This window comes from Excalfactoria chinensis (assembly GCF_039878825.1).
Source record: "Excalfactoria chinensis isolate bCotChi1 chromosome Z unlocalized genomic scaffold, bCotChi1.hap2 SUPER_Z_unloc_4, whole genome shotgun sequence".
NCBI lineage: Eukaryota > Metazoa > Chordata > Aves > Galliformes > Phasianidae > Excalfactoria > Excalfactoria chinensis.
Genome location: NW_027315575.1, coordinates 74,062 through 146,150, shown reverse-complemented (window position 1 = coordinate 146,150; position 72,089 = coordinate 74,062).

The window sequence follows — 72,089 nt, the reverse complement described above, 5'->3', positions numbered from 1 at the left end:
ATAAGAGAGACAAAAGGAAGGTGAAGGAGACACGGTGAGGACACAGTGGGAATCTGTCTCCTTCATCAACTGGCTCCCCAAGGAGAAAGAACGCAATTATCAATAGTTCCTGAGAGATGGTTCCCAAAGTAGATGGCAATGCTGAATAAGATGTCAAAATAAAGAGGCATTCTTACAGCTGGTAAGGTGTTTCCTTTTTCCTCCTCCTGCATGACTGGCTGGACAGACACATGAGAAAGACCTTCTCCATTAGTAGCCACCGGCACATCAGGGATATTCAGAGATATATCCAGCTGTAAAAATTGGTTTGAAAGCATTTCAGTTCATCAGCCCTGGTAGAAAAATCTGACAAATACTTTATTTTTTTCCTAATAAACTACATGCTTAGCAGACATTGAACATCTCACGGAATCCCTCCACAAATCAAGTACTAAACAATACTGCAGGTTAAAGAAGGAAGCAACTGGAGGAAGAACTGGCAGTGCTGCCTGTAACCAACTAGAAGAATCAGAAAATCTACATTATCCAGCTGAGACCTTTTGAGCTGGTTATTTAACTCAAACAGATTTTGTTGATTTTATCATTTTTTCTGCTTTAAATTCTCTCACTGTCATTCAGAGCAAGAAACAGTATGATTAATTTATGGAAATAAGAAGGATTTCAACAGGAGAAAAGAGGAAGAGAACTACTAGTAGTAAACCAAAAGGAGAGCTGGAAGCAATGTCCACTCCAGTGTTTGTTCAGTTGAGATGATACTCAGTCTTGTTACATTCTTAGAGTTCTAATTCTAGTCTAAAACCACAATTAAACACTAGGCCTTTACTCCAGGCTTAACTATAAAAGCAGTTCATGGGAGAGGCCAAAAACAGCTTTTGGAAAATTAATTGCCAAAATGTAAGGACCACAGGCTTTGGATCTGCCCACAGCAGACAGAGCAGGATCTTCCTTGAAATACCTCCAGCCTGTGGAAGGGTTACATTGGAGCACAGGGAAGGAGTGGATTCCACTGCTGTGTCAAACCCTACAGCCTAAACTAAAGAGATATAGGGCTGTATCTTGTAACAGACACATGTTTAAACTTAACCCATTACTTAAGTTTTATGTTACAGGAAGTATATCACAAGAACAAAGGAGGACAAACCTGCAGAGAAACCATAAACTGTACTGGTAATCTCTCTCATTCCCTGACATTCAAATGTAGAACTGAAATGCTCCATTTGCTCCACCCTAAGCCTCAAAACATGCAGTAAGCACATCAGACTGTGCCTAAATCCAGTCCCAGATTAATTACCTGGTGAGCACCCTGCAGACCTACTGATAGTTCATAACACTGTTTGGATCCCAGGCTGATGTACATTCATCTGAAATCAAGTACATGTGTCAAGTAAACATCCTTGCTACTGTCAGCACTACTCTTAACAAACTAAACTTAACAAGTACTAGCAATTGCAATTGGAATAAAAGCTTCTGTTTGAAGAAACAAAACAAACATGGACACAGAACGCAGCTACATTATACCTCTTGCATCGTCTCCTCTATCTGAACAGGAATAGGTTTAGGAGATCTAAGACCTACTGGAACAAACACTGGTGCTTTGTTTACTTCCTCTTCAGCAAAACATTCATCTTCATCATCAGGCTCAAAGTCATCTGCTTCCTCCTCATCTCCTTGAGAAGCCCGGAGGGTCACCAGGCTGCTTGTTTTTGAACTTCTCTGCTCCTTCACCGGTTTCTTTCTGTGGGCAGTTTTCATGCTTTTGCCTCTAGCAACACTTGATTTCACTTCTTGTCTTCGATTCCCCTTCTCACAGTAACTGGCCTCGCATTCAGAAGCAGAAGATGGATCAGTTCGCAGCTCCAGTCCATGTTTTGGTAGTGCTGTCTGTTTTGATGACCTCCTAGGTTGTCTCCTAGAACACAAAGCAAGAGCACATAACATGAGTATACTAAAAATATCAATCAAGTCTAATACAATCCAAAACATTAAAAGAGACACCACAAGTAAAAACCAACTCAATGAACAGAAAAGAAGAAAAGGAGCACTGTGATCAAGACTACAATCCTGTTACTTCCTGCAACACGCTGGCAAAAATGCATTCAGGTATTACTCCATCCGGAAACCAAATCTTCACATGTGCACAAAAGTACTGATCTTAAGCATGGAGTAAGCAGTTTCAGAGAGCTGAGAAGCTGCAGTATGAAATCTGCAAGATATGGAATTATTAGAAACAATGAAATTAACTTTCATTTTGAGATAGGTGAAGCTTGCAAACTTTGTAAATCATGGGAACTTCTCTAGTTTCTCCTTTGCTAAAAGCACAGTACAGAACCCAAACTATGAGATTTTTGGTCATCTTACTAATGCCTAGAAACCAGAACTGTTAGATGATCATTAATGATCAGCTCCCCTTACTTAGAACACAATCCCTTTGAATTAGCTACCGCTTCCATCCCCAAAGAGATGGTCGCAATTGCTCTAAGCAAGAAAAATTATTCCAAATTTCACCCTTAGAAGAGCTTGCATTGTCAACTGATAGAGAGATGAAACCAAGTACAGAGGACACTTCCCGCACAGTTTGCTTGGATAACTCTCATAATCCCATTGTCCCCAGCATGGGTATTTTTAAAGCTCTCCTTTTAAAATCTGGAACTGTTACTCAGACCACAGTGGACTCCGGGGTAGGCTGGTGAGAGTGCTGGCTGTTCATTTTAGGAAGCTGCAAACAGAGTAAAGGGTGCAGGGATTTCTGCACGCCTCTGGTATGGTTCAGGTGGAAGTCATTAGTGCTACCATCCTGCATGCGCTCTCTTTCTCTCTCACACACACTTCAGAACTATGGCTAGTTATTAATGTCTAAGAACAGAAACAATCAGTTGAACATAAAAAACCATCATCAGCTGTTTTACCTTGTCTGATCATCCGATTTTTTTTGCTGAGGTGCAGAAAGCTGAGACTCTTCTTGTTCTACTTGACTCTTATTCTCTAATGATATCCCTGGAGACTGGAAACTACTATTCTGCCTGATTCTTTTACAGGACGGCTTCTCAGAGTCTGTAAAATCATGTTTCCTTGTAGACTCTGTGAAGGAAGCAGCTTCTTCTGTGTGACTGGAGTTTTGCTGGACAGAAGAGACAACTGCTATCACTGAACACGTTCAGCTGTAATCCGGTAGCACAGTTCATTTTGTTCCTCTTTTTTCATTCTTATTTCAGATCTTTAAAAAGTGTCATGAGATGGTATTAAATATGATGCCTGAGTTTCCCACTGATGCCAAATAACACACAGCTCCACGCAGCTCATCAAGAGTAACCCTTCAGCAAGTGGAAAGATAAACCATTTTCTGTTTTCTAACCTTGTTACTTACCTGTTCATTCTAGAGTAAAACTTGAGGGATGGATTTTTTTTTTCCTGCCCTGGGAGCCAGCTAAAAAGAACAAACTACCCCAGTTTACAGAACAGAGCTTAAATGTTACTCAAATACACAGAAAATCACAACAAGTGATATCGTACTTACCAAGGTTATATCATTGAATCATAGTACGACTTAGGTTGGAAAGGACCTTGAAGATCATCTAGTTACAACTGCCCTGCCATGGGCAAGGTTGCCAGCCACTACATCAGGCTGCCCAGGATCCTATGCAACCTGGACTTGAACGCCTACAGATACAGAGCATCCACAACTTGAATATACTGAAGTAACAGAAAGATTTTAGTCATCCATCACAAAAACAAGGGTCACCAGAAAAAAGCCCTTTAATTTACACGCCACAACTTTTGACAGAAAAGGAATCAATATCAGATAGCTCAGGAGTGTTGAGGGAATTGAAGAAGTCTGATATTTATTCACATGCATATCAACTTATAAACAGATCCACACTACTAGAAAAATTTGAGTTGTAGGTAGTACTGGATATTAGAAAATGGATAGCAAACATTAAATTCAATGGCAATGGTATTAGAATATGATAATCACTGAATCATAGAATGGCTTGGTTTGGAAGGGATCTGAAGGATCATCGTGGCTCAATCCTCCTGCCACAGGCAGAGTAATACAGATTTCTGCACAGAAACAGGAAATATTAAATATACAGTGTTGACTAAAGTTTTACAGTGTGTTTAGATTCATCATTTCCAATGGTGAAGCACAGAAAATGAAAGCATCACCTTAACTTGTCATATTTACCTACTGGATTTTTATGTCAGCTATGAGTTCTAGGAAGCTAAATCCAAGAACTGAGGTACAAAGAGGCTCAAAACACATGATCAGCACTTACCACCGATACACCTGTTTTTTCTAACAAATGCTCTTCTGTATTTCTAGGCTCAGCATCGTCTTCATCTCTCTGTTTCTGTCTTCTTCAAAATGACCCCTTTTTCTGTGAGCTCCTGTTAGGTTTGGCTTTGGGTTCCTGAGGGATACCCTTGCTTGCTGTGAAGGTTTTCTATCACACTGATTGCTCTCCAGAACTTCATTTTATATTGGTCCTAGAAAACAATATTTTTCAACTTTAACTTTCCATGCACCACAAAATACATTCCACAAGCTTGTCTTATCATAAAACATACGGTTAGAAATGAATTCAGTCGTTCTGTGTATTTATTTATTTACTTTAGCAAAACAGAGTTAAAAGAGTTAAAAAGCAAACAAAACAAAACAAAACAAAATTACACGATTTGCTTTCCTGCAATAATGGACCATTTAGCTTACTTTTGAAAAAACATTAAGACGTTAGGAAGAGATAAAAGTTTCAGCCACAATGGGCCCCCGGATTAATTAACCATAGGAACGCTATCTTCATTAATTCCAGTATTCAAGGTACTACTGCTTTTAAACAAGATAAAATTCTCATCTCTCCTTTAATCACATTCAGATGAGTGAACAGAAAGCTGAAGCTTTCAAACAAAGCAATAAGGAGGATCAAGGAAACTATGGGCTGCTGTGCCTCACCTTAATCCTGAGGAATGTGATGCAATGATAAATTCTGTAAACCACTTCCAGAACCAGGACAGACAAGAAGCTTAACCAACCTGATAAATCTTCTGCTATAAATAATTGATAATATAATAATTAATAACAAGATAATTAATAATTGGTAGGCAAAGGGAGAGAGAGTGGCAGAAATGATCTACTTTGACTCCAGCAAGGCTTCCAACACTATCGCCCCTAACTCCTTCATAAAGATGCTGCTAAGTTACAGGCTGTATGGGCAGACAATAAGGTGGACTGAAAACTGGCTGGACAGGTGGGCCCTGAAGGTAGTGATCAGTGTTACCAGTGTTACGAGGCTAGGAACTGAGCGCTACTGGCTTCGGGGTCAATACTGGGGTTTCAGTCCTCCTTACCATCTCACAAATGATCAAGACGATGCAGAAGAGCCGACCCTCAGCTATCAGACCGATATGCTCATGCTGCCATCCAGAGGGATCTGAACAGGATGCAGTACCCAGCTGTCCAGCCTTACAGCCTGCCTGGGCTGCACTGAGTGAACAGGTACTGTCTTAGGCTGCATATGTCGCTCTGAAAGTAGTGCTTCCTATTTACTTGCCAGGAAACCACAACTGCTACAAAGAGCACAATCACACTACTCAGTGGGGCAAATTCTAATCTGCAAATCACTGTTTTTCAGCACAGTCAACACCATCTGTCACACATTTTCAGCGGTGATGAAGAACCACCTGCATGCCACACTCATAACAAACTGCACAAACAGAGGTGCTGCTGTTACTGCTGCAGAAACACACCACCACTGCCCCACTGTGCTCACATCCACTGCGTGGCCTCCGTAAACTTTCAGTGTTAACGAATGTCAACGGCTGCAGTTTTTTTCCACATGAAGAAATTATCTTCCACTCTTTGTTGCCTCATCCACGCGTCCACGTCAGACACCATCCTGTCAGACTGTCCCACTGCTGCCATCTGTTGCACAGCAACAACATGGAATGGAGCAATGGTGGGAAGGTTCAACCTCTACTGCCACACCACTGACATGAGTCTGCAACAGCGTGGCCCAACGTAACAGGACAGGAAGAATTACTGTTGGAGCAGCCCTCATTCCATATAGAATACAGTTGGAGCCAACAACTCAAAAACCGAGTGCTGTAGACAAACAGTGTATTTAAAACAAATGAAAAATTAGGAGCCAAAAATAAACCAAAAGTAGTTCACCTTAGCTAAAATGTGTGCACCAAAAACAAGGGATGAAGCTGCCTATGGGCACTGAAAACAAAGAATCAGAGAAATACAAATACAAGGAATTTACACCTTCAAAAACTTATCTTTATGTACCGGAGGAAAACTTTTCATACATGATTTTGCTAAACTCTGACCTTACCTGCTTTGTTCACACAATAGGTTTTCAGAAATACAGGGCACCTGAGGTACCTCTTCCTGTGCATGTTCCTCATTGCTCAGTACATTTCCTTCATGCGATGCAGCTTCATTTTTACCTTTGATTTGCAATAAAACAGAGGTATTATCCATTTCAACAGCAAGAAAAAAGGAGAATCAAGCAAGGTTATAAAACAGAACTTCATTTATAAACACAGAAAGACTTTAACTCTTGCAGAAAAACAGACTACCCTATGTCTTCTCTTGATACTTCCTGGATTCTTCAACACAGCCTTCAATCAACCAAGCAGGAAAGAAAAAATGAACTAAATGCCCATCTTTATGTATTGCAATAGAAAACAAACTTGCATTCTGCTTACTTCAAATGTACATCATCCTTCATCTGTCATGCAACCCAATCCAAACTAGATCCTCATTTCTGAGAAGACATTAAGACTGTAAGTTGTAGACTCCACTAATTTCGTACCTGCAATATCTCAACAGTTCAGAGTTTGTGGGATTTCTTTCATAGCAGATGGTGTCTCTGCTTCAGGGAATGAATGTTAAATATTCCAATATAACTGCCCAAGATAGAACATGTAACTTGGAATCACATTTTCAAAGGCAAAGTAGCCATTCCTAGTATACTTACAAAAGCTGACACTTGACGAGCAGACTCAGTTTGTTGCACCTCCAAGTCATCCGCTTCAGCTTTCTTATCCTCATTATTTTCTGGTATTTGTAATTCTTTCCTTCTAACACCTCTTCCCAAGTTGGGCTTGTACTTCTGGAATCCGCCCCTCACTAATTGGACAGGTTGAAGAGGTCTTTGTTTACTTTCACCTCGAGCTGGGATTTTTCTATCAATGCTAAGACAACCAGAAACAAACAATATCCAATTCAATACAAAAGCACGTCATCAAAAAGCACAGGTTCACTTTTATAAAACACAGCTTACTTTTTGAAAGACATTACACAAATACAAAATTCTGCTGCGTGTTAAATTACGCACACAAATATTTATTTTTTTTTTCAGCAAATGTGTATAGGCATTCATCTACTGACTACTTCCACAACAGAAATAATTCTTAATGACTCCTAAATGCTCACAAATAACAAGATGGCAAAGTGATCCTGCAATAGAAGGTGTCTCCCTACCAATGTAGCATGGGTAAAAGCCAGGAGCCAGCAGCCACTGTGGAGTATGGGTGACAATTAGAGACCAAACCAACCAAGAAAACTACGTAGTTGGTGTTTCCTACTGGGTGGAGGGCGTTGATGTAGAGTTCTTCCAACCCCCGATATTGCCAGGTGATTTTAACCACCCTAACATCTACTGGAAAAGTGTCAAAGCAAGCTGCAAGCAGTCAAGGAGACTCTTGCAGCATCCTGAGGATAACTTCTTAGTTCATGTGGTAGGAAAGTCCAAACAGAGAAAATGCAGTGATTAAGTGCTGGTGGAATTCATGATTTTAGCTGAGCAGTACAGTAAGGACCCTACATTTTAAGGAAGTGAAATTCTTAGTTTTTAAGGGACTAGTCAATGGGATTCTCCTGAAAACAGCTGTCATAGATAAAGAAGCAGAAGAGAGCCAGCAATATTTAGAGACATCTTTCTTGGAGTACAAGAGCTCTTGATTCCCATGTTCAAGACAGAGGGCAAAGAAGGCAGGAGATGAGCATGGCTGAGCCAGGACCTCCCAGTCCAACCGAAACGTAAGGGGGAATGCACAGCCAGTGGAAGTACAGACACACACCCTGGGGATACTTGGATACCAACAGTAGCATAGGAATGGGATCAGGAAAGTTAAGCTGATGCAGGCAAGGGATTCTAATGGGTGCACGAAGAACATGTGTAAGAAGGAAACTGCATCCCCTCTGATGAATGAGAAAGGATATCTGCAAACAGACAACATGGAAAATGCCGAGGTACAACTTTATCTTAGTTTTCAACAATTGCTCATCCCATACTGTTTGTAACAGTTCATTTCCCTCCTCCACCCCCCTCCCCACTTATCATGCAAGTCAGGATGCTAGAGGACGGCGTTCAGAGCTCCCCCTAGCCAACCTAAGAACCCCCACTTACAAGACACCACCCCACCTCAGTCCCCACCCTGCAATGAACACATCAGGTCATATAACCTTTCCTACCCAAATTTACACACCCCCCCCAGCAGAACACTGATCAGCCTGAGGCTAGTGCACTGTTTGCTTAGAATACATATGATTATAAATATATGTGCAAAATCTTGTTCAGAATACATTTAATAATTTGTTTTGGTGCACCTAATTGGTGTCAGTGAAGTATGCTATAGTCACTACCTTTCCATTGGGCAAAATAAATCAAGAATTCCAGTTAACAGCTCAATGTCCAAATGCAAAGCAGTAGCAAACAGCATCTCTCAGGAGTCCATACTGAGAGTAATACTATTTAAAAGCTTCAGTAAAGAGACAGTGGTGTTGCGTGAATCCTCCGCAAGTCTATGGATGATATCAAACTGAGTGGTGAAGTTGAAACGAGAGAAGGAAGGGATGCCATTCAGACAACCCACAAGAAGTCAGCCCATGTGCATCTCGTGAAGCTCAACAAAGTGCAGCACAGCATCCTGCATAAAGGCTGGGGCAATGCCCAACACCTGTAAAGACTGGGAGGGTGACCTGAATGAGAGCAGCACAGTGGATAAGGGCTTAAGAGATGAAAAGCTGGATACGAGCTGGCAACATGCACTTGCAGCCCAGAGGCAGTCATATTCTGGTCTGCATCCAAAAGAAGCCAACAGGGTGGGGAAGGTGTTTCTCCCCACTTACTCAGCTTTCAGGAGACCCCATGTAGAGTACTGCATCCAGCTGTGGGGTCCTCAGCACAAGAAACATGTAGATCTATTACTGAAAGTGCAGAGAAGTACCACAAGAATGATCAGAGCCACAAAAGTCTCCCCTGTGCAGAAAGACAGAGAACTGAGTTCCTTCGGCCTGCAAAAGAGAAGGCTGGGGAGGAAACCTCATTGAGTCATTTCAATATTTAAAGTGGGCATATAATAAACACGGAGAAAGACTTCACAGGAGCCTGGATAAGCGGTGGTTGCCCAGAGCTATGGGTGCCATACCTAGAGGCAGGTGTTCAAGGCTAGTTTGGTTAGCAGATCTGAACATCCTGATCTAGTGGGAGGTATCCCTGTCTATGGCAAGACAGCTGAAATGAGATAGTCTTTAAGATCCCTTACAGCACAAACTGTTCTCTCAATGGAAAGTAAACATTCATTCATGTGATGCTTAGCATAGCAGTAACTAGGGCTTTCATACAACTAGCGTTAATCTACAAGTAGTAACATTCATAATTTTTATTAGACATTCTTAGTCAATTAGAAATCCATCAGCAGAACAGTTTCCTTTTAAAACGCCTTCCTTATTAGTCAAGGTATAAATGCAGCTAGACCCTTACCCAGCATTAGTTCTTGAGGTCTCATTCAGATTATCTACAGGTGGACAGGCCTCCATGTTGCCACACTCTGATCCAGAAAGTGTGTCTGGGGACTTAAAACTTGAGCTTTCAGAAACATCCTGTGGGCCAACTGACTCTGCCTTTCCTAAGGATTCCAATGATTGCAGGACTTCATAGTTTTCTGCTTTCTGAAAAATGGGAAAAACAAATATGAGCAAAAGCAAGTCATGGTACCATACTGAAAAAGGAGATAGTTTTATGTCCACAAAGCTCAGTACTAATCACTCCTCAGAGCACTTCCTGTCCAAAAAGACCACCTCCTTTTAGTTGCTCCCTAATCATTTCACAGGCTTTCCAAGAAAAATTCATATGTCTTTCTTTAACTAAACACCTTGAAATGTAGGTTTCAGTAGATGTTTTCAGTACCTTTATTTCTTCACCGTCATTTCATGAAGTTCACCTCAGGTCAGAAATAACTGGAAGTACAAGAGTTCCCACACAGAAAATCACAGCTTTTGAAAAAATATATTGTTTCTAAAAAGATTAATCTATCTTTTCTTTACATCATCAAGTGTTTCTATCAGTTTCACAAACTCAGAAGCTGGAATACAACTGACAAAGAAAAAAAAAGAAAAAGCCTTACATCTGCATCTGGAGGGACGCAAGACTCATGACTACTCTGCATCAAACTTTCCTTCTTGTTGGCATCCTCCTGCGATACACCTTCATTTATATCCATCTCTTCCTTCCTACTTGTTGTTCTGAAATTTGGCTTTGGTCTATGGAATCGACTCCTCAGTAACCGAACTGATGAAGTAACAGTTTTGTCTTCTTGGATCTCAGGACCAGACTCCCTAAAAAACCAAACAGGCAGTTGATGGCATGGGACAAGATGAATTCTTCCAATCACATTTCAAATGCTTGTATTTAATTTTCAGCAGAAGCTAGAACGAGAGCAAAGTAAGGGACGTCATGAAAAAGATCAACTAAGATCACATCAAACATCAAGAACCTGTACCTTCAAGACAGGTCAGCAAATGTAAGAAAAATGAAGCAGTTTCAAAACAACTGCAACTTATAGTCAAACCTTGAGAGGAACGTAAACATTTAACCAAATCCTTCATCTAGCTCATAATTTCTAAAACTACAAAACAGATCTACAGCATTTCTTAATTTCTTATTCATTAACCTTTTTCTTTACCAAAAGGAGAACTTGTCACAGACACGTCCAACCTGGAGCGCATCCTCCACTCCATCTCTCCGCTTAAAAAATAATCTTACCCTGTACTGAAATCTGAAGCGCCTTTCAAGACATCTGAAGGTCCTTTCTCATCTTCAACAGCTTTTAGCTGCTGTGGGCTTTTCTTGGGAGCATCAGCCACTCCCTAAAAAGAAGACAAGTTCCACTCTAGTAAGGAAAACATTTTTGGTTAATCTCCTTTTGGGAATGAAAGGAAGAAAAAATATTTACTTTAATCATTCTCGTATTAAAACACCTCAAAAATTAAGTTCTTTTTTTTGTTCATCAGCTAAAATCCCCAAATACTTTAAAGATAAAAATTTGTTATTTTTCTGCATACATTCCATCTGAAATGGTTTTTTTTTTCAACATTATCCTTTCTGTTCAGCACTTCTCTTTTCAAATCTGGTATCACCACCACCAACAACAAAAACATCAGTGAAATATAATCTCTGTCTCCACAGAAAGCAGAATCTAATTACAAGCACTAGAAAACTCTATGACAGTTCAGTTTAACTGGAAGGAATAAGACACACAAATACTATGCTTGCAGATTAAGTGGTAAATCTTTCTTACCACTGCCCAGCAAAAATACATCTATGCAGCTGCTTGAGAAGCTTACATCTTTGTGGCACGAATCCTTGCTTTCATTCACATGGTGTAACGCACATCCTTCTGCTTCTCCTCTTCAGGATCTTTTTCATGTCCGTGGTCTTTTCTCCATGCAACAGTTCTTTCTAGGTTTGGTTTGGGTTTCTGCACTCGGCCTCTTTTGAAAGGTGCTGGTTTCAGCACACTCTCTTTGCTGCCTTCTTGTGAACCAGCCATGTCATTAGACCTGGAAAAATACAGAATACATCTTGTGTACTTATGGATCTTACATTGGAAGGCTCTTAAGGCAAATATGTTTTCCTTTTTAAGCACTAAATCACATACATTTCCATAAAGCAGAGCTAGGCACTGCTAAGTCCATGGAGACAGTAGAAGTGCTTGAGAAGTAAAAATGTATGCTTGCACCGTTCTTTTCTTTCCCCACTGGAAATGGGATACTACGCTACAGATCTTTTCCTGACTCAAAAAAGGCACTTCTCAAATTCGTAGCTGCTCTAGAACAACCTAATTTAACAAAGGCTATGAAAGGTATCGGGAACTTTATAAGAATATAAAAATAACTTACTAATCTTACTGGCGTACAAATACAAGATGTACCTACAACTACCACCTTCTTCTATGCCTTTACACCGAGAGCCACATTATACAGCAAGGAAGATAATAACAGAACTAAATGCTGAAGTGTTTTTATGTCTGATCAAACCTTGTATAGTCATCCTTCACCTTCTTTAAAAGGACTAAGTAAAAAGACAAGGTGTTTTTGTTATTAACTCTCCTGTAAAGGACATTTCTCCTGTCACACCACATCTGCCATTTCTCCACTGAATACAGGAAACACTTATTAATTAAAATATACATTAAACCACCCACATGGTGGAATGTGTTTTGTTTTTTTTCTCCTCACACTCAAATGCTTAACTACGCATTAAGAACAAACACTTATTCCTGTTGCTTAAACACTCAATACTTTTCACTCACGGAAAGGATGATACATCAGCATTCAAACTATTGGAGAAAGCTTGCTTTAGTTTGCAAGGGACTAGCTAATTCTTTGCATTCATCATGGAGATTGATGCATTTAAAAACACTGCTTTAAATCGAAACACAACTAATTTATTTCATGCATTTAGTAAGTAAGCACACAAACAAACAAATAAATGTTACTCTTCTCTGAATTTCTATCTCAGGGCAAAAAGTGCCTAAGAAACTTCTGTTTTAAGAACTGCAAGATGGTGAAGATGCCGGTATTCCGTGATCCTGTGTAACTAACATCCTATGTAACATGACCAGATGTGAGGGTGGCAAATTGCAAGAAAGAAGCATCCTTTATTTCCCCCCCACTCCCAGCATACTTACTGAGACACCATCTCCAAGACTTTGCCATCTTTTTCCACAGCTTCTCCACTGCTGACATCAAACTTATTCCTTTGGTCAGTATTCTGAGTAGAAACAGAATATTAAGACATTAACACCTTTGTACTTATCAAGTGCATCATTGCCTCATAGAGCAGGTAACCATCCATGACAAGACAGAAAACAGGCTGCTCATGACAGATGCAATCACTTATGCAGTAAGTATCACATGCCCAGAAAGGTGCTGTAAAGCCTAGTTCAAAAAACCAATGTTGTGCTTGTTGCAAGGGGGGGGCAGAGAGAGGGGGAGCTGCAGACACTAAGTGTGAGGAAAGAAGGGGATGAAGGCCATGAAGATCAGGGTGGAACAGCCCCAGCACAGCGTGGTGATTAGATGTCCTCAGGGCAAGCTGGAAGCAGGTTGGGGGGTGCCCCTCCCGCAGGGTGGAAAGTTGAAGGCGAGGAAGACGATGAGCCTTCATCCCACCCCCACCCCCACCACTCACTACGCAAGGGGGAGGGGCTGATGCTCATGGGGTCTCAGGAACGCCACGATCATACCTGCTTGATCTCTGCTCTGTGGGGATGGAGTTGGATTCCTAAGGCACTCCTGCAGCAGGAGCTGTGCTGCCATTGTGGATGGGAGCAAACGATCTCTCGCATCCCGGTGCTGCTCTCGATCAGCCCGAGCTTCCTGTCTGTGGTTTGTGCTGCTGTTCAGTGCTGTTTTTCCTGCTGTTTGGATGCTGCTCCCTCACACCTCTGTCCTCCCCCCGCGGCCATTCCTGGCTCCCAGCTCCTGACCGGTGTCCGCCCCTCCCCCGGCCTCCCATTGGGCAGCGGCAGCTCCGCCGGCTCCGATTGGCTGAGCCGCAGTGCGCGGGAACCAGCGTTGCGTCCCGGCCGTTGGAGGGGCGGCTCCACACAGAGCGCGGCCCCCGCAGCCCGGTCCGAGGCCGAACGGGACCGGCGCGGCAGCCGGGGCTGTGCGAGCTGCATCGGGACGGAAACCGGCACCACGGCAGCGAGTGCTGAGGACAGCTGCGCCGGAGTGCGGGGAGAACGGCACTGGTGCGGGGAGAGGGCTGGGGGGGGCAGAAGGGGGTGTGGGAGTGGGAGGGTGAGAGGGGGACATGGGACTGGGGGTGGGGAGGGCCAGAAGGCGACATGGGAGTGAGGGGGGGGGCGGGCAGAGGGGGGATATGGGGCTGTGGGGGGGGGCAGAGGGGGGATATAGGGCTGTGGGGAGCAGAGGGGGATATGGGAATGGCGGGGGGATATGGGGCAGAGCAGAGGGGGATATGGGACAGGGAGGGGGGGGCAGAGGGGGATATGGGACAGGGAGGGGGGGGCAGAGGGGGATATGGGACAGGGAGGGGGGGTCAGAGGGGGATATGGGACTGAGGGGAAGGGGGCAGAGGGGGATATAGGGCTGTGGGGGAGCCATAGGGGAACATGGGGCTGTGGAGGAGCCAGAAGGCGATATGGGACGGGGGGAAAGGGGGGAAAGGTTGATATGAGGCTGTGGGAGGCCATAGGGGGTATGGGGCTGTGGGGAGGCTATAGGGGGTATAAGCTGTGGAGGAGCCATAGGGGAACATGGGGATGTGGAGGTGCCAGAGGAGGATAAGGGGCTGTGGAGAGGCCAGAAGGCGGTATGGGACTGGGGGGCGCGGGGGGGGAAAGGGGATATGGGTCTGGGGGGAGCAGAGGGGGATATGGGGCTGGGGGAAGGGGGTGCAGAGAGTGCAGTGGGGGATATGGGACTGGGGGGGAAGCCATAGGGGAACTGGGGCTGTGGTGGGGCCATAGGGGAACATGGGGATGTGGAGGTGCCAGAGGAGGATATGGGGCTGTGGAGGGGCCAGAAGGCAATCTGGGACTGAGGAGGGGGGGGAGAGGGGGATATGGGACTATGGTGGGGCCAAAGGGGGATTTGGGACTGGGGGGGTGCCACTGGGAAAGGATCTCTCTGTGTAGATTGCTTCTCTTGGAGTTGTCCCTGTGAGCCTGTGCAGGTGTGCATTTTGCATTCGTTTTCATTGGTCTCTTTCTAAGTGCACCGCTCTAGTTTTGTTTTTTCTTCAGGGGCTGTAGAGGGATGTGGGGGGGCCACTGGGGGATATAGGAAAGTAGGGGGCTGTGGAGGGACTCTAGGTAGTCATATAAGACTGTAGGGAGCTGTGCAGGGGCTGTAAAGGCCTACAGGGAGTTGAGGGGGACTCTAGGGGGAATATGGGGCTGTGGTGGGCCATAGGAGGACTAGGGGCTCTAGGGGGCTCTGAGGGTGTGTAGGGGTTGTGGGGAGCTATTGGAGGATATGGGCAGATCTGGGGCTTGAAGGGGTGGTGTCTAGAGAGAGAGAGGGTTGTGGGGGCCTTAGGGTGATATGGGGCTCCTGGGGGCTGTTGGGTGCTATGGGGAGGAATATGGAGTTCTAGCAGATGGTGGGGGTGTAGGTGTGGTCTATATATGTACATAGATGGGAATATAAGTATGAAAAAAGATACATCCACGTGTGTTCTGGGCTGCACTGAAAAAGGGGTGGCCAGCAGGGAGAGGGAGGTGATTGTCCCCTCCTACTCAGCTCTTGTGAGGTCCTCTTTGCAGTACTGTGTCCAGGCCTGGGAAGGATGTGGAGCTGTTGGGGTTGGTCCAGAGGAGAGCCACTGTGCTGATCAGAGGGCTGGAGCAGCTCTCCTATGAGGAGAGGTTGAGGGATCTGGGCTTGTTTAGCCTAGAGAAGAGAAGGCTGCGGGGAGACCTCATTGTGGCCTTTCAGTACTTGAAGGGAGCGCACAAACAGGAGGGGGAAGGGCTGTTTATGAGGGTGGATAGTGATAGGACAAGGGGGAATGGAAGTTGTGGATGCCCCATCACTGGAGGCATTCAAGGCCAGGCTGGATGTGGCTGTGGGCAGCCCGGTATGGTGGTTGGCATCCCAGCACCCAGCAGGGGTGTTGAAACTAGATGATCGCTGCGGTCCTTTGCAACCCAGGCCATTCTATGATTCTCTGATACGGGGGGATATGTCTATAGGGTGGACAATAGGGGGATGTGCTCTGTGCAGCCCTGTGCACACACACACACGTGTGCAATTCCATCCTGGCTTTATTCAGTCCTGTGTGCACTCACATGTGTTTTGTATTGATTTCCCGCTGAATCCTCCGGTGGACTCGTAGTTAGGCTGGGAGTGAAGGGGAGCACTGGGTAGCTGTTTGTGTTCCCTGCTGTGTGCTGCGGGGTTGTGCTGGCAGCGGTGCGGTTGGTTTGCTTTTCCTTGGAGGGTGGGAAGGAGCTGAGCAGGCCCGGTTCTTTTCTCCAAGGGTTCTGATCCTCCAGTGTCACTGCACCAGGGAGTGCACGATCTAAAGGACTTCTGGGTTGTGATAAACTCGTATCTCGGCAGCTTCTATGATTTCAGGTTGGGTGTTCTAGTGCAAGCAGTTTGGGGGCATGATTTATTGTCCCTGTAGCTAACGCAGTGTGGGAAATTTTGCCCTGCTTTGGCTTGCCAGTGCTTTCCCCTGTCTCCACTTGTCTGGAGCCTCCTTGAAATGTATGCCTAATGTGGAAATATTTTCTTCTTTCCTAGCTTTTGTGGTATAAAGAAGCACAGAAAGGTGCTGGAACAGCTTGTTCTGGATGGCATCTCCAAGCAATTGGAGGAGAGGAAGACCTTCAGGAATAGTCAGCATGGATTTACCAAGGGAAACTGTACTTGACCAACCTGTTAGCCTTCTATGATGGCATCACCAGCTGGGCAGATGGCGGGAGAGCAGTGGATGTCGTCTACCTTGACTTGAGCAATGCTTTTGATGCAGTCTCCCACGACATCCTGGTAATGAAGCTGAGAAAGTGTGGGACAGATGAGTGTCCGGTGAGGTGGGCTGAGAGCAGGCTGACTGGCCAAGCTCAGAGGGTGGTGCAGAGTGTGGTTGGAGAGCTGTGAGTGGCGATGCTCTCTGGGGGTTGGTGCTGGGTCTTGTTCAGTGCCTTTGTCAGTGACCTTGATGAGGGGTAGTGTCCACCCTCGGTAAGGATGCCAATGAGTCAAAGCTGGGAGCAGTGGCTGGCACACCGGAAGGCCGTGCTGCCATTCAGCAAGACGTGGACAGGTTGGAGAGCTGGGCCAACAACAAAGCAGATGAGGTTTAGCAAGAGCAAGTGTAGAGTCTTCCAGCTGGGAAGGAATAACTGCAGGTATCGGTCGAGGCTGGGTTGTGACCTGCTGGAGAGGAGCTCTGCAGAGTAGGGCCTGGGTGTCCTGGTGGGTGACAGGTCGGCCATGAGCCAGCAGTGTGCCCTGGCGGCCAGGAAGGCCAGTGGGATCCTGGGGTGCATTTAAAGGAGCGTGGCCAGCAGGGGAATGATCTCTAGCGGTCCCTTCCAGCTCCACTTCTGTGATTCTGTACTGGCATCATTGCTTTTTTCAGCAGTACAGTGTTTCAGAAGAGAGAAAAACGTGGCAGGCATAAACTGGATTTCTGCCATTAGTAAAGTTGTGCTGAGAACTGGGCAGAATGTTGCACCTGCGAATGTGTGCAAAGCCTGTAGACAGAGAGAAAAATAACTTTTCCCTGCAGGTTGAGCTTGTCTGACGTAGGTCATTGCTAGGTGAGCTTCTGCTTTAAAGCATCAAGCTGTATAAACAAGGCAATTTTAAAAGCAAGCTTGCCAGTTCTTTTTTTACCAGTGATTTTTTCAGGAAGGAAAGCATGGAGATGCTGTTTGCTAATGGAAGATGGAGAGAGGAAAAGCAGGAGAAAGGCATGGTGTGCATAGCCCCCACATCCCATCTGCAGCGTTCTCCCCCTGTGCAAATGAGGAGCAGCTCATCAAGCTTGGCCTGGGCCGTGGAAAGGGAGCATGCAAACATCTGGGCCAACCCCAAACGAGTTAGTTCTGCAGGTTGGTTGTTTTCTGCTGTTTGTCTCCCATCCTGTTGCTCAGCGGTAGATTTGTTCATGGTCAGTGCCAACAGGAAACTCTCACAGCATTTTTGTTTCTGCTGTCCCAGTGCTTTGATCCCTTGCTGCTGGGATGGGGTGTTTGAAGAATGATGCATGTGTTGATGTCCAGCCTGGCTCTGAGGATGAGTCTGCATCCCTGGCAGGACTGAGGGTCGGAGCAGGCCAGGTTGAATCCGATGCACTTTGCTCTCGTTCTTAGTGCTTGTTCTTGCGCAGGAGGGCAGGTGGTGAAACTCATGAGCCAGTGCATGCAGGTGGGGTTTGCGGAGAAAGAGGTCCTGCAGGTCTTGGGTGACACCCATGGAACCGTAGCGAGGCTGCATGGGTGTAAAACACCAGGAATCGACAGAGGTGTGAAGGTGAGCTGTGGGACCCAGTACCACAGGAAGGGATGTGTGTGCTCTGGGTTTCGATGCTTCTGTAAGGAAGGAACATCTCTCTCAATCTGCTGGCAGTACCTTGCTTATATGCAGCCCAAGGATATCATTAAGTTATTTTTGGTGTTCTTTTTCTTTTTCTTTTTCTTTTTTTTTTTTCTTTTTTTCTTTTTTTTTTTTTCATCAAGTTCACATTTCTGTTTCACATTCACTCTGTATCATTCACTATGTAGCTCCGGGGAAAGATGGGACTCATCCTCTGTTGTTGAGGAGAGAGCGGCTCAGAGCTTGTGCTGTTGCTTGGAGGCTGGGACTGGTGGTCTGATTCTACGTCCCCCTCCAAGATGCTCGGCTTCTCCTCTGTGATGCTGACCTGAGCCTGCATGGTGGTGCTGCTGTCGGGGCACTCGGGCTGTGCTTGAGTTGGGCTGTCCTGGGACCCCTGCACTGGGTCCCAATCCAGGCTGGTGCCTGTGGTGTCTGGCAGGCTCAGGTCAGCAGCTTTCAGAGGGATGGGATGAACGAGGGCTTGTACAAGGATGACATTCTTCTCTTCACTGATACTGCCATATGGGAGGCTGTCCACTGAAATGCAGCATCCTGTGCTTCCTAACAGCTCTGCATTGATGGAAGCACAGGATGCGCTGTCATCCCATGCCCGGCGTCTTCGGGGCACACATGGGCTCGGGTCACCTAGGAAGGAGGAGATGCACAGCGGTTAGTGTCAAACGTTCACAAGATGAATCATGCTTTAAAGAGGTTCTTGACATTTGGCTACGTAGTGGTGGTGGGCAGAAGCAAATAGGCTTCTAGCAACAGTGTCACTGTCTTGACAGTGATCCTCGTGGAGGTCCAGCTCTTGTGTTGACAAGAGACACATTTGGGAAAGACAGGGGTGAAGCAAAGATGTCAGGCACGGGCTCGAACGCCAGAAGGAGGTGCAAGCCCACTGAAAGCATGAATCCTACGTGTGCTGCTGACAAGCAGTGTTTTGAAAGCTGGATTTGCACCCTTACCTGCCAGGACCAACACTTCTGCTTCTGAGGGCTCCCTGGCACTGCTCTGCAGTTGGCGTTCAGCTGCAGGGGATGGTTTGCCCAGGCAGAAGCAGGAACGCCAACTGCCAGCTGGTGACTGCTTCCTCGTGCTGGGCACGCTTGGTCTGGAGAGAGAAAACAGAGCATGCTGTCAGTCGTGGTGCAGGGTGAGGGAAGAGCTGCTTCGAGCCCTTGACAACAGTTGCAGAGGACGCTTCCATTCCTACAGCTCAGCCCTCAAGTCCTGCTGGCTACACTCCTCTCAACCATGGCAAGCAAGATGCGCAGCATAGGAGCAAAGGCTCCACAGCTGGAAAGGACAGGAGCTGGCAGGCTCATATATATAAAATGGACAAAAAATGAACCAATAAAACCCACCCAACCAATGATGACAGGGGCTGGAAAGGGAAGTCCTCTTTACCTTTCAGATGGAAAATCAAGGACTGTGTGGAAGATCCTCAGATCAGCTGTGGGTCCTTCCTCCACCTCGACATCGCTGCTCTGCGTCGCCGTGGGAGTGCTGCTCTGGCCTCTCCTCTCTGCCTGTGCCTCCTGCAGCGTGAGCAGCTTTGTGGCAGGAGGAGAATCCCACACAATCTTGGGCTCGGCCAGAGAGCTGTGCCCTGCAAGGGGAAACCACAGGTAAGAGGGAGGATCAGAAAGCAGCAGCACAGCCATCCCAGTTCTGCATTTCTCTCAGACTTGCTTATCCGAGCCACTGGAAGAAGAGGAGCTCAAAAGAACTGTGTGCTCAGAGGTATGCTCGTGGCAAAGGATACAGCCACAATTAAGAGCAGCTCACTGTATCATAACAGGCAAACAAAAACCCTAGAAAAACTAGCGGACTGGGAACTCAGAAAGCTTTGCTGCCACACTTCAATCAAGCTTCACCTGCTTGCAAAACATCTTAACAGCAGTGATGGTTTTCTCCATGTAAGTTATGGGTTTGGACACTCTCAGGACCCAGGAACTGGGCACCATATTCTAATCTAAGCCCAGAAGCCTGCTGTCTCCTCAACAGTAAGAGCATTTTCAAAGGTCTTGGAGAAGTCCTGCCTTGGATCAAGGTGTCAGATCAACATCAAGCTAATGGAGGAAGACACTCACCTGCTCCCTCTCCCACGGCTGGTGTGTATTTTGGAGCTGAAGAGGACATCTGTGTGGCTAATGATGAACTCCACCACAGTCGATTGTGTCTGCAGCTCCATGCAGGCAGCTTCTCCGTAGGTGGAGGCAGACTGGCTCTGCTGGGATCTGAAGAAAAGGCAGATCTTACAAGTCATTTCCCCAAGATCATTTCCCCCAGTCTGAATTTCTGTAGCCAAAAACTGTCAAACTGGGCTCAGGAGACTTCCGCAGTGGGCAATCAGCGATGCCACTGACGAAATTCTCCTGGATGATCAGGGACACAGCAGTCCCAGCTAAACAAGTGACTAGAAACTGTCATCTAGAAATTGTGCCCCTGGAGGTTGGGGGAGAGCAGAACTAAGCATCGTGTTGAAACGGAAGAAGAAGTTTACCTTAAGAGGTTTGGAGCCCACACTATGGCCAAATTCTGGGCATGCATGTTGGTGACGGAGCAGTTCCCGGCCAGAGACGCCAAGTGTCTCATTAAGTACTCCAGCGTCCTGGAAAACAAGAGGGGCAGATGTTCAGCACCAAAAAGCAAGCCGTGCTGCAGTGCACAAAACAAACCTCACTTCATGCTGGTTGTTGTCATTGCTACCGTCCCTAAATAGGAAGTAGATAAAACGTTCCCAGTGTCACAATGCTGCAGCACCAAGCACCAGCACAGCACAGCTGCAGCCATCAGCTGCACCAACCGTGCTCCCGTGCCAAGGAACTGACCCAATGAATTGACCCAGTGCAGCCTTCAGCCGCTTCAGCGTGCACAGGCATGATGCTGCTGGTGTGAGGCAACACCTGGAATCGCATCATGGCCCTCTGAAAGGCAGCAGGGCTGAGCTCAGCAGACCGAGCGCAGCACTGACCTGTAGTGAGGAGCGGGCAGCTGCTGGATGGCGTCCTGCATGCTGAGCAGCCGCTCCTCCTCTGTAGCTGCGCAAACAGCGTCCTGGAAAAAGGCAGGAAGGGATTCAGACACCAGTCGGGAATAGCAAAGGGAAGGGAATTCTCGCAAGCGTTGTGAATGGTTTAAGTAAGCACTTCCTGGCACCACCAGAAGTGGCATCAGCCAGAGGCAGGAGGTGGCAAAGACATGCCTCATGGGGCTAACAGAAATAAGACCTCGGAGCTGGGGCACTGCTGCAACCATCAGCCAGGACGCCCAGGGAAGAGGTACGTGTCATTTCCAAGACATTGCCCTGAGCTTACCGAGAACTTGGCATACAGCTGCTCGGTCAGCAGAGGGTTTGGGAGCTCCCTGAAGTACATCTTGCACAGGGAGCTCACGCTGTGAATGTCTCGGACGCTCAGCTCGGGAACCTGCTCCGACTCGAATTCATGGCTGCAGAGAAGGACACAGGATTGGGCAGAGGGCTTTGAGAAAGAGGAAAGCAAGTCCAAAGCCACACAGAATACAGTCAAGAAAAGGAAGGGGTTCCTCTGAACGCCCGCAGCATGGCACGTGCCCCTGCTGACAGCTGTGTCAGTCGCAGCACTCTTACCGTAGGCGCTGGATCCTGGACGCCACGCCGGACAGGCGGTAGATCCCCCGCACCACGCCATGCTGCTCTATGAACTCGGCGCAGCTCTGCAGGACCTGGGGGACTACAGAACAAGAGCCAGCGGTTAGCTCAGCTTCTGACTCAAGTCCTGCTTCAGCCCGTGCTCTTCTCCCATCCCAGCCACTAAGCCCAGTCGGGCCACCGCTTGCTTCCTCCTTAGAGGAGAAAGCTGGCAGAGACAGCTGTGAGGAAACTGCACAGAGATGTCTTCCTGGCTTTCCAGAAATGCCACGACCTATCATCTTCAGATGCCCAACCGAGGAAGATCTCAGCAATGGGCTGTTCCTTACCATCACGGCCAGAGCGGAGAAGGTGCTCCCCCAGGTCACACCCAAACACCCCTTCCTTCTCCGGCTCCAGCTGCTCCGATCTCCTGGGGCGGGCCTTCACCACCGAACGAAGGAAGGGTGGGAGCTTGCCCCGTTTCTTTGGCACTGTGCAACAAAACAGAGAAACCAGTTCGTTTCAGGCTTGGCTCCGTTGGATGAGGCAGAGCACGTAACGATGGGAAGAACATTCCCAACAAGGACACGCAGGAACGGATTTTCCCCATCCCTGCTCTCGTCTCCTACAAAAATGCAGAGGCTGGCCACCCAGACTGAGGCAGAGGGGCCTTGGAGCCTGAGGATGATCCTTTAGGCACCTTCCAACCCCAAGCCATTCCAGGAGGATTCTGTGACTTCCCCACGCCCAATAACAAACACAGTGGGATTGGGCCAGATCTCTGCATGTTCCCATGGACCTTAATGCAGTCCTCTTGCTAATCTTGCTCAACTCGGGCATTAACCAACCCCCTGAAAGCCACGCTCTGACCCCATTTTACTAACCCGCATTGTCAAATGTAACATGTGTACCTGGCTTTGGCAATGAAGCGACCAGGGACTCGGGAACCTTTCCGCTGATGAGTTCCACGCACTCACCAGGGAAAGATCCAACCTGTAACAAGAACAAAAAGACAGCTGGGCATTAGCCCCAGCCCAGAGCCAAAGGGAAGGTCCTCTGTCACCGACACAGGGCAACCGTTTGCATCCGGAAGCCATCCTGTGCAGGCAGAGCAGCTCCAAGCTGAGATTCCTGACTCTACTGAAGTTGCGCTCTCTAGTCGGAAGCGTGTGCCTACCTGAAAGCCACGCTTGCCTCTCCACCAGGGGCTCAGCTCCTTTGGTGGCATAGCAATAATGCTCACCAAGTCTCCTACCTGCAAGAGATTGAAACGTCAATCCCAGCTTCAGCACAGCTGGCAGGAAAGCACAGCTCAAACCACTGCCTGCTTCTGCGCCGCAGAATAGCCTCAAGCTTGACAGCCATTGCACCAATGCAGCCCCCAGGGCAAGGAACACCTGGAACTGCTTACCTCCAGGGAGAGCTCATCCGGCCCCTGGGCGACGTAGGTCTGAATAACATGGGCTGCCGCAATCGCTGGAACGTTCAGAGATGACTCTGCACGCACCAGCTGCGGCTTCCGCATGTCGTCAGCCTGCAAAACAGAGCACAGGCCGTGGTCAGGAGCTGAGGACAAACTCTTGCCTGCAGGAGAGCACATCTGCGGCTTCCTCTGCTGGCTCAACACAGGGAACAAAGACAAGCCAGAGCTTCACAGTGTACCTCTGTGCCCGCCAGCTCAGGCTCACTGCTGATCTTGCTGCATGAAAGGCCCATCACAACAGGTGTGACGAGCTGGAACAGAGCAGAAACACACTTCTGTTGTCTCTATTCACACACCACAGTATGGAGAGACTTCTTCAGAACGGGCTGACAACGGTCAGGAGCTGGGAGCCAGGAATGGCCGCGGGGGGAGGACAGAGGTGTGAGGGAGCAGCATCCAAACAGCAGGAAAAACAGCACTGAACAGCAGCACAAACCACAGACAGGAAGCTCGGGCTGATCGAGAGCAGCACCGGGATGCGAGAGATCGTTTGCTCCCATCCACAATGGCAGCACAGCTCCTGCTGCAGGAGTGCCTTAGGAATCCAACTCCATCCCCACAGAGCAGAGATCAAGCAGGTATGATCGTGGCGTTCCTGAGACCCCATGAGCATCAGCCCCTCCCCCTTGCGTAGTGAGTGGTGGGGGTGGGGGTGGGATGAAGGCTCATCGTCTTCCTCGCCTTCAACTTTCCACCCTGCGGGAGGGGCACCCCCCAACCTGCTTCCAGCTTGCCCTGAGGACATCTAATCACCACGCTGTGCTGGGGCTGTTCCACCCTGATCTTCATGGCCTTCATCCCCTTCTTTCCTCACACTTAGTGTCTGCAGCTCCCCCTCTCTCTGCCCCCCCCCTTGCAACAAGCACAACATTGGTTTTTTGAACTAGGCTTTACAGCACCTTTCTGGGCATGTGATACTTACTGCATAAGTGATTGCATCTGTCATGAGCAGCCTGTTTTCTATCTTGTCATGGATAGTTACCTGGTCTATTAGGCAATGATGCACTTGATAAGTACAAAGGTGTTAATGTCTTAATATTCTGTTTCTACTCAGAATACTGACCAAAGGAATAAGTTTGATGTCAGCAGTGGAGAAGCTGTGGAAAAAGATGGCAAAGTCTTGGAGATGGTGTCTCAGTAAGTATGCTGGGAGTGGGGGGGGGAAATAAAGGATGCTTCTTTCTTGCAGTTTGCCACCCTCACATCTGGTCATGTTACACAGGATGTTAGTTACACAGGATCACGGAATACCGGCATCTTCACCATCTTGCAGTTCTTAAAACAGAAGTTTCTTAGGCACTTTTTGCCCTGAGATAGAAATTCAGAGAAGAGTAACATTTATTTGTTTGTTTGTGTGCTTACTTACTAAATGCATGAAATAAATTAGTTGTGTTTCGATTTAAAGCAGTGTTTTTAAATGCATCAATCTCCATGATGAATGCAAAGAATTAGCTAGTCCCTTGCAAACTAAAGCAAGCTTTCTCCAATAGTTTGAATGCTGATGTATCATCCTTTCCGTGAGTGAAAAGTATTGAGTGTTTAAGCAACAGGAATAAGTGTTTGTTCTTAATGCGTAGTTAAGCATTTGAGTGTGAGGAGAAAAAAAACAAAACACATTCCACCATGTGGGTGGTTTAATGTATATTTTAATTAATAAGTGTTTCCTGTATTCAGTGGAGAAATGGCAGATGTGGTGTGACAGGAGAAATGTCCTTTGCAGGAGAGTTAATAACAAAAACACCTTGTCTTTTTACTTAGTCCTTTTAAAGAAGGTGAAGGATGACTATACAAGGTTTGATCAGACATAAAAACACTTCAGCATTTAGTTCTGTTATTATCTTCCTTGCTGTATAACGTGGCTCTCGGTGTAAAGGCATAGAAGAAGGTGGCAGTTGTGGATACATCTTGTATTTGTACGCCAGTTCCCGATACCTTTCATAGCCTTTGTTAAATTAGGTTGTTCTGCCTCTAGAGCAGCTACGAATTTGAGAAGTGCCTTTGTGAGTCAGGAAAAGATCTGTAGCGTAGTATCCCATTTCCAGTGGGGAAAGAAAAGAACGGTGCAAGCATACATTTTTACTTCTCAAGCACTTCTACTGTCTCCATGGACTTAGCAGTGCATAGCTCTGCTTTATGGAAATGTATGTGATTTAGTGCTTAAAAAGGAAAGATATTTGCCTTAAGAGCTTTCCAGTGTAAGATCCATAAGTACACAAGATGTATTATGTATTTTTCCAGGTCTAATGACATGGCTGGTTCACAAGAAGGCAGCAAAGAGAGTGTGCTGAAACCAGCACCTTTCAACAGAGGCCAAGTGCAGAAACCCAAACCAGACCTAGAAAGAACTGTTGCATGGAGAAAAGACCACGGACATGAAAAAGATCCTGAAGAGGAGAAGCAGAAGGATGTGCGTTACACCATGTGAATGAAAGCAAGGATTCGTGCCACAAAGATGTAAGCTTCTCAAGCGGCTGCATAGATGTATTTTTGCTGGGCAGTGGTAAGAAAGATTTACCACTTACTCTGCAAGCATAGTATTTGTGTGTCTTATTCCTTCCAGTTAAACTGAACTGTCATAGAGTTTTCTGGTGCTTGTAATTAGATTCTGCTTTCTGTAGAGACAGAGATTATATTTCACTGATGTTTTTGTTGTTGGTGGTGGTGATACCAGATTTGAAAAGAGAAGTGCTGAACAGAAAGGATAATGTTGAAGAAAAGACTATTTCTGATGGATTGTATGCAGAAAAATAACAAATTTTTATCTTTAAAGTATTCGGGGATTTTAGCTGATGAACAAAAAAAAAAAGAACTTAATTTTTGAGGTGTTTTAATACGAGAATGATTAAAGTAAATATTTTTTCTTCCTTTCATTCCAAAAAGGAGATTGGCCAAAAATGTTTTTCTTACTAGAGTGGAACTTGTCTTCTTTTTAGGGAGTGGCTGATGCTCCCAAGAAAAGCCCACAGCAGCTAAAAGCTGTTGAAGATGAGAAAGGACCTTCAGATGTCTTGAAAGGCGCTTCAGATTTCAGTACAGGGTAAGATTATTTTTTAAGCGGAGAGATGGAGTGGAGGATGCGCTCCAGGTTGGACGTGTCTGTGACAAGTTCTCCTTTTGGTAAAGAAAAAGGTTAATGAATAAGAATTTAAGAAATGCTGTAGATCTGTTTTGTAGTTTTAGAAATTATGAGCTAGATGAAGGATTTGGTTAAATGTTTACGTTCCTCTCAAGGTTTGACTATAAGTTGCAGTTGTTTTGAAACTGCTTCATTTTTCTTACATTAAGGCTGGCTCCTTCAGCTAGTATTCTTCTTGCAGCACCTTGCTCAAGGCTGCTGTCAATCATGAGGCCTCACGGTTCATGAGTCACTGTGATTTAAATCAGATCACTTATCTTTCTTGCTCTTCTTTCTATTTGTAAGCAGTACTTGTATGTCTTTCTGAACTACTAAAATACAACACTGGAAGTTGTCATAAGCTTGGTCACCGTACTTGTAGACATCCTAGCAGCTTGTCATTTCTAGCTGTTCTTGTTCACAGCTTTTGAAAAATGAACTCTGTGCACATGAGCTTGGATAAGGCTTTACTAGCTTTGTGCAAAATGGTGTTCTAATGCTTTTTTAGAAATCCCTGTGGAAAATTCTTGCTTATCCTGGTACCACAAAATTATTATTTTTTTTTTGCCTTGATGGTGATAACTGATAAACTGCTATTTTCAGCAGCAGTTTGTTTTGTGTTAGTCCTCCAGGTTTTGTTTGATCGGGACAGTTTGCATTTTGCAAAATGATGTTGTGTGGCGCTTCTTTAATCTGATGGTTGTGATGTCTTTAGTCCAGAACACCCGTAGAATAATGAAACCTTTCAACAGTTGTTAGCAAACTGCTCATCTTGTTCTTACTACTTTTCGTTTGACTCCTGAAAAGCTGGGGATAATAGAGCTGTTAACAGGTTATAGTTTGAAAAGGCAAGTCTGGGTTGCTGCCGGAAGCATACAAGTTCTACTTTGTCTTGTGGTTATATATTTCAGCAACTTTAAGCTGAATCTGGAGGCTGGTGTGGCTTATGCAAAATAAGCAACCCTCTCCCCAAATTGGAGATCTTTTACTATATTCAGGGCTTGACTCCCTGATAGGCTACAACAGCAGCCACCAAACATATCTGATGTTGCAACTCTCAGTCAAATAATTTTGAATTAATACCCACAGTATATGTTCATTTGTAAGTTACATCATGTAGTACTTTCTCTGTGTAATGTGCATAATAAAATTTAAACAAAAATAGGATATAAAAAAGGATGAGGTGATCACCAAGTGCTGCTTCAAAAAAAATTCTACAATTCTGTTTATTGATATTACAGAAGAATACTCCCACATCCCAGTGGGTTGTCTTGCATGTCTCTTGGATTATGTGCACCCCTTATTGGAGACTTCTGCAGTACTGAGCCTCTTGAGCACTAGTGTCAGAAGAGAAGGCTCAGTAATTTTCCAGTGGGGTACAAAGAAGGGAGGAGACTTGTTCGGAAAAGCTTTATTATTATTATTTTTAATAAGCTGTTCTTTGCTCTCATATCATTTGTATCAGTAAGATGTTCAGGACCAAAATGTGAAAGACCAGGACTGCTTTCTCTCTGGATAGATTTTTCTTTCAGCATAAGCTACATCACAACAGGTTAAAAATGAAGATGCTGCAGAATGAATATGAATCTTCAAATTAACTTTCTCCCAGATTCGGTACTGTATTTGATCAGATGTCATTTGATTTTCATTGCTGAAGAGTATTCATGCAGGGAAGATGTTGGCAGGATCACTATCTTGGAGTAATTCAAACCAGTGTGCTACATCTTTAGCTGCATCCTTCAGATATTTTCCTGAAGTCCTGTACAATATTCTAATAATTTGAGCAACCACGAACCCATTCCTCCTGCTTCTCTTTTTGACATAGACAACAGTAATTTCAGTATGTTCATTTGCTAACTATGTAAAAAATGTCTTATTGGTAGACTTAAAATTGTTTGCCTTGTAGTGTTTTGGAAATCATCCAATTCTTGCAGCTTGAGCCTGTGGAACATCTTTGATTTATTTCTTCACTTCAGCATGTTGATTATTTCTTAATGAACTTAATGAATTGTGGGTTTTTCCTCTCTACATAAAATAAAAACAAAAAACAAAACAAAAAAAAAAAAACCCCAAAAAACAAACAGCACATTTTCTCTGGACAGTAAGTTGAATTTACTCACAGATGTGGTGAGTAGAAATAAAAGAAAAATGGTCCTATTCAGCCACATTAACAAGGAAGCTCACCTTATGTCTTCATTTCCCTCGTTAACTTCCTCAAATGAACTGCTTCTATTTCAGATGATTCAAACTTTTGAATTCAAAGGAAATAGCAACATCTTTTGCAGCTGTGAAGAAGCAGTCAGTGCCAGGTTAATGTTTCAACTTGCTTGAAGGAGTTTATATGGTGGAGAGACTCCTAGGACTCTCCTGTGTAATCTTGCTCTTAAGCTGTAAGCAGTTTGGCAGCTTTGACTTGAATGTAACACTATGCCAGCACAAATGCTGTGCTTTATGAAAGTAGTTGTGCTCTGTGGTGGCTCAGGGTGCTGTGCAATAAGCTGCATCTGTCATTCTGTGATATGACATTAAAAATTTAATCACTGATTAACTGATTTTTATTATTTTTATTTTTTTCCAATTACTTCATGAGACTATTTAATCTATTATAAGAAATGGGTTAAATGTAAGTTCATTACCTGGAAACATACTTAAAATTAGAAGCCGAAGAGTTTTTTATAATGTTATGGCTGCATACTGTTCTACACTTACTCCTTATTCCCTGCGTCTTGAGTGGGAAGTGCATCGTGTTCTGTTTGTCAGAAATAGATGACAGCTGAAAAGCAATTTCTTGTGCAAGAATTCTAAAAATCAACCTTTTAGAGGGATGGAGTGTAGAAGATGACTTGGAAACTTGCTCTATTGAAAACAAGTTCTTGAGTGAGACTGAAGTAGGAATTCACTTGCATTTATGGACAGAACATTGTGTTATTTGGACTGTACTTCAATATGCAAAACTGCTATGCCAGTGTCTTGCTAATAGGATTTGATTTGGCTCTTGTGTAATTTAATACTGCATCTGCCTCATTCTGGAGAAGAAGAAAGTTGTATTAAAAGAAAATCTGAAAAGGACTTTAAACTGTTACATGTATCAGGGTTATTTATTTATTTATTCAGATAAGTCAGAACTGCTTTTGTTCAGAACCTTGATTTATTTTCCTGAGGAGTGATTTTTCTTTTCATGTCAAATAAATACAACAGTCAGTGCATGACTTTGATAGAGATTCATTGTACAGTGATTCTTTTGAAGAGATCAAATTCAGTGATGCAGCAAGGAAACTAGTTTGATTCTGGAGAGGACAGGAGAGGAGTTTGCATTTCTAACTCTGATGTTCTTCACCAGCAGGCCCCGACACTCTGCTATTAAAACTTGTAAAAACTGCAAGGGTAAGATTTAATGTAAATCAGAAAAAGGTTTGGTCACATTTATACAGTAATAGAAGCTCTTACTGTGATCCATGAAAACTATGTCTTGATCTGTGAATTACACTCCATGTATTTCTTCCTCTTAAGCCTGGACAGATTGGTCAGCACAGTGTTTGTGTGGGAAGCGATGCCTCTGTGTTTTGTAACTTGACATTAATGATAAAATTCCCAGTAACTGGAAGTGGAGACACTTTCTAAATCTTCCCTTGCCAGAAAGTTGTTTTTCTTAATGCCTGAGTCAATTCTTCCTTGAGAGGAAGGGCTGACTTTGTCTACCATGTTTCTGGGAGTGCAGGATATGAGCACTGTAGATATACTGTGGGATGGAGGCCATCTTTTGTTTCTTTTATTTTGGTATTAGGAGTTCACTTAGGGTATTCGTGTTGTCTTGTCCTTATGGAGGGATATATGAAGGTGTAGAAAGGTGTTTATCTTGGTGCTTTTACACAATGTTCTTTGTCTCTATTATTCCTAGTATGGAAAAAGAACTGTTTTATTTCAGATAGATACACAAGAGTCTAGTCTCTTGCAGGTTTCAACAGAACTGGTATCCTGTCATGTGTAAGGTGCTTGGAAGGATCCAGTCCTTCTCATTCCACCCCACTAGCTTCAGGCTTTCAAATCTCAGCCTTTCCTTGGATGTTAGACTTCAGCGCTTATTCAAGGTCTATGTGACTGTTCCTCTTCAGTAACTGAAATTCCTAATGGAGTCCAAGGATTTAAATTTTACTTCTTCTGCTGACATTATGGCCATTAAATACTGTTGGTGCTACCATTGTTTCCAGATGCACTGATGAGCACTCTTTACTTTGAGAGAGTCCTTGTTTGGATCTGATATTTAGGAAAGAAATGTGACTTTTTTTTCAATTTTTGAGCTAAAACCTCAAAAACTTCTAGTAATGCAGAAGGCGGAGAAGGTAGTGGAAGCAGTGGGATCAACCTTGGCATATGATGCAGTGTTCTAATGTAAGTGTTGATCTGACATTACAAATTTGTCTGCAAAATATTTCTGTCTTTTTCCTCTGCCCTGAATTTTTCCTTTGGTAAGACCTTTGTTTTAAATCATGTTTCTCCAACCTTTTGGTTTGCCTGGGCTGCACTAATTGAAGAGGAATTATCTTGGGCTGCATATAAAATATATAATATAGATAAAGTGTTTAAGTAGAGGAGCTTCCTTTCTGAGATACTTATTCTAGCACTTTGATGCATATACTCTTATTTTTATCAGTTTCAGAGTTTATCATAAAATAACTTATATGTTACTTTCTTGAAAGAAAAAAAAAGTATCTGCTAAATACACAACCCTTGAAGTTAGGGTTGTGCTACTCTTTGCTGGGCCCGTATTCCTTGATCACAGACTGAGTTAGGGCGCAGTTGCTACAGCCTGGACTGCCTCGGGGTCTTGACTTCTTGAATGAACTCCTCTCCATCGGTGAGCCCCAGGTCCAGTAATGTGTCACCTTGTCACCGCTGGTTGGGCTGTCCAATACCTGGACCTGGAAGTGGTCCTCAGAGTAATCCAGAGGTCTCCTGGATTGCTTGCAGCTCACCATTTATTTATTTATTCCTTTTATTTTTTCCCAGCAGATATCTAGGTGGTTGAAATCCTCCATCAGGGATGGGAGCATGCACATACGATTTGAGTGTTAGTTTCGTTAATAAGATTCCTGTCTGTCTTTTAGTAAGTATACCACCACTGTGATTTACTCCTAAGCTGAAATTGAATTTTTGAACCAATTCCTTCATTAACAGTCTTGCTTGCAAGTTAATAATTCCAACTACTGGTGAGAGCTAGAAGGAAAATCAACTGATTTTCTATCCCTTTGATAAACACTGAAGTATGAATGACTCTTAAAATCTGAAAATAAGAATAGGAATAGATATGCTCCAGTATTGCTTAATGTTTGTGTAAAAGTAGTACTGAGTTGCAAGAGAGTGAAATACAAGCTGATAGTGGTATGGAGCTGGCTAAATCTTGAGCTGACATGTGAATTGTAACGATAAATTTTTCCTGTGTTTAAAATTGCTCTACTGTAATCAAAGTACTACAGGCTAATTTCAGCTTAAGGTAACAGTAAAATACTCTGTTGTTGCAATCTCTTTTAAAATCTTCGGAAGTCAGTGCCAAAAGTATTTGCTGCTCTATTTTAAATATGTAATTGTGGAGAGGGTAATGTAACCAGAGCACTTAAGTTTTTTGGTCTCTTGGCTGCAAACTTGAAAACAACTTCCTTTAATTGAAACTAGTACTCAGTGGTTGAATCTGTTTATGTTTCATTCAGTGAATCTTTAAGAACAGATCATGTTTCTTCTGGTTAATTAATCTGTTGTTGCAGTGGGTAAATTTTGGGTGCCATTCAATGCATTAGCAGTCTTTTTTCTAGGTTTTTTCTTTTTTATCTAGCCGTAAAGATAGGCATTAAGAAGTGCTGCAGCAGCAAATCCTAATACTGATATATACAGTATAACTCTGCATTCTTAATAGGAGGAAGGGTTTGATAAGCTCATTTTGGCATAAGTGATAGCAGTGTCTAACAAAACTTTAGGATTAATGCTTCTGAAACATATCAGTAAAGAGCATGCAAATATACTCTCCATGCAAGTACCAACTGTACCTTAAGTGTGTGGTGATAGAGCAAAATATTTTTCAATAATTATCTACAGTACTTCTTTTCAGCAAACTTTGTTTCTGTTGGAGAGAGAACATGAAAGCGGGCAGAACTGTAAATGTTTTTCAGGTTTTTGTTTGTTTGTTTGTTTTTTGTTGTTTTTTTTCCTTCTCCTTTTTCCTCCCCTGGACAGCAACGTCTTTAACATGGCTAAATGGAGATTTACAAGTTTTGGAAAGGAAACTCAGTACTTTCTTTCTTAGACTGGAGTAAACCAGGGAGATAAAACCATTAAAATGTGGAAACAGTTTTTCAAAGACCCTTATCTGTATTACACAACCATTAGCATGCTGCAAACAAAGTGTTTTAATAGCCAGCTTACTTTTTGCTGGTACGGTATCACACTTGCATATATTTGCAGCTATATTGGTACAGAAGTTGTCTTTGCATCAGAATTGTACATTTCTGTCAGCAAGTTATTTCATGCCATTATTCTATGTATAATATAAATGTTGTGCTTCTTAAATTTTCTATTCAGATCAGAAATATCACAAGTGATGTGGGAGGAAGAATCTAAAAGGTCATTCCAGAAGGAAAATGGAAGGTCTGTTCCTTCAAGAAGGATTTTTTTTTCGTCAAAGAGGAATGTTTTGTCGATTACATGATAACTCTTCAATCTCTCGTTTTCTTCTTATCTGTACTCCAGCGAAAGCATGCCTGAATTAGAAAAGCAATAACAAATAGTTATTATTTTTTCTTCCCCGCTGTTTTGAGCTTTGTCAACTGAAAAAAGATTGTGTTCTATCTTCAATGGCAAGTTTTGTACTTGGTAGCCATAGCATTAACTGTATACAACTGCAGAGTTGAGCTGTTTATGACTATCATCTCTACATATAATGATACTTTGGTTCTTGAGACAACTGGCATGCCACATCTGGATCAATACTGTCCCAATTGCTTCCTTCCACTGAAGGAAACTTCTTAGAAGAAAGAGAGTTGACCTTTTCTGAGAGAAGCTGGATGCTGCATTGAAGGCCTGTAGAAGATGTGCGAAGAAGAATTCCATTGTCAGTCATTGCTATAAACATGTCTAAACACAAGACTGGTAGTAGATAAAAGCACAGTCATTTTGCTATGGCTTTGGTGGTGGTTGTCAGTGTGAACAGAGACATGATGTTAAGCCCAGTTGTTGTGCCAATACTTGAGTTGATGAGAAACCATTCCTGAGTGGCTTGTCTATTGCCTGGTACTTCGGAAGTATGTTAAATGATGAAATTACTATGCTTGGTAGGAAAATGTGTAAATAAAAGGCTGTCTTGAATACAAGCAGCTGTTCTCTTGATCAGATGTAGGAGAGAACAGCTTCTAAATATTGCTGTAGAAGTTGGAGCTTGAAAATACGAGGCCCTTTGATTTTCTTTGACAGTTTGATAGTACTGGCTACTGAAGTTTGCTTCACTACTGTATCCTACTAAGGCAAGGAAACACGACTGTTCTGAAGCCCAGGGAATTTGTGTTAAAGAAAGCACACAGGTGTTTCTTGTTTTCTGTTTTTTCACATACTAAACCTGTAACTGATCAGACTTGAGTGGGGAAAAAAATGTTGTGTCATTGTGTCTGCAGGCTCAGATGCTTCTCTGGCTTCCTCCCCTTTCATAAGAGTAAGGGAAATAGGAAAGATTGGGCAAATAAGTTACTGACTATTGGAATGTGCCAAATCAGACAGGCTACAAAGCAGACTGTATACAGGCTTCCACTTAAAGGCTGCAATCACAGAGTTTTTACTTGGATTAAAAAAATAAGTCCATAAGATCGGGTTCTTTCTTCTTTTTCTTCCAAAAAAAAAGCTCAGAGAAGCTTAGGACTTTAAAAACGTATGTGAAATAGGGGGGAGATGTTGATGAGGGGAGGGCAAGGAACCCAACCTTACGCTTATCCTCAGATTTTGACAGTTTTACAAAATAAGAATGAATGTGTGATGTCATTTTTTCCACACGGAGGAATTCAGTGACACCCCTTTGCTTCATGCAGGCTTCCACATCAGATGCCATTCTGTCAGACTACCCCTGTGCTACCAGCTGTCACACGGCACTGACATGTAAGAAGACACTGATGGGAAGGTTCAACCTCTGCTGTACCACCACCATCTGCCTCTGACAATGTGAGCATCATAAAGCAGGAGGCATTACTTTCAGAGCAGCCCTTGTTCCACTGCTAGGTGAAGGATACGCAAAGATTTCAATGAGAATAAACTTACGATTAACAACACTCAACCATGCAATCAAATGTAATTCTAGATGAGGTTGGACAAAATCCCATGGGGGAGCCCACACTTATTCTGTGGTTAGCCCTGATTTCGTATGTTAATAACATGAACGGCTGTTGTTGGTCAGCTCCATCAAATGTCATTTCCTTTGAGGTGCAGGCTCTGCTTGGCAGGAACTGTGCTTTGACCTATGATGTCTAGGTTACTGATGCTTAAATCACTGTTTTATGACAAGCAACTATGCTTGACTCTTGAGCTTTTATTTTCGCACTTCATGTCTGTTTGTTCTGTTTTGTTTTCTAAATACACTCCAATACAATAGGAGCAGCGTAAAACTGAGTGTACTTGTCTGACAGTGCAGTTTGTTCATTACCTGAAAGACAACGCTGCCACCATGCGTTATTATAGTCTGAATTACCCACAAATTAGGCAGAGAAAACATTTCCTCCTTCTTTCACTAAAATCAGGTTCAGTAGGATTTGAAATCATTATTTTATCTTTATTATTATATGGAAACTGAAGGACTAGAGCAGAGGTACCCAGACCCTCTATCCCCCACCAGAACTGCATCCACACACAGTTTTCCCTGTACATATCCCCCCAGGGAATGGGACCATGCAGCCTTCCTCCTCTTGCATGTGGACCCAGATGCTATTGGACACTGCTAGTACCGTGTTTTGAAAGGTTGCACACAAACACAGCAAAAATACACTTCCAAAACACAACACTGTGCATCAGCAAACACCAGGGTACTTTGATGGACAGTCAAAATGCTGGCGTTAATACCTTTCCAGCAGAATACTGGTGTTACACTGGAAGGTTGCTTAATGCCTGTACTGTATGTTTATTTAATTAACAATTCCTTTAGCACATAGATCAACATAGCAAAGCCACTACACACCTTATTCTTGTACCTCTTTACTGGCATACAAGGCAGGTTAGAGGCAATGACAGTTTAGGTTAAACAAGAGTTTCCTTTCTCCAAGTCTCATTTCTGTGGCCTACATTTAAATAGCAGATGCATATAATAAGCAGGAAATACTATTAGAAATTAATCGGTTAAATTATGGACACGATTTGCTACCCCCAGCAATAAAAATATGCTTTGTTAGACAACTTGGTTGTACTGAATTCACTTCCTTTTATTGCAGTGACATCCCCATGGTACAAAGTATTAACTGCAATAGTTACATTGAAACATTAGAAAAGCATTTGTGTGTGACAGTTACAGTGCAGTATCAAATATTACACCTTCAAACCAAGTGGGTCATTACCCACAAACGCTCAAACCTTTAAATTCTGTTCAGTTATTCTTAAATATGCAATGTCAGAAAAGCATATAAAAAGAATGTATGTAAAAGGAAACCTCAATACAAATACAGAGTGAGCAAATCAATCATTGATTTTCTCCAGCTATTGCTGTCTTCCTAAACCCACACAAAGAAACCTAATCGATAACAGTATGAATTTCCATGTGTCAGCGACACTTCAGTTTTCACATAATTAACCACAACTGGAACTTAACTAAATTTGGCGTCAGAATCAAAGCAGAAGTAGGAGTGACTGCCACTAACTAACATTGGTTGCTAACAATTACTATTGACAGTTGAAGTTTTAGTGTAGCAGATAATATAAAGTTGACCTCATGCCTCGTGTTAGTGGACTTCCGAGAGTGCATATGTGAAAAGCATCCTATAGTATTTCACAGACATCACCCTAACTATCCCCGTATGCATATTTAGATATAGTTTTATATCACTTTATACACATATACGCATGTATACACACACTTCATTTGGTTTCTGTGTTACAGATCACAAGCAATGGTTTCCTGAATGGGCAAAAAACCTTTTAAATGAGCGTACCTGTGCACGACTTTTATTTTTAAGACAGCAGCACTAAGTCTATGCCTTACTGTCTGTCTGTTCAAAAGAGCGTAACCCACAAAACAAACAGAAACGTGGCCATGGTTCCATATACACACTGTGACATTCATATTCCCCAAAAGCCATAGTGAAACCTGCAGTTATTCTTGATTCCCACTCCTCGCTTAGAAGGAAGTAGAACTTTTACTGCAAACTGTCTTGCCATAATTTCTACTGTAAGAAGCCGGGTTCATGCTGGCATCAGTTATCCCACGCTTAGCAGCAACGCGGGCATGTTCCTGTTTAGGCAAAATGATTCAATAGACTTAAATCCAATTGACAAAAATAATGGAAACAACTTTGCAGTTCACCAAGAAACTGACAGTGTATACAGCGCTGTGTAGAATACATGTAGTCTTTTTTTAATCTTGAATCATAACTTGAATCTTTATGTTGTCACACAATGATTAATTGTTCTATTCTTCAAAAGGAACAGTTACGTTTTAACTTGATCTTGTATTTAGCATAACACAACTTTTCTGTGTGTCCTTAACTCAAAGTCACTGAAGCACTGGTAAACTGATCTTTTCGCATGACCAGCGCTAATATCCAAAGCTTGTGAAATGTTTTTAGGCAATCCTTTCTATCCAACACAGATAGGAATTTAAAAAACAGTTCACGTTACTAACCTCCATATAAAGGCCCAAGTGTAATTTCTTGTGTAGGTGTTCATATAGTAGACTAAAACGTGAAGTTCAAAATAGAAAATGAGAGGGCACACGAGATTGGCAGTTTCTTGATTGAACATAGAAAATGTATAAAGTAGAATGCATGGAAAAAATCTAACCTGGCAGATGATCAAACCTGAGTATATTTTAATAAGACTAGGTATATTTTCTGACAACTGAATGAATGGACTACAAACATCTCCCCTAGTAACTAGTGGTCGTTTTAACCATGTGTAGAGAAATGTGAGAGAGCTTTAGCTTTTGGTTTTTTCTTTTCTGGATAGTGAGATTCCACATAGCGTTTAGTGTTTGCTGTTAGATAGTATCACGTTGCTCATATTATCCCCATTTAAGCATTAAGTTGTTTTGTTTCAAAATAAGTTCTAGGTGACACCAAAACATCAATAGGCCAGGAACTAGGACAGGTCCGTTCTTCCAGTTTTAAGATGAATGGCCTTAGTCTGTAAGATGAATTGTTTCATACTAGAACTACAGATCTATACAGCATCCTTCACCACCACCGCCAGCTAATTTCATAGCTGTGTATATCAGACTAACACCAAAAAAAGACCACAATGTCGGATTTGAGAAATAGGATCCTCTCTGACAGGACAACTTTATCTAGAAACACAACTAAATTTTGTAACAGTTAAAATCAAACGAGGTCCAGACAACATCAAGGATTTGTCTTTGTTCAACTGACCTGCCTCAATTCTCACGCTTCTTTAGAATCCAACAGATATAATAATAATTAAAAATAAATAGAAATCAACAAAACCTTCTGACAATAGAAAACATACAGTACTAATAACTAATAACTCAATGGAAGACTAAAAAGCAGCATTCATTTTTACTGTAATATGGAAGAGACTAAGAAATAAAGTCTGATCTAAAGTCTTAGCTGAAGGCAGATTGCGACATTCTATATAAATTTACAAAGTAGGATGTATGGATGAGATTTGGTTAATTTCAGAAGGCACCTCAAGGCTAAAAGGCTTTTATGAATCTATAATCCTTTCATTGATTAAAAATAAAACACTTTTATTGCTGCTGTTCAAATAGCAAACAAAAAGCTTGCCTTGTTCTTCAGTCTAACAAGGAATCCTCCCCCATTAAGCAAGATTAAATTACAGAAAATATAGAATAAAACTGAAGATGTTACAACTTCAGAAATACATTGACTTTCCTTGTGTGCTTTCAAGTCAGTGAAATAGTGAAAGAAGAGTCACTTTTTGCCTTTGTGATGTTCATAATCACATGACCACGTCAGTCACTCTTCCCAGGGCACTGAAGTACCATGTCCTTACAGCTGTTTCGCATGCAGTGTTCTTAGGAGTAGAAGGTAAGAACGCTCTGATGATTCCCACGAACAAGAAGAATTGGTGGCAGATCTTTTGAAAGAGCTTCTAACCAGGCCATGTAGAGTGCACCAAAAACTGCACCTGTTTGTGCAACTGGCAGACTCCTAAAGTTCACATTAGGGAAAAAACAAACAAACAAACCAAAACAACACATTTAATCATATGACAGTGAAAGTACAATTCTGCATAGAGGGAGACATTCAGACAAATTTCCTAACCTTTCTGGTTTTTGCTTTTTCCCCCTCAGAATTCAGTTAGTAAGCTGAAGAGCTTGTTACCTTAACCAACAACAGGCTCTATCCACACCTCACTTTTGGCCTTCTACCATTACTCAATATTCAAGCAGCTTAATGAGAAATTCTTCTTATTTTGGAGATCTTATTACTACTCTGGATTTTAATATCTGGAAAAGCATTTTTTTCCCCCTCCTATGATCGACCCCACATTGGTGTAGTCATTCAAAAGCATCCATACTATTTTCCTTCAAAAAACTACTTTAAGTCTATTTGCCCTGTTCTAATTTTATCTTAACATGGTACCACAAGCAGTCTGACCAAGGACAAGTATTAGAATGAGCGTCACCAAAACAAAACATCATCAATGGGGATTCCCCAGTAAGAGGCACTGAGACAGTCATTTGCCATCTGGACAATCTCTCGCTGTCAACCTGGGGACCACGTTCATGATATCAAGCAGCTACCTGGTACAATACAGCCAGAGGACTACTACCCACTCCTACTTTTTCCAAGTGGGTCACATTAGGCTGCAACAAGGATATTAATATTAGAAGGGATTTTACGGCCCTTGGAAAGATTCTGAAGGAATAAGGAGCACAGACAGTGTTCTCCTCTGTCATTCCAGCTAGAGACTGGACCCAGGTAGGAGGAGGCAAATGGACCGTGTGAATGAACAGCTGAGCAGATGGTGCCATTCTGATGGCTTTGGATTCCATGTTCTTGGACACCTTCCAGAGTCTGGGCATGTTGACAACGGATGGGACAAAACTGGCCAGGTAGGGCAGTAGTGTTCTGGGCTGCAAGCCGGCTGCACTGACCTGCAGAACTTAAACCAGATCTGACAAGGAAGGGGATATACTTCTGTGCAACAGAGAAGGGCCAGGGCACACTGTCACTTTACAGAGCAGCAGGGAAAAAAACCTCAGAACTGTCCCAAAGGAGTCAGGGAGGACTCCTCTAAGAAGGCAGAGCTTTAGTGCCTCTAGACCAACACATATAGCCTGGAAGATAAGCAGGATAATCAAGGTACAGTTAGAAAACTCTGACTGCCACAGAAACATAGTGGGACAAACTATACAATGCTGTACTGAGGCTTACAAATCCTTTTTTAGAAGCGACAGGCAGGGCATAACAGGCAGAAGAGTTGCTATCTATGTTAAGAAGTGGATAGAATGCAGACACCTGCCTTTGAGAAACAGCTGTGAACAGGCTGAAAGCTTATGGGTTAGAATTAGGGACCAGATCAAAACAGACTTCTGATGAGTAGGTCTATGACAGGTTACCCAGTCAAGGGGAGCTTGTGGATGTGGTCGTCTTGCTTCAGCTACAAGCATCATCACATCCACAGGCTCTCATGATAATGGAGGACTTCGACCATGCAGATATCTGCTGGGAAAGCAATATGGTGAGCTGAAAGCAACCCAGGAGACTCCTGGCATCTGCCAAGGACAGCTTCCAGGTAGGGGACAAACCCACCAGAGGTAAAGCATTCATGGACCTGGTGTTCAACAGTGCAAATGACTTCAAAGAAGTCTGCAGAAACCACGCTCTGAGTTTGTGATCTCTAGGAATACAGGCCTGGCAAAAAGTCGAGTTCAGGACCCTGAACTTCACAAGGCTGAGCTGCTGGCTATTCCAGGAATTACTGGGTGAAATCTCCTGAAATCTCTCCTAGGGACAAAGGAACAATAGAACTGGCAGCTCTTTAAAAATGACTTTCTGAGGGTACATGAGTTTTCCATTCCTGTAAGTTATAAATCAAGCAGAAGAATCAGGATGTCAGAATGGGTGGTACAACAGGGACCTTCTGGTTAAACAGATGAGAAGGAAATGCACAGGCAGTGAATGCAGAAATGTGGTCTGGGAATAACATAGGGATGGCATTCAGATATGAAGAGATGGGATCAGGAAAGCCAAAGCACAGATGGAATTGAATTTGGCGTGGGATGTGAAAACTAATAAGAAGGCATTCTACAGGTACAGTGATCAGAAAACAATGACCAAGACGAGCATATTCCTCTGATAAATGAGAACTGGAAACAACAGAAATGGAGAAGGGTGAGGTTCTCAATAAGTTGTTTGCATCAGCCTTTTCTGGCAGCCAAGCTTCCCACACCTTTCACGTCCTTCAACCTCTACGCAGGGATTAGGGGAGCAAAATCCCTCCCTCTGCAAGTGAAGAACAAGCTCAAGATCACCTGATGACTGAACATGTATAAGTCTATCAAGGCTCCATGACATGCATCCCCAGAGTCCTTCAATGATGGAGTGACTGCATCAGAGAAGGGAAGAATAACTTGGATATAAATGGTGCGTTGTTCAGTGGACAAGGAATTAATTGGATGGTTACAGCCAGATGGCTGTGGTCAGTGGCTCAATGTCCAGGTGGAGGCTAGTCACAAGTGGTGTTTCCCAGGGATCCACCTTGGGACTGGTGCTCTTTAATGCATTTATCAATAACACAGTGGGATTGAGTGTGCCCACTGCAAGTCTGTAGGTGACAGCAGCTTGAGCGGTGCAGTTGTTGATACAATAGAAGGAAAGGATGCCATTCAAAGGGACCTAGAGAAGCCTGGAAAGCGAACTTGAGATTCAGGAAGGCCAAGTACAAGGTACTGCACTTGGCTGGGACAATCCCAGATGTGAGTCCAGACTGGGAGAGGAACTCACTGAGAACAGCCCTACAGAGAAAGACTTGGGAGTTTTGGAAGACAAAAGGCTTACCATTTTTGCAATCTAGCTCCATCATTCTAAAGTGCTCTAAAATATTTCTAGCACTGATATCTTCTTGATTATTTCGACAATTCAATCTTATGCCTTGGTACTTTTCGTGACCTGTATTTACATATATTTATGGTTCATATTAGAGTTCTATATTAATTAGAATAACGGTAAAAATCATTTACTTACATTACAATTACATTAGCTGTACTTGAATGTTCTTTGAGCAACTCATTTAACCTGATCTGCCGGTAAGTCTGTAACGAGAACAAAATTTGTTAGGACGAGATCTTCTAGCCACTACAAAAATGCTCATTCACATAAAATGTGAAAGACAGTAACAATGAGTTGGTACAAATTATTTCTAGAAAGCATGCACTTCTTGCTTAGTTTGGCAACTTTTTCCACTTTCTTTAAATATCTTTGATTCCAAGAGAAAATGCAAAAGCTTAAAATCTGCAAATAAAACAAGTACCATGAAAGCCAACTTCAAGATTTTTTCTACTAAAAGTACTGTATAATCATAGAATTACTCAGGTAGGAAAAGACCTCAAAGACCATCAAGTCCAACCGCAGCCTAACCACAGTACCCTAACTGTAACAACCCTCTGCTAAATCATATCTCTGAGCACCACATCCAAACGGCTCTTAAACACATTCAGGGACGGTGACTCAACCACCTCCCTGGGGATCCTATTCCAGTGTTTAACTACCCTTTCTGTAAAGAACTGTTTCCTAATGTCCAACCTAAATTTACCTTGGCACAACTTGAGGCCATTTCCCCTTGTCCTGTCACCTGTCATCAGTGAGAAGAGACCTGCCCCACTCTCACTGTAAGCACCTTTCAGGTACTGGCAGACGGCAATAAGGTCTCCCCTCAGCCTCCTTTTACCCAGACTGAACAGCCCCAGCTTCCTCAGTCTCTCCTCATAGGGCTGATTCTCCAAGCCCTTCACAAGCCTCGTTGCCCTTCTCTGGACCTGCTCCAGTACCTCCATGTATTTTTTTGTACTGAGGTGCCCAAAACTGGACACAGCACTCGAGGTGCGGCCTCACCAATGCCGAGTTCAGGGGCAGGATGACTTCCTTAGTCCTGCTCACTACACTGTTCTTGATACAAGGCAGGATGCTATTAGCGTTCTTGGCCACCTGGGGACACTGCTGGCTCATATTCAGATGACTGTCCATCAGCTGAATCATTCTCCAGTGCTTGTGGAAGCAAGAGCCCTTATGCCCTCAAGGTTGGTACAAGGTATCTCGTACACTCAGAACATTCCTGAAGTGATCCTGATCTTTAGGAACGGACTTCTTTTTTTAATCAGTCTGTCCTTTCCTAACACCTTCTGCTGAAGATGTTCCTCCCATTCCTCCTATTGTCAATTTCTTTTGTAGCTTGTACTTACATCTGCAGGTCTCTTTCCTGTCAACTGCCTTGCAATAAACGTTCAGTTTTAGCTACTCATAGTTTTGCTGCTTTCAGCTCAGTTTAAGACTCTTCCTTGCCTGCTAGCTGCAGTAACCAATAAGCTATCAGCAGGAAATGAATACATTACTGCTATGATCATATTGAAAAGGTTTTGTGGGTAAGATATGACAGACAGCAAAGCATCTGTAAGAAAACTACTCAATGTTTTCCACAAATATCTTCATAATATGCAGTTACTACACCCTGCCACAAGCTGCCAGTCAATCTGTATCTACATGCTGTTTAAGTCCTTGCTTTTTACACTTGCAATGCAGCATGACCTATCTATAATTCCTATTTATTCTTTATTGCAAATCCTCAGAGAAGCTGAAAAAAATTCAGGAAGCAGAAAATAAAATTAAGGGTGGAATATCTTTTAAAAACCTCCAAATGTTGAAATTTTAATCAGTCTTTCTTTGGATTCTTGCCTATATCTGCATTCTGTTATAGGATGCAGCTTAAGTCTCCTCCATAGAAGCTCTGGAAAAGGATTCTCTGTGGAGTGTGCAATGCACAATCACTTGAGAAAAACATCACATCCTTCAAACATCTGCTAAAACCACAACTAGGTAGTAGCGTGTTTTGTTTTGTTTTGTTTAAATAATGAAGCACTGAAGGGTAGATGTGGCTCAACTTAAAAACAAACAAAAACAAACAAACAACAGTTTAGGCCCACAATCATAAAAGGCACCATTATATCTTTTTAATACAAGTGATTCCCCCCCATTGGACTGTGGTGCTTTCTACTAGTTATTCATTAAAGCAGCTACAGAAAATACAAAAAAGTAATAATAAGCTTGATGGCACCACGGGCACAAATAGAGCAGAAGAGAAGTTTTACAGTGTTGAATACAACATGCTGAAGAATACAGAACCTTTGTTTTATAAAGCTCAAGTTCATTATCTGTTATCCTCCATCGCTCATCCTCCTTCATTTTATCTGCAACTTCTTGCTCTTTATCATCTTCATGAAGTCTGAAAGGCTCTATCATTTCTTCAAAAGCTGCAATACTGTAACAATCAAATGAACAGTCATTAAACATGGACATGGCACCACTCCATATGTCAACAATGACTTTCACACTATTAGAAATTAAGCTTTACTGACGTATAAAAACTGAGCAAACTTCCTGCACTTGTAACATTGAGTCAGCTACTTACATACACCATTATAAAGGTAAAGGCAGATATTGCAATTTAACATCAATTAGTTACTTCCACTGTTTTCTGTGAGTAAATATAGTTCTAGACAGTTTATATAGTCCTAGACAGTTTAAAAGAAACCAATAACTTTAGCTAAAGAATTTTACTATCGTTGTTTCAAAGCTCATGACTAGTTACTGTACATTTTCTAAGCTAGAATAGTTTCATCCAAATTAAGTTTGAAAGAGGAATTTACAGGTCACAGACCAAAAAAAGCCCTGAATGACTATCAGGTCTCATACTAGCATCATTAGGACTTCAGCTTTGGTTTCATTCTGCTCTTTTAATCTTTCCATAACAGCCTAAGAGTGGCATTCAAATGCCACTCAAATGCAAATATTTGCATTCACAAGCAAATAGGCAGAGCAATTGCATTTCCTCTTTGTTTCTATTTTTCACGAATATGAGCTGTCATTTTGAAACTACTTGAATGTTATATCAACAGCTTTAAAAGAAAACCTTCAGAAGACCAGAAGGATATTGATTTCTGGCTCAGCATTTCCACTACACTTGCCCTATTTTCTCTACCCATGTTATGAAACTTCAACAGTAAAGTAGGGCTGCTGCATGTTATGAAATGCAACTCATCTTTGAATAACCCCATGTTATGAGATGAGAGGTAGGAACAGCGATGAAAAATTTGGCAGAGCACACTGAAAATTGTGTGTTACATCCAATGAAATAAAGAATTTCAATATATTTATATATATATTTATAAAGAACTCAAGGCACCATACACCTTCTGTGATTGAAAATTACAGTACAGAAAGTTCAAAATCACTATTTATGATATATTGTAATATCAGAATGCACTTACACCTAAGCATCCATGCAGTTACACTGGAACTCACCCCCCCATTAACGGTATTTTACTACTTCTAATGTTTTTCAGTGCTATATAAATATTCTTTCTACTTAATTTACAGCTACTGTTAGCTCAAATTGGATGTCTTAATAAGCTCTTGGATTTATTGTGGAGAACATTCTCAAAGAGGGGAAAAATGATTTCAGAAGAAAGAGCTCATTAAGCACTCCTATGAAATAGAAATATTTGTACGAAATTCTACAGTCTCAACTTTTTATGCATAAATGAGCACTATCTCTTAGTTGGTACATTTCACAGTAGTGGAATCCCAAGAATCAAGACAACAAGCATATCGGAGCACTAGCAGTGCTCTGTCATTTTAGATACTTGATATACTCCACATCATCTGTATTTTTTTTAACTTGAAAGTCAGTTATCACATACACGATTCGGTAACTTACAAGTTCAAGCTAATCTCAAATTAAAAACGGAAAAACAGATCAGACTATCTGAAGTTTCATTACATTGAACTAAGCACGCAAATATGACTAACTGGCATTTTTACAAGTATTTCTCTTTTTAAAGAAGATTTTGCCAGGTTTTAAGCAACTGGACAGCTTTAAGTTTAACATGACAATTTAAGTGCTAGAGATCTGAAAAAATAAGAAATTGAGTGTTCTCAGATGCAAGAGTTTTTGCTTAGTTTACTATCTAGATTTCTGTGAGAAATCACACTGCCTCATTCATCACATTTATTATGTTGGAAATAACTGTATTCTATTCATGAAACAGACTAAAAATTCAAAAACAAGCTGGATTTTTCTGAGACTATGGTTCTCTGATAAAGAACAACTAAAAAAGCTACTAAGAAGAGTCTCACTTGTTCTTCTAGCATTTGAAATGAAAATTTTGAAGGTAAACTTACGCTCTTCTGTCACGATTAATCCTGTTTATTTTTCCACCAATGAACACTCTTATCTTACACTCTTTCCATTTTTTCTTGGTAGTAATAAGATAAGGAATCAACAGTGTCAAACCTGCATTTTGATCAGAATTTAGGAATGTGTCAGAAAATACAGAGATAGAAGAATTTAACAGCAGCTTGTACATGTACCATCTGAAAAGTATTTATTAAGAATTAGTTTCAAATCACTTCACCTTAGTAATTCTTTTCAGCAGTTTTAAAATATAAAGTACATTACCTCCATCATCGAAGAGCCACCAGACATCAATATTGCTGTTGCCCTGTTTCTTCTGAAACTGACTGCTAGCATCAAGAAGTCTTTGGTCAGCCACATGTAAAGGAGAAGATGAGCTCTTCAAATCTGGAGGGAAACAAACCACACAAACGTTCATTTTAAAGTGTTGTAGTTCATAATATGAAAATTGTGCATTTGGTTTTTGAGATTTTGCAGGCTCCCTGCATTTTTACTTCAACCATGATTCCCCAGACTCCAAATTTGAACAGAATGGATAGAAACTGCTACATTTAGGGAGCCTGGAAAACTGTAAGCTCAGTAGTTAAAATTTAAACCTCTTAATCATTTAGCAGACATTTGATAAAGGATTGCAAGATCCTGATATACTCATTTGCCTGTATGACTACATTTCATACATACTTCAGGACTTTAAGCAACTTGTTGCTCCCTCTTGCATAGAACAGTATCTACATGAATTTCAGGGAAATACTAATGTACAAGGAAATACCAACTCTTCATAGATTATCCCAAGTTGGAAAGGACTCACAAACCCTGGCCCCACAAATGACCACCCAAACACAAGTGGTCCTTTAGCTGCAGTAGCTCAGGGCTATTCCCACCACCCTCTGGTGCACACCCTTTTCCTGACCCCCAGCTGCCTCTCCTTCCCCTGACACAGCCCCATGCCATTCCCTTGGGCACTGATCTTTCCTCAAATCCTTCTTCCTTCAAGTAGACAAGAGAAAGGCTAGTTCTAAGCATCAAAATCACCTGCAAAAGTCATTTCACGTTTGCTAGGCTCTGAAGCACAAAACAGGTTATTTTCTGCAATGATGTCATTGGATTTACTGAGAAGACAACAACACCGGCTTTTTTCAATTACATTAATACATGAAAATATATTTTAAAGTAACTATTTGAAAGATAAAAGACAAATTAACTCCCTCACCTTAGCTAAGAGTCTGGTTTTAACAAGAACTGGGAGTGAGTCTGAAATTTAGAGCACATCTGTAACTGACTTCATAGTGTTCTGCTTTACTGCTTACTGGGAGTTTCTCCGAACTGCCATCTTGTGGTTTAAGGCGTAATCTCACATTATGCTATTAATAAACAAGGGTTTCTAGATGTTGAAATTATAAAGGAAACACAAAATGGGATAAGATGCTTTTTAGGTAAGGCAAAAAAAAAACAACAAAAAAAAAACCAACAACAACAACAAAAAAAGAACCTCACACACAAAAAACATGTGCTTAATTCTCAAAAAAGTCTGAAATAAACGAGGTGAAAATTCCCCTCTGAAAATGCTGTTTATCTGAATGACTACTGCACATTATTTCAGATGTTAATCTCACAGATTGGCTACACTATCCTTTGCTTTACAAACTACTGAACAACTCAAATAGAGCAACAATTACAGCTTTAGAAGATGACTGAACAGACCAACCAGGCACTTCCACTACATCATTAACACATCTACTGTACCTAAATCAAGTTGACTCCAGCAAATACCTAAGACATGAATAACTTAGCAGGCTCCTGAACACACCTAATCCCCACAGATGAAGCAAGTTTCAAAGCAAATATGAAGAAACAAATTGAGCTTGCATATTTTCCTGTCTTTCAAATATACGTGTAAGATGGAGTACAGAAGGAAAACTGAAATTAACAATGTGAAAGTATGATTTACCAAAAAGGTGAAAAATGCCTTTTTTCAACAGTGCTTGTGTTGGAGTCTTTCCATCCTCGTCCTCCTCTGGAAGATTTTTAAAGATACAAAATAAGAAGGTTAATATCCTCTGTGATGTTAATGAAAACAGTACAAGTATATAAAAAAAACAAAGAAAAAGAAAAGAAAAATGAAAATGAAATGGATTTTCATACAAAGAAAACCACACGAGTTCGGTCTACCATGTCCTGAGAATAATTTGTATTTGAACACAATAGTAACTTAATCCTATTTCTCAATAGTTAAGTCAATCCTAAGTTTTACTTGCAAAAGAAGAGGAAAGTTGGTTATTGTCATGTCAGGTATCCCCGATGATTTGTTAGTTAAATGCAGATCGTAATATACTCAAGCCTGAGGTGAAAACCACCATCATGAATTCACCAGCCTTAAAAATCACACCTCTAACAAACAGCTGTGAGGCCCGATTCCCAAGCAATTTTTATTGGCACTCAGTCTCATTAACTAAGAAACAAAAAAGGCATTGCTGGCCTTAGGCCATCATCATTTTTATTTAGATCATAAAAATATGACTTACATACTTGTAGTAAGCAAAATATTGGAGCTATTAGATATCAGCACCCCAAAAAGAATGACAGTTTCTCTATTTCACAGATAAAACAAAAACATCAGAAGGAGAGAGGGACTGAAGAGGAAACAAGAGAAAGAATGAGAACTCCAATTGCACTGCTAACTAGCAGGTAGCTACTTTAACTAGTTACCTCTATGTAGAGCAGCAGCTCTCTCACTAGATGATGGCACAACAGCTACACAAGTGTCTGTCTCAGCCTTCTTGCTATAATCCACCTTTACTGTCACATCCTTGGAACATGGAGATTTCTCTTGGGATGACAGTAACTCTTCTTTGGGAAAGCAAAGAAATGCATTATAAATCATTGACTTGTCCCACATAGTATAAGATGGAGGTCTGTGACTATAACGAGATGGTTTTCATTAGTTAAACAGCTCAGTTCCACTGCCCCTGTCATGCTATGGCAAAGGGGGGAACAAAACAAAAATAAACCTCCATCACAAACGAACAGTTTCCAAGTATAAAAAAATGCACCTGCTCTGAACAGAGCTTTAATCTCTTTCTGCTTCCAAGATGTTGAGCTCTGAATGCATTACTGAAGGCTAAACATAAAGCAGAGCTATCTCACACTTGAGAAGTATAAATTTCAAGTTTGTGCTCATTACCATTAATATGATGGCTTTTTTTGGTGTTTTTTTTCCCAAATGTGTAGCAATGTAATGACAGTACCTCTAGCATAAATAGAATTTGAAAGCAGGAGCTAAATATAACTGCTGGCTAGAATATTTCACAGCGTGGTTAAGTTTCCCACAAGAGGAAAATCCTCTTAGAAGTATTGGATTTTGGTATCTGTTACCAGCAAGCACAGAAATCCTGACAGTGTAAACATAATATTGACAAGATGTGTTAAACTTGAAACACACCACAAAAGAACTGCATTTTCTGCCATCATATTAATGGAGTTGCACTACTGGTTACATCTCACATTGAGATTCTGTTTACAATCAGGAAGGGAAAAAAATGTATTTGATGAGGCATTTTCCATGCAAAAAAAGATGGTAAATTCTAATTCCAAGTGGAAGTTGATCTTTACACAAGATCCCAAAACAAAATGCTTCTCAGTTTTTTTTCAGGCGTGGCTCCAGTGAAGCTGTTAACTGCCAGAGTTCAAGCAAAGTCATTGTCTCAGTGGGTACAAATACCTGACGTGTCTTGAAAGCCAACAGACTGCTGCTGAGGTCTCTAAAGTAGGTAGTAACAGGGGCTACACGGAAGGAGTGAGAGACACGTGACCCATACTACCTGATCAGGCAGCCCACAACTAGAAGCTAAAATCAACTCTAAATTACCAGCTAAATGATACAAAATGTACTGCTCAATAAGACTTACTTTAGGCTAGGCTGTATAAGAAATATTGGCATAGCAGTGAACATATCTGCTTAAATAATTTTGCAAAATTTCCCCCTCTTCCTCCATATTTCACGCATAGCCATCACCATATTGACCACTGCAAAATTCCTTTAACTACAAGTAGATGATAAAAAGCATTTAGCACAGATGCCTATAATACCTGCTTTAACAATTTTCATCACTCCCTCAAATTGCAGCACACCAAAGTTTGAATGGTGATGACACATACATGAATAGATCCTACTCTATTTGAACACCTCAGGATACCACACCTTTTCTTTAAAAAGGAAAGAGACAGTTTAGTTACAGGAAAAGAACAACAACAACATAATATAACTTTAAAGATAGAATGCACTTACCATATGTGCGTGTCCACAGATCATTAAGCCCACATTTTTGGTAAAAGCATGAACAGGATGAAGTAAAGCTGGACGTGCATTTGGAGCACCTGTCATAATTAAGCACTGTGGCCTAAAATTGTGAATAAGAGTTGGGAGAAGCAGTTATAACATCGCTTATCTTGAGGGTTTGCATAGTTTAGAAAAGCTTATTCTAAATACTGGTCTCAGAAACAATCTTCAGTGAGGAGGAACATTATCTATTCTTACAAGGCTATGTTAAATTAAGCAGAGATCAATCTTTCACAATTGTCAGCAGATCTATGATCAATTGGTTCTAATAAATAAATAAATGAGCAAAGTCTGAAAAGTCTGAGAACTTACACATTTAAAAAGATCAGAAACAGACTTTAGAGAAAACTAAGCCAGACAGGTGAATTTCTTCCCCTATTTGTCAGACATTCCCACACTTTCTAGCATGCAATTCTTAAGGCATACAGGAAAACCACCTCACACCATTTTTCCTCTCAGTGCTAGCACTGAGAAGGCAAACAACCGCAAGTGCAGCCCTTCTAGCCATTCCTTCTAATCAATTACAAAGATCAAGTATTTCATCTTATTTTAGAAGGTCTCATTTTTAAGATTCTTTGAGATTTTTTTTAAAGATTATTTTTAAGAATCAGTGGAGTTATGTATTTATCACTCCGGAAGCTCCAGGTTTTTGTTTTTTTTATGTATATATACACATTCTTTTTTTTTTTTTTTTTTACTAAACTACATAGGTGAGAAGCCAGTATTGTGACAAAAATATTACTACTAAAGTTCCTGTGCTTACACCTGGCAAGAAGATCAACACCTTCCTCACAAAACAACTAGTGAAGTTTATAACTCAAAAAGCTACATATTAACTTTCAAACAAAAGAGCTGAAGTACTTCCAATGGAACCTGAAATGCATACTGGCCAGCAGAGCACTCACTCAATCAGCACAAGCAAGAAGTTTTATTTGGCAAGAACTTCCCTATGATGTCTGTTTCTTCAGCCTGCAGTCCACAACAGATTTGCACCAGAGACAATGCAACACTAATCACAGCAAGGTAATATAAATGACTTATGCCAAATTTGAGATTTGCATTAAGACTGAAAATTGCTTCTCTTGACAGCTAAGCAACAACAAATCAGTTTCTGAAGTCAGGCTATTTTGCTGATAACAGTGCAACTTAACATCAGAGGAAATACAGTGTTTGTAAATAATCAGGAATTTTAATGTCTACGGATTTCAGAAACAGCTGTTCCATAAAACATTGCCTCAAAGCCTAGTAAGCTTTTTAAATGCTTTTTTTTTTTTTTTTCAGCATATTTTCTCTGGAATTGCCTACTCCAATGAAGAATAAATAATGCAGGATATTGCCTACTTCAGTAAGCTCTTCCTGGGCTGCTGTCAGTCACACTGGTTGATAACAAATCAGTTCTGTCCTTCAGCTGTGTCAAACACAAGTGTAGTCTATTTACCACAGCAACAAGAACACGTCTGAAGTGAAACTGCTGTTGAGGACAGTATACACATCTCTGGGATTTTAGCTTAGATCATATTTAGCCTTATGTGAACCTTAGTTAACAGTTGGGAGGTTATCTTCCAGTTCAGTTTCATTCATAATGAATACAGTTCACAGGTCATGATGCAATCCATGAAAATACAGAGTATCAAGACAATAAATAAATGGGCAACATTCATTGGGTTGCTTCTGAAATGGACTCTTAATCTGAAATAATACGTTCATGTCGCCATGTCCAGACAATCTCTATGGTAATGAAATTCAAAGTTGTGAAAATCCACAGCAGGTAAGCAGACAGTGTAATTAAAGTCATGAGAGCAGTCACCATTAGTTTACCCTACCGATTACACAGCGTAAATAATTTGCTGTATAAAACTTACCTGAAGTTTTTCACATGATCTTCCACTCCAGAAAGACGAATAGAATGCTGTCATGCCTTCAAGTAAGTCAAAGCTTACATTGATGATCCCCAGTTCACATCTCTGAAAATTGAAGTTTCACTATTTTACATAGTTATTCAACATATCTTTTTCTTAAATCATGTTAACACACAAGATTTAATCTACACCTAAATGTTTTGAAGCAGTTTGTGTAGATAATTAGTATTGACTATTCATATACTATCTTATGGAAACTGGTGACCACAGTGAATTAACTATGGAAGCAAACAAGAATCTCCACCCTCAGGAAAGTTGGAGATGACCAAAGGAATTTGGAAAATGTCTTGTGTACAGCAAAAATCAAAACTGAAATCCATCTCATACTTCTATAGGAGTTACTTCTTCAGTAGAAAGATCTGTTTCAGGACTTGAAAACAGAAAAGCAAACACGCACTTTCTTAATCAACCAATCCAGTTGCAAGGAAACATTAAAGCCCTATTTGTTCTTGGACAAGTCACTGAAAACATCTGCATTCCAAGAACTAAAAATAGATGACGTGACTTTGAAAAGGAAACCCTGAGACAATCCAATTGCCCAATTAATTACTGGCATTTCATTATACATCTTTGAAGTTAAAAGGAGGAAATGAGGAGGACTGTGCTCTTCAGAAAACTCTTCTCTGCTTTTTGTCCTTTCTTTTGTTACCCCCTGCTGCTAAAAGAAAATGGAAAAGAAATTGAAGGTACCATCATTAGAGTGTATGCTTCAGAGTCATGATGTACTTCAAAAAGTCTTACAAAAGTAGCTTTGCCTCCTCTTACAAATCCATTTGTGGCTATAGCTGAAGTAGACAGTCCTGTCATAGTTGTCACAACAGTGGCCATTGCAATAACTACAACAGACAGACCTGATGGAAAAGATGAAAAATGTTTAAGTTATGCAGAATAGAAATGTAAAAATCTTCAACTTATTTGAAGAACTGTTCTTGCAAATCTTAGAGAAGTTTACTGTATGTGGCCTTGTACATTCAAGCAAAAAAAAGAAAAAGAAAGAAAAAAGCTTTGTTTCCCCTTTGTTCCCTTTCATGGGTACAAACAAAAATAGATGTTATCTTCAATCAGCAGCAGAGTAAAAACCATGCACTGGAAATTCAAGTAAACATGCATCTTTTGCAGGTGACAGATGAGCTATAGTCCAATTCTAATTACTTTCTTCAAAGGCTTATACAGTACTCAGTCTATATACAGGTTTTAATAACTAGAGCCCCAAAAGTTTATCTCTACAATTTACTGAAGACTTGAAAATACCAATTTAAAAATTATGTATCTTGTAGCCAAATGAGAAGTACTACGTAACTTCACGCTGTTTGATGTTTGGATAAGGGTAAAATACTGACCACACTACAGCAATTTCTACTCCAGTTTAATAAATTCTGGATCAAAACTTGTACTAGGTCACATTTAGAAGTCACTGAAATACAGGTATAACATTCGTATGCATACCTACTCCAGCTTGTCCTACAATCCATGACAGTCTAATGAAGAGCATGACACCCCAAATATTTAACATACACCGTACCTGAAATGACAGAAGAGACATTTAATGTATGTCTTACAGCTGCAGTCATCTCCACTAATTCATTCTACCTTAAATACTGTTTGAGTTACCTCGTAACTCTTTCTCACTATTTTTCAAATGGTTTTGATAATGATAATTGATTAAGTTAGACAGTTTTTGGTCTGATTAAAAAAATAAAAGGGAACGTCAGCACAATTAAAATATTACTATCCTGAACAGGAGAAAGTTAAAGCAGTTCAACAACTGACATTCTAGTACTTCTCCACTTAAAAAAACTGATAAACCCAGCAATATCTTACAGTAGAGTAACATGCTAACAGGAAGGAGAGGCAGAAGGTACAGTAGAAAGGGAAATGAATCTGTTCTTATCCTCAGTAAGATAGATTTCGTACTGCAAAGGAGTCAAATAGGAGACAGACAGCAAGTTTCAGGTGCCCCTCTCAGCTGGAGAATACAGCATCAATCCTGCAAAACATTTAGCTGGTCACTGAATGTAGACAAAAAACTCTCCAAACCACTAAGGTAAAATGTTTGGAGGGATTTATAGCATCTTTTGCAAAATACAAAAACTTCTGAGCTGGAAAGCAGCTTATGCCTACAAGGAAATAGGAACTGGAAGTTTCAAACCTTCTTAAAACTTCTAAATAGGTTTCTGAAGATATAAGGCAGCAACATCAATCCCATGAAAATACCCACTAACACCTTCAAGTCATCATAGAGAAAATGCACTATCAAACTTTTCTTTCCAACTCTTTCATACTTAGAACTGCTACTTAGAAAAACAGCATAAATGCAAAACTTTAGAGAAATTCAATGTCAGCTTCACACCTGCTTTAAAACAAACAATTCAGTTCTTGGTTGGAGTACATCAGGATGAATGGACCATATCTGTTATACAGCTGCTGCAGGTATTTGATGCCTGTATGTACTTATCTACATGTGCATATGCAGGCACACATAGTAACCTCTTTAAGAGCCCTTTTTGTTTTGTCCAGTCAAACCAGTAACAAAACATCTGAACAAAAGTATTTCCTGCACTCACTGCAAGATCTCTTCAGAAAAGATTCTAGGCAAAATATGCTAGCAATCCAAGGCAACAAATAGAAGAATGAATATACCAGGAGAAAAACTGACTGCCATTCAGAGACTATTCAACAAAACAGTTCACGCTGCTTTTGCGCGACAGCATGCATCCTAATGAGGTAAAAGCAGAACTTATCTTCACTAAGACAAAGCAGACTGAACTCAGAATTACACTTTCAAGTATTCTCTGCACTGCAGGCACACAGGTTTTAGTCATGTGAGCAATGTTATTCTGTTCCTCCATCTTATATACTAATACCAAATATATAATCAGCACAGATCCCAAGGAAGCATTTACACAACTATCGCTTACAGAAGGTGTCAGCTATAGAGGCAAGCGTACAAACAGATTAAAACAAGAAACAACAAAAAACAGATTATGTCAACCTTATCCAGAACTTTTTAAGCACAGGTTGATGTCGGTACGACTCAAGTGTTTTGTATCACATAATTCATACAAATAGCTATATCTACAACACATCTGGAGATCCTATGTGGCATAAGGCAGAATGCCCAACCGTTTTCATATCATTACTCTTACCACGTAGGCTTTCTTGTCTCCAGGAAGAAGGAATTAAACAAATGCACACACTCCAAACAGACAGCAAAAAGGGAGATAAAAGGAATTACAAAGCTTGCTGAACTACAGATCTTCTACACAGAAGAGACTTAAAGGCTGTGAAGTCAGGTTAATCTGGTCAAAGACTATGGACAACTCCCCTATCTGCTTTGCTTATATGGAAGCACTCATATTCAAAACTCATCAAGTAAAAAATAATGTGTGTGACCAGTCAGAGCAGGGAAAAATATAATAATAATTAAAAAAAAGGTGATGACCAAGTTAGTGTTATCACACTGCAACACTTAAGGTTCTACACTGAATGAATTCTAGCTATCCGTATGTCAGAAAGGGGAATAACTATTTTTCTTTCAATACAGCTACAAGCCACCTATTTTCTGAGCCTATGCTGACCTGTCTATGCCAAAGCTAAAGAAACTGAACAATTCCTCATCGGGACTGTTACTCAGCACGGGCACATATGAAGATTACAATGGAGAGGAATCTGCATACTACTGCCCCACTCCAGAACTCTTGCAATCTCTTCCAGATTGCCTTCCTAGAGGTCCAAGGAAATATGAACAAAAAACCCTCAAAACTCCTTCTAAATATTAATAACAGTGTAGAATCAAGGCAAATGTTTCCAGCACTCACCAACAGCTTCTTTCTGCCAGCCTCCTCCAAAAACAGGAAAGGAGAAAAGAACTTACACTAAAGCAAAACACAGGTTACAGCCATAAACAGAAACTTACAAGCCAGGCTTTTCTAAAATGAAAGAATGATTCTCACTTGCTGAGTTTTCACAGCAGAAAAGTTTTCAGCAGTAAATCAATGGAGCAACACAGCCTCCCACAGCTATGGGATGGAATAACACTACATTCCCACTGCCGGCTGTATGTTTGTGAACAAAGCAGCCCCCATCACAGCAGCTTTATAAAATAAAGCAAATATCCTCCTGCACATTCTTTAAGAGAAAGGTGACAGCATCCGAGTACTTAGTGCGGGAGACAATTACATAGTTCAGTGTATGGCCACATCTTATCAAGTAATAAAAGAACCTCCACTCACCACAAAACTACACATTTCACTGGAGTATTCAAACAAGTCTACCTCTTAGTCTGTCTTATTCTGAAGGAGATAATGGCTTGTAACTGATATTTATCATCCACCAGATCATTTCCAAGATACTCACACAGTGAGTACAAGAAAGTTTTGTTCTGTATGCCTTGTCTCTCTACGCTGTGCAATACTTCTTTGAAAAATAGTTCACAGTACACAGAAAACTTAATTAGCAGTAACCTTTCAGTTATCCTCAGTGCCATTGGGTGCCCAAAAAAGCACCAGCAAGAACACAGATCTTATGAAGCGTGGGCACAAAAGAACTCCAACTTCAGCCTTTTTGTGCCAGATTAATAAAGCATCAAAGTGGTCTCAGCTGTAAATAAAGCAGACAGTTTATTTTGCCACGTTTGTGGTCATGAGGAAACAACACTTTTAATCAAGTCACTGAGTGGGGAAAAAAATTCACTAGTACTGATTTAAAAACAGCAATACGTGCATGATGAGATCTTAATAATAAACACCACAGTACTGTGGGTTGTAAGGTGCAGAATAAAATGGGCAAGAAGAGAATGTTTTACCATTTCAAATCAGAAATGCCACTACTGATGCAATTCTCTACCAAAGTAGTCTTCTACCTAAGAAGCTCGAAGAACACTCACATTGTTCAGCTACACTTAGACAGGATACATTTAAATGTTGACAACTGTGCAACAGATAGGAATCTAGAAAGAAGCAGCTGAATTCTATTCCTACACACATATCTGCATTGCTATACCATAGTCCATTTAACAGTTTAAGATCATCTACTTCCACTCCAGTGCTGTTTCGTAAGGATAACAGTAATTATTTGTGTCAACTATGAATGCCCACACACTTATAAGAAGTACATGAGGAATGTAAGCAACTTGTAAGTTGCTGCTTGCAACACCAGAGGCCCGGGGTTCGAATCCCCCCTGTGGCGCAAGTGGCAGAAATGCTGCTCTGCTACACAGAAAGGCTCGAATCCCGGGAGCTGGACTCGATGATCTCTAAGGTCCCTTCCAACTCGCACGGTACTGTGATACTGTGATACTGTGAATGAGAAACAACTTGACAGGCATAAGAAATCTGAGTTTTTTCAAACGCAGCATGTATACTGGTGTCCAGAAAACTTGTCCAGAAAACTTAATGCAAGAACAACACCATCTATTATTATAATATTATTATAATTAAATTTTTAATGTCATAGAATCATAGAATCATAGAATTACTCAGGTTGGAAAAGACCTTGAAGATCATCAAGTCCAACCGCAGCCTAACCAGTAGCCTATCTCTTAAAAAACAACCACAAAACAATACCACAACAACAAACCTCTGCTAAATCATATCCCTGAGTACCACATCCAAGCGGCTCTTAAACACATCCAGGGATGGCGATTCAACCACCTCCTTGGGGAGCCTATTCCAGTACCTAACCACCCTTTCTGTAAAGAAGTTCTTTCTAATATCCAACCTAAACTTGCCCTGGCGCAACTTGAGGCCATTTCCCCTCGTCCTGTCACAAGTCAGTAGTGAGAATAGACCTGCCCCACTCTCACTGTAAGAACCTTTCAGGTACTGGAAGACAGCAATAAGGTCTCCCCTCAGCCTCCTCTTCCTCAGACTAAACAGCCCCAGCTTCCTTAGTCTCTCCTCATAGGGCTGATTCTCCAAGCCCTTCACAAGCCTCGTTGCCCTTCTCTGGACCTGCTCCAGTACCTCCATGTCCTTCTTGTGCTGAGGTGCCCAAAACTGGACACAGTACTCGAGGTGAGGCCTCACCAATGCTGAGTACAGGGGCAGGATGACTTCCTTAGTCCTGCTCACCACACCATTCCTGATACAAGCCAGGATGCCATTGGCCTTCTTGGCCACCTGGGCACACTGCTGGCTCATATTCAGCCGACTGTCCATCAGCACACCAAGGTCCCTTTCCGTCTGGGAGCTTTCCAGCCACACCTCCCCAAGCCTGTAGGATTGCCTGGGGTTGTTATGACCAAAATGCAGGACCCGACACTTGGGTCATACCACAGAATGACAGATGCAGCTTACTGCACAGCACCCTGAGCCACCACAGAGCACAACTACTTTCATAAAGCACAACATTTGTGCTGGTATAGTGTTACATTCAAGTCAAAGCTGCCAAACTGCTTACAGCTTAAGAGCAAGATTACACAGGAGAGTCCTAGGAATCTCTCCACCATATAAACTCCTTCAAGCAAGTTGAAACATTAACCTGGCACTGACTGCTTCTTCACAGCTGCAAAAGATGTTGCTATTTCCTTTGAATTCAAAAGTTTGAATCATCTGAAATAGAAGCAGTTCATTTGAGGAAGTTAACGAGGGAAATGAAGACATCAGGTGAGCTTCCTTGTTAATGTGGCTGAATAGGACCATTTTTCTTTTATTTCTACTCACCACATCTGTCAGTAAATTCAACTTACTGTCCAGAGAAAATGTTTTTTTGTTTTGTTTTTGTTTGTTTGTTTGTTTTAATGTAGAGAGGAAAAACCCACAAAACAATTCATTAAGTTCATTAAGAAATAATCAACATGCTGAAGTGAAGAAATAAATCAAAGATGTTCCACAGGCTCAAGCTGCAAGAATTGGATGATTTCCAAAACACTACAAGGCAAACAATTTTAAGTCTACCAATAAGACATTTTTTACATAGTTAGCAAATGAACATACTGAAATTACTGTTGTCTATGTCAAAAAGAGAAGCAGGAGGAATGGGTTCCTGGTTGCTCACATTATTAGAATATTGTACAGGACTTCAGGAAAATATCTGAAGGATGCAGCTAAAGATGTAGCACACTGGTTTGAATTACTCCAAGATAGTGATCCTGCCAACATCTTCCCTGCATGAATACTCTTCAGCAATGAAAATCAAATGACATCTGATCAAATACAGTACCGAATCTGGGAGAAAGTTAATTTGAAGATTCATATTCATTCTGCAGCATCTTCATTTTTAACCTGTTGTGATGTAGCTTATGCTGAAAGAAAAATCTATCCAGAGAGAAAGCAGTCCTGGTCTTTCACATTTTGGTCCTGAACATCTTACTGATACAAATGATACGAGAGCAAAGAACAGCTTATTAAAAATAATAATAATAAAGCTTTTCCGAACAAGTCTCCTCCCTTCTTTGTGCCCCACTGGAAAATTACTGAGCCTTCTCTTCTGACACTAGTGCTCAAGAGGCTCAGTACTGCAGAAGTCTCCAATAAGGGGTGCACATAATCCAAGAGACATGCAAGACAACCCACTGGGATGTGGGAGTATTCTTCTGTAATATCAATAAACAGAATTGTAGAATTTTTTTTGAAGCAGCACTTGGTGATCACCTCATCCTTTTTTATATCCTATTTTTGTTTAAATTTTATTATGCACATTACACAGAGAAAGTACTACATGATGTAACTTACAAATGAACATATACTGTGGGTATTAATTCAAAATTATTTGACTGAGAGTTGCAACATCAGATATGTTTGGTGGCTGCTGTTGTAGCCTATCAGGGAGTCAAGCCCTGAATATAGTAAAAGATCTCCAATTTGGGGAGAGGGTTGCTTATTTTGCATACGCCACACCAGCCTCCAGATTCAGCTTAAAGTTGCTGAAATATATAACCACAAGACAAAGTAGAACTTGTATGCTTCCGGCAGCAACCCAGACTTGCATTTTCAAACTATAACCTGTTAACAGCTCCATTACCCCCAGCTTTTCAGGAGTCAAACGAAAAGTAGTAAGAACAAGATGAGCAGTTTGCTAACAACTGTTGAAAGGTTTCATTATTCTACGGGTGTTCTGGACTAAAGACATCACAACCATCAGATTAAAGAAGCGACACACAACATCATTTTGCAAAATGCAAACTGTCCCGATCAAACAAAACCTGGAGGACTAACACAAAACAAACTGCTGCTGAAAATAGCAGTTTATCAGTTATCACCATCAAGGCAAAAAAAAATAATAATTTTGTGGTACCAGGATAAGCAAGAATTTTCCACAGGGATTTCTAAAAAAGCATTAGAACACCATTTTGCACAAAGCTAGTAAAGCCTTATCCAAGCTCATGTGCACAGAGTTCATTTTTCAAAAGCTGTGAACAAGAACAGCTAGAAATGACAAGCTGCTAGGATGTCTACAAGTACGGTGACCAAGCTTATGACAACTTCCAGTGTTGTATTTTAGTAGTTCAGAAAGACATACAAGTACTGCTTACAAATAGAAAGAAGAGCAAGAAAGATAAGTGATCTGATTTAAATCACAGTGACTCATGAACCGTGAGGCCTCATGATTGACAGCAGCCTTGAGCAAGGTGCTGCAAGAAGAATACTAGCTGAAGGAGCCAGCCTTAGAAAGAGGCAGGAAGGAGGAAGCAGCTTTCAGACCTCACATTACATCATCAGCTAACTAGCCTAGAATCATCTCTTAGTCTTCGAAGCATCTGAAGCTTTGTCTTTTTTTTTTTTACGGACTAACAGAGACAAACCAAGAACTAGAAGAAAGGTGCAGCATTCACCACTTTCAAGACATTATACATTCTTTGTTAAGAAATGAGTGTCATATGCAATATTTGCACTGTACCCAGCACTTTATAAGAGAAACTGCAATGTTCTTCCAACAAAATAAAAATTAGACAGTTTAAAGAACTCGTCACCCAACTTGAATACAAAAATTACAAAAAAAATAATCAACCCTGTGATCTCAGATGATCCCTGCACCAAGACTACCACTAATGTTTTATTCTGTCTTCAAATTCAGAGGACGGACGTGTAACTTTCTGTGTAGAAGGCAGCCGGGCACATCTGTGTTTTTAAATGAATGCTTCTCCCCTCCCCCCCTCTAGTTTAATCTTGACAGCAGGGGTGAAGTTCTTCCTCTGAGATCACCATCTTACAGCCTGTCAAGGGAACCAGCAAGCACATTCATTAAGTATTTAGAGAACAACGGAACAAAGCTACCAGTAGAGCTTTCACATGCTTGTATTTAATTTTCAGCAGAAGCTAGAACGAGAGCAAAGGAAGGGACATCATGAAAAAGATCGACTAAGACCACATCAAACATCAAGAACCTGTACCTTCAAGACAGGTCAGCAAATGTAAGAAAAATGAAGCAGTTTCAAAACAACTGCAACTTCTAGTCAAACCTTGAGAGGAACGTAAACATTTAACCAAATCCTTCATCTAGCTCATAATTTCTAAAACTACAAAACAGATCTACAGCATTTCTTAATTTCTTATTCATTAACCTTTTTCTTTACCAAAAGGAGAACTTGTCACAGACACGTCCAACCTGGAGCGCATCCTCCACTCCATCTCTCCGCTTAAAAAATAATCTTACCACGTACTGAAATCTGAAGCGCCTTTCAAGACATCTGAAGGTCCTTTCTCATCTTCAACAGCTTTTAGCTGCTGTGGGCTTTTCTTGGGAGCATCAGCCACTCCCTAAAAAGAAGACAAGTTCCACTCTAGTAAGAAAAACATTTTTGGCCAATCTCCTTTTTGGAATGAAAGGAAGAAAAAATATTTACTTTAATCATTCTCGTATTAAAACACCTCAAAAATTAAGTTCTTTTTTTTTGTTGTTCATCAGCTAAAATCCCCGGATACTTTAAAGATAAAAATTTGTTATTTTTCTGCATACATTCCATCAGAAATGGTCTTTTCTTCAACATTATCCTTTCTGTTCAGCACTTCTCTTCTCAAATCTGGTATCACCACCACCACCAACAAAAACATCAGTGAAATATAATCTCTGTCTCTACAGAAAGCAGAATCTAATTACAAGCACTAGAAAACTCTATGACAGTTCAGTTTAACTGGAAGGAATAAGACACACAAATACTATGCTTGCAGATTAAGTGGTAAATCTTTCTTACCACTGCCCAGCAAAAATACATCTATGCAGCCGCTTGAGAAGCTTACATCTTTGTGGCACGAATCCTTGCTTTCATTCACATGGTGTAACGCACATCCTTCTGCTTCTCCACCTTCTGCTTCTCCTCTTCAGGATCTTTTTCATGTCCGTGGTCTTTTCTCCATGCAACAGTTCTTTCTAGGTTTGGTTTGGGTTTCTGCACTCGGCCTCTTTTGAAAGGTGCTGGTTTCAGCACACTCTCTTTGCTGCCTTCTTGTGAACCAGCCATGTCATTAGACCTGGAAAAATACAGAATACATCTTGTGTACTTATGGATCTTACATTGGAAGGCTCTTAAGGCAGATATGTTTTCCTTTTTAAGCACTAAATCCCATACATTTCCATAAAGCAGAGCTATGCACTGCTAAGTCCATGGAGACAGTAGAAGTGCTTGAGAAGTAAAAATGTATGCTTGCACCGTTCTTTTCTCTCCCCACTGGAAATGGGATACTACGCTACAGATCTTTTCCTGACTCACAAAGGCACTTCTCAAATTCGTAGCTGCTCTAGAGGCAGAACAACCTAATTTAACAAAGGCTATGAAAGGTATCGGGAACTTTAGAAGAATATGAAAATAACTTACTAATCTTACTGGCGTACAAATACAAGATGTATCTACAACTGCCACCTTCTTCTATGCCTTTACACCGAGAGCCACGTTATACAGCAAGGAAGATAATAACAGAACTAAATGCTGAAGTGTTTTTATGTCTGATCAAACCTTGTATAGTCATCCTTCACCTTCTTTAAAAGGACTAAGTAAAAAGACAAGGTGTTTTTGTTATTAACTCTCCTGCAAAGGACATTTCTCCTGTCACACCACATCTGCCATTTCTCCACTGAATACAGGAAACACTTATTAATTAAAATATACATTAAACCACTCACATGGTGGAATGTGTTTTGTTTTTTTTCTCCTCACACTCAAATGCTTAACTACGCTTTAAGAACAAACATTTATTCCTGTTGCTTAAACACTCAATACTTTTCACTCACTGAAAGGATGATACATCGGTATTCAAACTATTGGAGAAAGCTTGCTTTAGTTTGCAAGGGACTAGCTAATTCTTTGCATTCATCATGGGGACTGATGCATTTAAAAACACTGCTTTAAATCGAAACACAACTAATTTATTTCATGCATTTAGTAAGTAAGCACACAAACAAACAAATAAATAAATGTTACTTATCTCTGAATTTCTATCTCAGAGCAAAAAGTGCCTAAGAAACTTCTGTTTTAAGAACTGCAAGATGGTGAAGATGCCGGTATTCCGTGATCCTGTGTAACTAACATCCTGTGTAACATGACCAGATGTGAGGGTGGCAAACTGCAAGAAAGAAGCATCCTTTATTTCCCCCCCACTCCCAGCATACTTACTGAGACACCATCTCCAAGACTTTGCCATCTTCTTCCACAGCTTCTCCACTGCTGACATCAAACTTATTCCTTTGGTCAGTATTCTGAGTAGAAACAGAATATTAAGACATTAACACCTTTGTACTTATCAAGTGCATCATTGCCTAATAGACCAGGTAACTATCCACGACAAGATAGAAAACAGGCTGCTCATGACAGATGCAATCACTTATGCAGTAAGTATCACATGCCCAGAAAGGTGCTGTAAAGCCTAGTTCAAAAAACCAATGTTGTGCTTGCTGCAAGGGGGGGGCAGAGAGAGGGGGAGCTGCAGACACTAAGTGTGAGGAAAGAAGGGGATGAAGGCCATGAAGATCAGGGTGGAACAGCCCCAGCACAGCGTGGTGATTAGATGTCCTCAGGGCAAGCTGGAAGCAGGTTGGGGGGTGCCCCTCCCGCAGGGTGGAAAGTTGAAGGCGAGGAAGACGATGAGCCTTCATCCCACCCCCACCCCCACCACTCACTACGCAAGGGGGAGGGGCTGATGCTCATGGGGTCTCAGGAACGCCACGATCATACCTGCTTGATCTCTGCTCTGTGGGGATGGAGTTGGATTCCTAAGGCACTCCTGCAGCAGGAGCTGTGCTGCCATTGTGGATGGGAGCAAACGATCTCTCGCATCCCGGTGCTGCTCTCGATCAGCCCGAGCTTCCTGTCTGTGGTTTGTGCTGCTGTTCAGTGCTGTTTTTCCTGCTGTTTGGATGCTGCTCCCTCACACCTCTGTCCTCCCCCCGCGGCCATTCCTGGCTCCCAGCTCCTGACCGGTGTCCGCCCCTCCCCCGGCCTCCCATTGGGCAGCGGCAGCTCCGCCGGCTCCGATTGGCTGAGCCGCAGTGCGCGGGAACCAGCGTTGCGTCCCGGCCGTTGGAGGGGCGGCTCCACACAGAGCGCGGCCCCCGCAGCCCGGTCCGAGGCCGAACGGGACCGGCGCGGCAGCCGGGGCTGTGCGAGCTGCATCGGGACGGAAACCGGCACCACGGCAGCGAGTGCTGAGGACAGCTGCGCCGGAGTGCGGGGAGAACGGCACTGGTGCGGGGAGAGGGCTGGGGGGGGCGGGAGTGGGGGGGGGGGCGGGCAGAAGGGGGATATGGGGCTGTGGGAGGGCAAGAGGGGGATATGGGACTGGCGGGGGGGGGGGGGCAAGAGGGAAATATGGGACTGGCGGGGGGGGGGGGGGCAAGAGGGAAATATGGGACTGTTAGGGGGAGGGGGGCAGAGGGGATTAAGGGGCTGGGAGGGGGGCAGAAAGAGATATGGGACTCGGGGGGGGGGGGAAATGGGACTGTGGGGGGAGCCATAGGGGAACATGGGGCTGTGGATGTGCCAGAAAAGGATATGGGGCTGTGGGGGGGTAGAGAGGGATATGGACTGGCGGGGAGGGGCGCAGAGGGGGATATGGGACTGGGGGGGTGGGCAGAGGGGGACATAGAACTGTGGAGGGGCCAGAGGGGGATATGGGGAAGGATCTCTCTGTGTAGATTGCTTCTCTTGCAGTTTTCCCTGTGAGCCTGTGCAGGTGTGCATTTTGCATTTGTTTTCATTGGTCTCTTTCTAAGTGCACCACTCTAGTTTTGTTTTTTCTTCAGGGGCCGTAGAGGGATGTGGGGGGGCCACTGGGGGATATAGGAAAGTAGGGGGCTGTGGGGGGACTCTAGGTAGTCATATAAGACTGTAGGGAGCTGTGCAGGGGCTGTAAAGGCCTACAGGGAGTTGAGGGGGACTCTCGGGGGAATATGGGGCTGTGGTGGGCCATAGGAGGACTAGGGGCTCTAGGGGGCTCTGAGGGTGTTTAGGGGTTGTGGGGAGCTATTGGAGGATATGGGCAGATCTGGGGCTCAAAGGGGTGGTGTCTAGAGAGAGAGGGTTGTGGGGGCCTTAGGGTGATATGGGGCTCCTGGGGGCTGTTGGGTGCTATGGGGAGGAATATGGAGTTCTAGCAGATGGTGGGGGTGTAGGTGTGGTCTATATATGTACATAGATGGGAATCTAAGTATGAAAAAAGGCACATCCACGTGTGTTCTGGGCTGCACTGAAAAAGGGGTGGCCAGCAGGGAGAGGGAGGTGATTGTCCCCTCCTACTCAGCTCTTGTGAGGTCCTCTTTGCAGTACTGTGTCCAGGCCTGGGAAGGATGTGGAGCTGTTGGGGTTGGTCCAGAGGAGAGCCACTGTGATGATCAGAGGGCTGGAGCAGCTCTCCTATGAGGAAAGGTTGAGGGATCTGGGCTTGTTTAGCCTAGAGAAGAGAAGGCTGCGGGGAGACCTCATTGTGGCCTTTCAGTACTTGAAGGGAGCACACAAACAGGAGGGGGAAGGGCTGTTTATGAGGGTGGATAGTGATAGGACAAGGGGGAATGGAAGCTGTGGATGCCCCATCACTGGAGGCATTCAAGGCCAGGCTGGATGTGGCTGTGGGCAGCCCGGTATGGTGGTTGGCATCCCAGCACCCAGCAGGGGTGTTGAAACTAGATGATCGCTGCGGTCCTTTGCAACCCAGGCCATTCTATGATTCTCTGATACGGGGGGATATGTCTATAGGGTGGACAATAGGGGGATGTGCTCTGTGCAGCCCTGTGCACACACACACACGTGTGCAATTCCATCCTGGCTTTATTCAGTCCTGTGTGCACTCACATGTGTTTTGTATTGATTTCCCGCTGAATCCTCCGGTGGACTCGTAGTTAGGCTGGGAGTGAAGGGGAGCACTGGGTAGCTGTTTGTGTTCCCTGCTGTGTGCTGCGGGGTTGTGCTGGCAGCGGTGCGGTTGGTTTGCTTTTCCTTGGAGGGTGGGAAGGAGCTGAGCAGGCCCGGTTCTTTTCTCCAAGGATTCTGATCCTCCAGTGTCACTGCACCAGGGAGTGCACGATCTAAAGGACTTCTGGGTTGTGATAAACTCGTATCTCGGCAGCTTCTATGATTTCAGGTTGGGTGTTCTAGTGCAAGCAGTTTGGGGGCATGATTTATTGTCCCTGTAGCTAACGCAGTGTGGGAAATTTTGCCCTGCTTTCGCTTGCCAGTGCTTTCCCCTGTCTCCACTTGTCTGGAGCCTCCTTGAAATGTATGCCTAATGTGGAAATATTTTCTTCTTTCCTAGCTTTTGTGGTATAAAGAAGCACAGAAAGGTGCTGGAACAGCTTGTTCTGGATGGCATCTCCAAGCAATTGGAGGAGAGGAAGATCTTCGGGAATAGTCAGCATGGATTTACCAAGGGAAACTGTACTTGACCAACCTGTTAGCCTTCTATGATGGCATCACCAGCTGGGCAGATGGCGGGAGAGCAGTGGATGTCGTCTACCTTGACTTGAGCAATGCTTTTGATGCAGTCTCCCATGACATCCTGGTAATGAAGCTGAGAAAGTGTGGGACAGATGAGTGGCCGGTGAGGTGGGCTGAGAGCAGGCTGACTGGCCAAGCTCAGAGGGTGGTGCAGAGTGTGGTTGGAGAGCTGTGAGTGGCGATGCTCTCTGGGGGTTGGTGCTGGGTCTGGTCTTGTTCAATGCCTTTGTCAGCGACCTTGATGAGGGGTAGTGTCCACCCTCGGTAAGGATGCCAATGAGTCAAAGCTGGGAGCAGTGGCTGGCACACCGGAAGGCCGTGCTGCCATTCAGCAAGACGTGGACAGGTTGGAGAGCTGGGCCAACAACAAAGCAGATGAGGTTTAGCAAGAGCAAGTGTAGAGTCTTCCAGCTGGGAAGGAATAGCTGCAGGTATCGGTCGAGGCTGGGTTGTGACCTGCTGGAGAGGAGCTCTGCAGAGTAGGGCCTGGGTGTCCTGGTGGGTGACAGGTCGGCCATGAGCCAGCAGTGTGCCCTGGCGGCCAGGAAGGCCAGTGGGATCCTGGGGTGCATTTAAAGGAGCGTGGCCAGCAGGGGAATGATCTCTAGCGGTCCCTTCCAGCTCCACTTCTGTGATTCTGTACTGGCATCATTGCTTTTTTCAGCAGTACAGTGTTTCAGAAGAGAGAAAAACGTGGCAGGCATAAACTGGATTTCTGCCATTAGTAAAGTTGTGCTGAGAACTGGGCAGAATGTTGCACCTGCGAATGTGTGCAAAGCCTGTAGACAGAGAGAAAAATAACTTTTCCCTGCAGGTTGAGCTTGTCTGACGTAGGTCATTGCTAGGTGAGCTTCTGCTTTAAAGCATCAAGCTGTATAAACAAGGCAATTTTAAAAGCAAGCTTGCCAGTTCTTTTTTTACCAGTGATTTTTTCAGGAAGGAAAGCTTGGAGATGCTGTTTGCTAATGGAAGATGGAGAGAGGAAAAGCAGGAGAAAGGCATGGTGTGCATAGCCACCACATCCTATCTGCAGCGTTCTCCCCCTGTGCAAATGAGGAGCAGCTCATCAAGCTTGGCCTGGGCCGTGGAAAGGGAGCTTGCAAACATCTGGGCCAACCCCAAACGAGTTAGTTCTGCAGGTTGGTTGTTTTCTGCTGTTTGTCTCCCATCCTGTTGCTCAGCGGTAGATTTGTTCATGGTCAGTGCCAACAGGAAACTCTCACAGCATTTCTGTTTTGGCTGTCCCAGCGCTTTGATTCCTTGCTGCTTGGGTTCAGAGGTTTTAAGTGTACCGTCTGGAATTGAAGCCTTCTTCAACTGCCTGTTCTGCCATCTGATCTATCACCTTATTTTCTGTCTCCTGTGCAGTGTTACATTTCTGATGTCCTTTACCGCCTCTAGTAGCCATTGGTAGATTTACATCAGGCTGTTTTCCTTGTGTGTGAGCAATCCTTGCTCCTTTCAGATGGTCCTATGAGCGTGTGGCACCCCAAACACATATTTAGCATCTGTCCATAGAATTAAGGCTCTGGTCAAGGCAGTTAATTCAGCCTTCCGAGGGGAAGTCCCCACAGCTGGTGGTTGTGCTTCTATGACCTGGTCAGTAGCAGTTACTGCATGTCCTGCCTTACAGTCTCCTTGTCTCATCAAACTGCAGCTGTTGGTTAACCAGGTGTATTCTGCATCCTCGGAGGGTTCATCCTTCAGGTCTGACCGAGCAGCTGGAATGTGCAGCTTCAGTTGTTTCCAAGCAGTCGTGCAATCCGGGAGTTCCGCTAAGGAAAGATACTGGGTTGACAGTATTAGTTAAAATTATTTCTACATCGCCCTGCTCTACCAGGATGGCTTGGTGTTTCGATAATCTTTTTTGGTGAGAACGAATGTCCCGCTTTTGCCTCCAATACAGTAAAGACTGTATAAGGTAATAAAATGAGTGTCCTTTGGCCCCGTGTAGATCTATGGGCTTCCTGAATATTGAGCACCAGTGCACCCTGGCTATCCCTTACTCACTTGATGCTGTTTGAAGTTTACCATCAGTCCGTAGCTGTGTATCCGTGGTTGGCACCCTCCTGTCGTTACTGGGAAAGTATGGAATTCCTTGGCAGTTTGCAGCTCAGGGGTTTAGTAGATGGCTTCTTTCCTGGCAGTCCTTAAGGTTCAAAGTCCAGCTGTAATCTCCTATTCCAAGTATGTCACTTGCTGCTGAGTTAGTTGTGCTTTCTGTAAACCAAGACACTCGGCAAACTCTCAGTCTGTTGTACACAGTTCTTTTGTTGCTGTGGCATCCACGTGCTCCAGTAAAGTTCCACCCTAGGATGGAGGATCCCAGGTCTCAGGTTCACGAGTTGACCAGTTCTCAAAAATCATTCAGCTGTTCCCACAACCCTGGGTAACACTGTCCAGGTTAACTCTTCTCCCTCTCTTAGGGCTTTCCTATTCAAAGGCAAATAACCTTAGGCTTCCTTTGGCCAAACCAGGCAGAAGAGACATCCCTCAAATCCAGAAGGTAAACATTCCTTCCTTAATTTTTTTTAAGGTAAAAATTCATTCCTTAATTTGATTGATAAAGTGCATGGATTTTCCATTACTGAGTGTATCCATTCAATGAGTCCATTACTTGCCCTCACGTCTTCTACCAAACTAAAGCACTTGGTATCTAAAAATTTAGCAAATTGGCAAAATTGGAGTTTTGCACTTGGATTCCCATTCAATTAGGAATTCAAACACTTCCATTTGTGTGTGTGTGGATTTGTGCACGGATGGTGTTGCACACGTTTGTGTTCATGAGTGTCCAAAGCAGTGGGGTTGCTCAGGTGTGTGCAGGTCAGTGGGTATGTGTGCAAGGACGAGCATGCACATGTATGTGTGTACACAGGGGTGTGCAGAGTGTTGAAGCTGAACAAGGCCATTGTGGTACTGGTGTGTGCGTGCACTTTGGGAGTGAAAGGAAGGGGTTACACATGTGTCTGTGTGTGTGCGCACAGGGCTGCACTACGGGATGTGGACGCGTGAGTGCGTGTGAGCACACAGATAGTGTGTACACGCAGTGGCAACAATGTGTGCTTGCACAGGGGTGTGCTGAGGAGATGGGTTGCACACAGGTGCACAGGTGCGGCCTGGAGCAGACCCTCACCTCCAGAAGCCCATGATTGGTTCAGTCTCTAATTTGACCCGCAAGTTCTCAACGTGATCATGGCTGTTCTTAGTCCTTTGCAGTCAGCTTCTTCGTATAGAGGGCAAATCCCTTGCCCTCCTGAATTCCATAGTTACAATCACGTCTGCTTTGTGTCAGGCTTTTGCTTTATTTGTTTATTTATATATTTATTTATTTTCCTTTCCCATTTTCTACGTAGGAAAATTAATTTCTGAGCCAGGAGAAGAAGAAGTGCAACATGCAACAATCTTCCTTACACTGCACAGTTTGCATGAGTAGCCAAGTGCTCCTCAGGTCATGTGTGCTGCAGAGCTGACCTTGGTGGCAGGGGCCGTGTCTTCATTTTCTACCTGCCCCGTGGGAACAGAAGAAGACTATTCAGAGCAGGAGCTGCAGAGCAGGATGAACAGCATGAGAAGGTAAGGCTGAGAACCAAGGACACAGCTTTTGTGTCACTCACCCACCTGTGGCAGAGGTCAGGATTTCTGCAGGGATGGGAAATCATCCCATCACTTACTGCCTTACAAGGAGCTGAGAAGCTTTTCTTGCTCAAGTCCTGCTTCCAAGCTTAACCACCTCCAGGGAAGTAGATGCCACTTTTCTGGAGTCCTTCAATTCCGTGTCCACATTTTCCCAAAAGCAAAAGAATCTGGAGGTAACTACCTGCAGTGAAGTGAGCGATTTCTGTGCCTATTTCTGATGGTGGCAATGACTTTGGAGGTCACACTTAATTGACGGTGCCTGTTTCCATTCTGACAAAGGCTGTTGTTGCAGCTGACTTCCCAAGGCTGCCATACGTGGTGATGATGCAGCCTTGGGCTTCTGCGTTTGCATGAATCCTACCTTTCCTTTCTCTGTCTTGCAGGTCAGATGGTGCTGGAAGCGGACGGTATCTCAGTAGGAATGAAGGTGAGCGCAGGAGCAGATGCTGAGGCGAGGAAGGAAGTCCATGCTAATGAGCTCTGAAGCATCTACAGGTACGGTACCAGAGGAGGCAGCAGTGATGCTGGAGGGCACGTGGTGAGTGCATGGACAGGGTGGAACAAATGCGTGCGTGTGCTGAGGAGTTGGGTTGCACACGGGTGCACACAAAGGGATGTTTGTGGTAGGTGTAGGCATGTACGTGTTCCCAGGGATGATTTGCACACGTCTGTGAATGCAAAGGAGGGCACAAGATGCAGTGCGTGCATGGGGGTGTGCAAAGCAGGCAGGGTGGCGCACGGGTGTGCATGTGCACATGGATAGGGGAAGGCTGGGGTTACAGGTTGACCTGTGCTGAGGTGAGTGGGGGCTCATGGTGTTGCTCAGTGGTAGATTTGTTCACAGTGAGTGCTACCAGGAAACTCACACCCCCTTTTTGTTTTGGCTGTGCCAGTGCTGTGATCCCTTGCTGCTGGGCTGGGGTGTTGGAAGGATGGTGTGCGTGCCGAGCTCCCATCTCTCTTGCAGGAATCAAGTGTAGAGCCAAAGGGATGTTTGGGCCAGGTGGCTGCAAGAAGACTGGCTGTTTGGGATGGTGGCAGCTGATGGAAACAGGTATTCCGTTCAGCATTTAACAGAAGTCAGGGGTCCTACAGCAAGAATGACTAGGATCTCAAATGGCTTCAAAC